Consider the following 69,130-nt stretch of genomic DNA (forward strand, 5'->3'; position numbering starts at 1 on the left):
TCATATTTCGCCGGAGGTACGCGTTCAAGACCTTTGGAGCTACTTTTTCCACCACCTGCTTACCTGACTTGAGCGTCGGAGGGTCACCGCCGGGAACCCCTTCCCGGCCCGACTTCTGTGCAGGTCCGCCGGAGCATCGTGCCACCAGTCGAAGATCCACGTCAGCAGTCGGAGAGCGCCCCATGCCCAGCGTCCGTTGATTCAGCATTCGGACAGGATCAATTTGGCGTCGTCTGCATCCGAACGGAAACAATGGACGAGGCTGGATGACAACACATGATGATGCTCTCCATGAAGAAACTCGACGCTCTGATAGAGGCAAGAGTAGCTAGGCTCGTGGAGCAACAGGAGCAGAAGGCTCAAGTAAAAGGATAACGCAGCAGGCCGCCTCCACCTCTGGGGGGGCCGAGCGGCCATGGAGGATCGACCGGGAAGTTTCGCCATCCTCCTGGCCTTGATAAATTTCGACGAGTACATTGTATCCACCTCACTCCACGGGTATTCGGGAGTTGAGAAATTGAGTCAGATCTTATGTTGATCGGCAGGTTAGTCTTTCAGATATAGTTTCTTTCGGGCATAGGAATCATCGTAATTTTCCGAAAGAAGGCCCGTGCCGTTCGGCCGGGCGTATATCATCGGAGCCAAAGGCTCGATAACGAAGGCCCCGAGCCGTTCGACCGGAGGTATAGTATCCGAGCCAAGCGCTCGAGAACGAAGGCCCCGAGCCGTTCGACCGGAGGTATAATATCCGAGCCAAGCGCTCGACGAACGAAGGCCCCGAGCCGTTCGGCCGGAGGTATAATATCCGAGCCAAGCGCTCGACGAACGAAGGCCTCGAGCCATTCGGCCGGAGGTATAATATCCGAGCCAAGCGCTCGAGGACGAAGGCCCCGAGCCGTTCGGCCGGAGGTATAATATCCGAGCCAAGCGCTCGACGAATGAAGGCCCCGAGCCGTTCGGTCGGAGGTATAATATCCGAGCCAAGCACTCGACGAACGAAGGCCCCGAGCCATTCGGCCGGAGGTATAATATCTGAGCCAAGCGCTCGAGGACGAAGGCCCCGAGCCGTTCGGCCGGAGGTATAGTATCCGAGCCAAGCGCTCGAGGACGAAGGCCCCGAGCCGTTCGGCCGGAGGTATAGTATCCGAGCCAAGCGCTCGGTGACGAAGGCCCCGAGCCGTTCGACCGGAGGTATAATATCCGAGCCAAGCGCTCGACGAACGAAGGCCCCGAGCCATTTGGCCGGAGTTATAATATCCGAGCCAAGCGCTCGAGGACGAAGGCCCCGAGCCGTTCGGACGGAGGTATAGTATCCGAGCCAAGCGCTCGAGGACGAAGGCCCCGAGCCGTTCGGCCGGAGGTATAGTATCCGAGCCAAGCGCTCGGTGACAAAGGTCCCGAGCCGTTCGACCGGAGGTATAATATCCGAGCCAAGCGCTCGAGGACGAAGGCCCCGAGCCGTTCGGCCGGAGGTATAGTATCCGAGCCAAGCGCTCGAGGACGAAGGTCTAGAGCCGTTCGACCGGAGGTATAATATCCGAGCCAAGCGCTCGACGAACGAAGGCCCCGAGCCGTTCGGCCGGAGGTATAATATCTGAGCCAAGCGCTCGACGAACGAAGGCCCCGACCCATTCAACCGGAGGTATAATATCCGAGCCAAGCGCTCGACGAACGAAGGCCCCGAGCCATTCGGCCGGAGGTATAATATCCGAGCCAAGCGCTCTACGACCGAAGGCCCCGAGCCATTCGGCCGGAAGTATAATATTCGAGCCAAGCGCTCGACAAGGAAGACCCCGCGCCGTTCGGCCAGGAGTACAGTATCTGAGCCCAGCGCTCGACAAAGAAGACCCCGAGCCGTTCGGCCGGGAGTACGATATCCAAGCTGGGGGAAAGGTGCGCTAAATGTAAATTTATACACATTTCGGTCGCCTATGTCCTTGTAATGCAGGAAGCAAAATTAATTCAAAGGATGGCCAATGGGTTTGCCGAGCGGCCTATCTCCCTAATGTATAGTATCCGAGCCAAGCGCTCGAGGACGAAGGCCCCGAGCTGTTCGGCCGGAGGTATAGTATCCGAGCCAAGCGCTCGAGGACGGAGGCCCCAAGCCGTTCGGCCAAAGGTATAATATTCGAGCTAAGCTCTCGACGAAGAAGACCCCGAGCCGTTCGGCCGGGAGTACGTTATCCGAGTTGGGAGAAAGATATCGTTGCCGAGCGGCTGTATTGAAGATAGCCTTAAAAAGGCCGTCGAGCTCTGACGTTAAATATCGAGAGACGAGCCGGCGTCTATAAACGTCCGAGCAGAAGACCGTCGAGCTCCGACGTTAAAAATCGAGAGACGAGCCGGCGTCTATAAACGTCCGAGCGGAAGACCGTCGAGCTCCGACGTTAAATATCGAGAGACGAGCCGGCGTCTATAAACGTCCGAGCGGAAGACCGTCGAGCTCCGACGTTAAATATCGAGAGACGAGCCGGCGTCTATAAACCCTCCGAGCGGAAGACCGTCGAGCTCCGACGTTAAAAATCGAGAGACGAGCCGGCGTCTATAAACGTCCGAGCGGAAGGCCGTCGAGCTCCGACGTTAAATATCGAGAGACGAGCCGGCGTCTATAAACCCTCAGAGCGGAAGACCGTCGAGCTCCGACGTTAAATATCGAGAGACGAGCCGACGTCTATAAACGTCCGAGTGGAAGACCGTCGAGCTCCAACGTTAAATATAGAGAGACGAGCCGGCGTCTATAAACCCTCCAAGCGGAAGACCGTCGAGCTCCGACGTTAAAAATCGAGAGACGAGTCGGTGTCTATAAACGTCCGAGCGGAAGACCGTCGAGCTCCGACGTTAAAAATCGAGAGACGAGCCGGCGTCTATAAACCCTCCGAGCGGAAGACCGTCGAGCTCCGACGTTAAATATCGAGAGACGAGCCGGCGTCTATAAACGTCCGAGCGGAAGACCGTCGAGCTCCGACGTTAAATATCGAGAGACGAGTCGGCGTCTATAAACCCTCCGAGCGGAAGACCGTCGAGCTCCGACGTTAAAAATCGAGAGACGAGCCGGCGTCTATAAACGTTCGAGCGGAAGACCGTCGAGCTCCGACGTTAAAAATCGAGAGACGAGCCGGCGTCTATAAACGTCCGAGCGGAAGGCCGTCGAGCTCCGACGTTAAATATCGAGAGACGAGACGGCGTCTATAAACGTCCGAGCGAAAGGCCGTCGAGCTCCGACGTTAAATATCGAGAGATGAGCCGACGTCTAAAAACCCTCCGAGCAGAAGACCGTGGAGCTCCGACGTTAAAAATCGAGAGACGAGCCGGCGTCTATAAACGTCCGAGCGGAAGACCGTCGAGCTCCGACGTTAAATATCGAGAGACGAGCCGGCGTCTATAAACCCTCCGAGCAGAAGACCGTCGAGTTCTGACGTTAAAAATCGAGAGACGAGCTGGCGTCTATAAACCCTCCGAGCAGAAGACCGTCGAGCTCCGACGTTAAAAATCGAGAGACGAGCCGGCGTCTATAAACGTCCGAGCGGAAGACCGTCGAGCTCCGACGTTAAAAATCAAGAGACGAGCCGGCGTCTATAAACCCTCCGAGCGGAAGACCGTCGAGCTCCGACGTTAAAAATCGAGAGACGAGCCGGCGTCTATAAACGTCCGAGCGGAAGGCCGTCGAGCTCCGACGTTAAATATTGAGAGACGAGCCGGCGTCTATAAACGTCCGAGCGGAAGACCGTCGAGCTCCGACGTTAAATATCGAGAGACGAGCCGGCGTCTATAAACGGTCGAGCGGAAGATCGTCGAGCTTCGACGTTAAATATCGAGAGACGAGCCGGCGTCTATAAACGTCCGAGCGGACCAGTGTAGCGGCCGTTACTCAGTCAGATCGGCAGTCCAGTCAGTCGGACTTCGCCTCCTTCGACTAGACTTGAGGGGAGGCAAGTGATCCGGCGGTTAGAACAGGGGACCCCCATTTTGAGGGGTCAACGCCACGTGGCCGACCGGAAAAGGAGGGGCCGACCTCCCGGTCGGCCGACCGGTAAATAACCAATGGGAAAAGGCGCCCCGACCGACGTCGGGGTTCCGGCACTCGATTGAACAGTAACGAAGGGCCGAGCGGAAGTCATGCTCGACCGTAGACATAAAAGTAACATACTGCTAGCAGTCCCCACATAGCACCTTACCGAGGATCTCCCCAGCATACCGATGCATATGGAGGGCCGGACGTGATGTGAGTGTCGGCCGGCTGGACGGGAGATGAGGGCCGGCCAGACGGGAGATGAGGGTCGATCGGCTGGATGGGAGATGAGGGCCGGTCGGACGGGAGATGAGGGCCTGCCGGTTGGACGGGAGATGAAGGCCGGCCGGACGGGAGATGAGGGCCGGCCGGCCGGAAGCCCTGGCATGTAGTAGAGAGAGAAGGACAATGAATATCTTATGACAGCTGTCAAGTCCTATGACTAGGTCATACTCCAAATCTGGCGGTAAGGTGTTCTGCTGTCCCATCGAAGACGTGCTTGGACTGTAGCAGTATGGCATCAAGTAAGCTTTCTGACAAACACATACCGAGGTATGGGCTGCAGACACGTAGGCGCCTCGGTGGATGTGCAGGAGCTCTTTCACCGCTCTATATAAAGAGCCTCATACTTCGCCGGAGGTACGCGTTCAAGACCTTTGGAGCTACTTTTTCCACCACCTGCTTACCTGACTTGAGCGTCGGAGGGTCGCCGCTGGGAACCCCTTCCCGGCCCGACTTCTGTGCAGGTCCGCCGGAGCATCGTGCCACCAGTCGAAGATCCACGTCAGCAGTCGGAGAGCGCCCCGTGCCCAGCGTCCGTTGATTCAGTATTCGGACAGGATCATGTACTAATATCTAGTAGTCATCCAGTCACCCTATAAATCCACATGCATACATTAGAGTCTTCCAAGCTCTCATGTGATCAAACGTGCTTGTGTGAGGCTGTAACGAGGTTTCTCCACCCACAAGGAGCCACTTAAGCTAACTGGGATTTTTCGGGGAGTCATCTATCGACAAATTGGGATCGCCATCTTATGGAAAGTCGTGAAATATGAGTCATAATCTCTGAACCATATTAAACGCAATGTGTCAATTTGTTTTCTTGTTTATTGTCTTCTAGGGTTTAGTTTTTTACTTATTAGTTTTGTTTTTATATTCCGCTGTGCACTAACAAGTTGTAGGAAGCGAATGTCGTGGGTGATCGGCTATTCACCCCCTCTAGCCGGGCATCAAGGTCCCAACAGAGTCTATAACAAGGCTACTCTAAAAATCGAAGAAATAAACAATGTTATTTTTGATGAAAATATTAATCCTAACTTAAATAAAGAGTTAATCGATTTTGAGAAAACAAATAATTAATCTAATTCAACTCATCAAGAAGAAGAAGAAAAACTAAAATAAGACAAACAAATAGTAAAAACCAACCAAGAACAATACGTCTAAACCTAGATCATCCAATTAATCAAATCATAAGTAATTCTGAGTTAAGAGTTCAAATCCAATCAAACCTTCGGAACCCAAGTCAAATAGCCTTAATTTATAAAATTGAACCCAAAATCATAGATGTATTATTGTCTAAGCCTGACTGGGTAATTGTAATGCAAGAAGAGTTAAGTTAATTCAAAAGAAATAAAGTTTAAGATCTAATACCACCACCTAAACATAAGTCAGCTATCGACATTAAGTGGGTCTTTAGGAATAAATTAAACGACAAAGGAGAAATAATTAGGAAAAAAGCCCGATTAGTTGTCAAAGGATTCAGTCGAGTCGAATGACTCGATTACGATGAGACTTATGTCCCATTAGCTAGTCTTGAATACATAAGGATGCTGCTAGCCTATGCAGTATAAGGATTTAAGTTATACCAAATAAATGTTAAATCTACATTCTTAAATAGGCAAATTAAAGAGGAGCTCTATGTAAGCCAACCACCAGGTTTTGAAGACTTCAAACATCTAAACCATGTTTTTAAACTAAAAAAGGCACTATACAGATTAAAGTAAGCACCTAGAGATTGGTATGAAAGGTTGTCTAGTTTCCTAAGTTCAAAAGGGTTTAAAGAAGGTCAAATTGACCCCACACTTTTTATAAAAATCCTTGACTTAGACATATTTATAGACAGGTATACGTAGATGACATAGTATTTCGGTCAATCAGCTCAAAATTTTTAAAAGAATTTATAACTTTAATGAAAAACAAATTTGAAATGAGCCTAGTTGAAAAGTTAAACTACTTTTTAGGACTACAAATTAAACAAACTAAAGAAAAAAACTATGTTCACCAAGTCAAATATACAAAAGAACTAATTAGGAAATTTTGTATGGAAAGCTCTAAAGAACTAAAAACACTTATGGCAAGTATCATAAACGTAGATAGTGACCCAAATGGTAATTCATTTGACTTAAAACACTATAGAAGTATAATATGAAACTATACTTAACTATAAGCAGATCCAACATATTATTTATAGTAAATATGTGCGCTAGATATCAAACATGCGCTAAAGAATCCCACTTATCAAATGTTAACAAAATAATTAGATATCTAAAAGGAACCATAAATATAGGAATGTGGTACCCAAGAACACCACAATTCGAGTTAGTTAGCTATTCTGATTCAGATTATGCTGGCTATAAGTTAGATAAAAAGAGTACGAGGGGAGGATGTCAACTGCTAGAACCATCTTTAATTAGTTGGTTGATTTAGTAGAAAGCAACATTGTATTGTCTTATCTACTACTGAAGCAAAATAAATAGCAATGGGTGAATGCGTAGCTCAATTATTATGGATGTCTCATACCTTAAAAGACTTTAATCTAAAATACAAAAATATAAAAACTTTTCTTGATAATATGAGTTCTATAAATCTAACTAAAAATCCAGTTCATCGCTTTAGAACTAAACACAGAAGTTAAACACTACTTTGCTAGAGACTATGTCACAAAAGGAAATATTGAACTTAACTATATTAAATCTAAATCTAACTTAGCACATATTCACCAAATCATTAGCTGAATCTGAATTTAGTAACTTAAGAAAATAATTAGGAATGTGTTTTATAGAATAGGTTTTACAATTTCTTTCAAAATATATTATTATCAAGTTTTTCAAAATTATGTTTTCAAATTTCCTTTTTTCAAAAGTAGTTTTCAAAATTGGTTTTCAAAATATTTTATCTTTGTGGAATAGCCTAGGACTTATCATAAAATTGCATGCTCCTATGGATTTAGCAGCCAACATCTCACAAGTATAGTAGGATACCTTGCTTATGCATTATAAAACATAGAACGATATGAGATGCTTAGAACTCAGCCTAATATTTCAGATATTTATGTCAGTGCATCGTTATAAATGTAGGCTTTAAATACAAAAATTGATCAATTTGAGTAATTTAACTAGTAACAAACTAGTTGGAGACAAAGATTCAAATTGACTAACCATAGTCAGCAGCAGCTATCTTGTGGTAATCAGATAAGTAGGTTGGACATTTCCTTAAGGACTATTTCCTAGATGTTTATTTTTCTTTCTTTTAGATAATTTTGAAAGTTATGTATTTCATACATTCTTGGACTTATAGGAAAATATAAATTTTAAGGGGAGCATTAATATCATTTTTGAATTCATTTTAAGACCAAGTTTCTTTAACATATTTAAAAAAACTCATATTTTCAAAATTTCTCTCTTTTTAAAACTTATAGATTTTCGAAAATATGTTTCAATTTTTTTTAACCTTTTCATAAATTATACACTTATGTACTAGAAAATTTTCCTAAAGCTATATTTTTTATTCAAAAATTTCTTCTTAAATTTTTACATTATTTTTTAAAAAGATGACTAATTTTCAAAATTTAGTTCCTTTTTTTCCCTTAGCAAATTTTTCAAAAATTTATGCTTTCTTTAAATTTTTATCCATATAAATTTTCAAGTTGTTCTCTTAAAACATAATATTCTTAATTCAAACTGAAAAGTTTTTTCCACTTCATCTAGTTCAATATTTTCCTAATTTTTTTAAAAAAATTTAGATTCTAAATTATGTTTAAAAATTTTTGGTTACAAAACTTTTCAAAAAAATTTCTTTAAACCTTAGTTTTTCCTTAAAATATTTCCTACAAACTTTCAAAATCTCATACTTGTATTTTTTTTTTTACACTTAGTTAAATTTTTTTATTTTTTTTTCAAAAGTTATAATTGTAATATTTTTTTAATACTTACTTTCTTTTAAATTTTCAAATTTTAAGACAAAATTTCTAACACTAATTTTAAAGCTTATTCCTTTTAAAGTCAAATTCTAAGAAAAGTCAAATTCCTTTTTGAAGTCTTAGAACTTTATAAATTTAATTCTTTTGAGTCTAAGTTTTTCTTTAAAAAATTTTCTTTGAAAAGGCTTTCAAACTTTTATCGTTTATCAATTTTTATCTTAAAAATTTCAAAATCTTAATTTTTCCCTTTGAAAGTTTTGAACTTGATGATTACTGTTACCCTAATTTTTTATTATATGTGTTAAAGGGGGAGAGATATTATGACATTAATTTAGGGGAAGTTATTAAACTCAGGGAAAGAGTTAAAGAAAATTACTCGTTTACTTATCTTTGCATATTTTAAACTTAATTATAAACTTTGGTTGTCAAATATCAAAAAGAGAGAGATTATTGGTATAGGGTACACCAGAATCGAACTTGAGTTTTGATGTTATTAAAGATTCAAGTTAAGTCTTATTGTGATTTAATAAATTAACTAAGTATATAGACTGTTTACTCAACCGAGAAAGCCCTAGTAGTGACTAAGAAGGAAAGTCTTAGCAGATCGTGGAAGTCAGGCAGGAAGTTCAAATAGGTCGAGGACTTAACACTTGACAGTTGGAGTCGATAGGTCTGGAGGACCTGATATTGAGAGAAAGCCCTGGTGAACTGATCTGATGCTAAGTCGAAGTACAAATAAATTTGGAGGACCCGATATTTAGTAGGTAGGTTAAGATAAGCAACTGGAAATTCAAATAGGTCGAGGACTTAACACTTGACAGTTGGAGTCGATAGGTCTGGAGGACCTGATATTGAGAGGAAGCCCTGGTGAACTGATCCGATGCTAAGTCGAAGTACAAATAAATTTGGAGGACCCGATATTTAGTAGGTAGGTTAAGATAAGCAACTGGAGAAGAGCGATGGGGAAGTCGTGTCCGAGAAAGGGACAAACCCTAGGTCATTGATCTAACTAAAGAAACTAGGAGGTTACCAAGTTAAGATCAAGATAAATTTTACTGTCTATTATTACTCATGCATCATATCTATATGCTAACTTTATGTTGCAGGGATATCTTTTATTTAGTGTGCATCTAACTCTATTTTGTAGATTCTAAACGATCGGTCGATCAAACAGGAGGCTTCGTCTATCGAACCAAGCTGACATGACACAGAGTTCAGATCGAGTAGAGCATATTTGGTATTCAAGGCGGATCGGTCGACCAAACACAAGGATCAGTTGACCAAACCCATTTTGGTAAACAACTTGGAAGATCAAATCTTGGCAAACTTGGAATTCAGGCGGATCGGTTGACCGAACCCAAGGATCAGTCTATCAAACAATTAAAGGCATTAATGACGAAAAATATTGAATCTCTACGAAGGTGAAAATTGAGCTAATCGGTTGACCGAACTCAAGGATAGGACTATTGGATCGTGAGAGGGGGGTGAATCATGAGTAATTTTTAAACTATAGTAATTTTTAAAAACTTAAAATAAAATCATAGCGGGAAGAAAAATTGAAAAGAACACAACAAGACTCGACCGATTTTACTTGGTTCGGAGCCTTTAGCGACTCCTACTCTAAGACCCAGATCTGTGAACCTATCGATGGGTAATCCACTAAATACCTATTTCGGAACTGCCGGAATAATAGTATTACACTTCCCTTTTTAAAGCAGTAGTACAAAGACTTGCAACACTATTAAAAGTTTACCAACAATTGGGGTGCTCTTGTGTATTGCTGTCTATCTACCGGAGATTATTAGATGACTTAGAAAAGTTGTTCGATGGCAGACGGACTTCTATTAAGCAGCAGCAAGAAGTCGAAGCGATCAGAACTTCAAATGGATGCGTAGAAGATCGTAGAAGTGATCTGTTAGAAGCCTTGCTCGAAATACTCTTTTATTGACTATGGAAGGCGCCTTCCATAGGGCTGAAGGCGCCTCCAACATGTAAAATTTGATCCCAAAAAGTGTTGATCCTATCGTCGAAAAAGTCAGATTCTATCCATTGGAAGCCTCTTTCCATAGCACCGAAGGCGTCTTCCATGAACAATACGAAAGCGTTTTCCAATACTTTAAGGCACCTCGAGTACTGTTCACCCGAGGCATTTTCTACTCCTTTCACCTTGTAAGTTAGGTTAGTCCAACATGACAATATCTAACCTGCAAAACAAGTTTTAGTACAATCATAATAAGGAGTATTAATTAGTTCCTATCCTTCCAGGATAGGAACTAGTCAAGGTCTCAGTTTAAGGATTCAAAATAGACCTAAACTAGATTGACGCCTACTATTCTCTCAACTGGAATGCGTCCTCACTTAGTCACTCTCCTTCAGCAACTTACCTTCACTTACCAATTTACAGTCTATCCACTAGCCTCTCGACCCACTAGGTATTCATGCCAGTTGTTAGGCCCACAACCCCAATTGGACTTTGGCTAGCTGTCAGACCCCATGAATTCAGCTAGACTTCCTGTCAGATATCAAGTCGACTCTTTGACCTATCTCGGCTTCATACAACTATCGGGTCCTTAAACCTAGTTGGGTTTCATCCTGGTGGCAGGTCCTCTAGACATGTCAATCTCTGCACGTTGAGTAAATACATTAAATCACATTAATTCTCTAACTTTAATCCTCTAGTCATTCATCAAAACCTGAGTTAGATCATTAGTACAAATTGCACCAATATAGTTGACCGAACAATAAATACTATTAATGAGGTAGCGATCGGATCTCGACGAAGAAGGAAAGCTGGTGGATTAGTCAACCAATAGGTAGATCGGTCGACCAAACCAATCAGTTGATTGAACATCTTTTTGGTCAACCGAATGAAGCTTATAAAAAGACCTCGAGATCCGAGTCGATAGTACAACTTTTTTTGTGCAACCCTTTGCTCGTGCTTCTGTTGTTCTGTGCCTCAAACTACACGTGCAAGTTGCTATGCCAAGAAGTGCGGATGAGCTTCATCTTTTACTCTTTGTCGGTATACTTTATATTCCAGTTTGAATATTTACAAGAAGATAGTAGTGTATTACTATCATTCTTTTCATTGTATAAATTGCTTCTTTTTGAAGATTTGGGGAGGAAGGATTATAGTGAAGCCCAACGGTGCGATCAAGAATCGCAAGTCTTGGAGTAAGAGTCGACATATGTTCTGAACCAAGTAACCAAATGAGTTACTTACATTGCTTTTATTTTTTCTATTCCGCTGCTTACTTTGATAAAAGATAGAAGTTTTTAAAATGAACGATATTCATCCCCCCCCCTCCCCCCCCTTATTTCTTTTCAATCTTTCAAGTAGGACTTTCATTCCTGGCTTCACTCACCTGAACTTTTACTATCTAGCCTCACTCATTAGGATCTAATTTCACTCATCAGAACTTCCACTATCTAGCTTTACTTACTATTGCCTGACTTCACTCACCAGGAGTTTCACTACCTAGCTTCACTCATTAAGACCTAACTTCACTTACTAGAACTTTTATTGTCTGACTTTACTCACCAGGACTTTCTCTTACCTAACCTCCAGTTAGGACTAATCACTCAATAGAGATTTTACCTGTCTAATCTCCAGTTAAGTCTTTTCCTTGCTAGTCATATAGTCTTGACTAGACTTCTCTCTTCCAATTGGATCAACCCTTAGTCAACTATACATTAGCATATTGTCAAAAAATAAAATCCTAGAGGTCGATTGTACCAACACGGGGTTCCATCTCACAAGGGGATCTATGTTCCGATCGGTGACCCCTCAAAGCCTCAATGAGCTGTCCAACTGGTAGGTAAGTTAGTTGAAGCTTGGTAGACTGGCACCCTAGGGCTGATCGCCAATGGATTTGTTAGATGGCTTCTCGTAAGACCTAACAGGGGTAAGGGTCTAGTTTCAATTATCATTAATTTGCTCTTGGAGATAACCATGTTTTTTCTTTTTTAGTTTTGGACTACAAGCATGGTTGTTTGCCACACCTTCATGGACCTTTTGACTGATAAGGAAAATCTAGAGACGCATGTCAAAGAACTAGAGGCTTCTCATGCTCTACCGAGTCAAGCCTCGGAGGCAGCCCGCTTGGAGACCGCCAAGTTACTATCAGAAGTTGCAGCTCAAATGAAGCTTCTGAATAAGGTTGTTGCAGTTCTTAAGGAGGAGAAGAAGAAAGGTGTTGTCAACGCAACAACCATGGAGGCACTCTAGGCCTGTCTCTCCATAACCGAGTCGAAGCTCCAATCAGAGCAAAAAATGAGGCAACGGATGATAGCTGATATGGACAAGAAGACAGTGGAGGTTTCTCTACTAAATTGATGAAAAAATAACAACTCCACGAGGTTGAGACGGCAGGGAAAACAGCCGAGTTGATGGCGAAGGACACCTTGATCCAAACCCAGCAGAATGAGCTGGAGATCACAAAGGTAGAACTAGTCGCCCTAAAAGCCAAGCTGGAACATTATAAAGCCGAGGAAATTGAACATTGTGAGGCTAAGAGGATAGAATACTTCCAGTCGGCAGACTTCGACAAGCTTCTTGGCAACAGAACTAGTAAGATGTTTTCATATGATGCGGAGGGGGTCATAAAGCAACTAAAAGAGACAGGACATCTAACGGCCAAGCTTCCAGATGACATGACAAGCCTCCCGAAGATATACACTGATATTCTTGACGATGCCTTCCTCGATTTTACTTAATATGTATTTTTTGTGAACTTAATTTGTGATGTCGTCGGGCCTTTTCCTTTTCTTTTAATGAAAAATTTAATCAGTGTTGTAATCTAGATTTGAATGTCTAAGGAGTATAGTTTTTACATGATCGCCTATGTAGTGTTTTCTTTCGAAGATGTCTTTGTTTATTTGCAGGAATATCGAGCAAAGGAGAACAACTTTTAATGTTAAAACGATAGACATTCATTAGTGGTGTCAATTAGGTTGTCATACTGAGAAAGTGACTATGTTGCCACCAAATACACGATTACGTATTTGTAATGCCGAGCAGATGGCTATGACTTTGTAGTGCTCAGCAGGCGACTGAGAAGGTGCCGGGCAGGCGGATATATATGGACATTGTGCTGAGCGAGTGACTAAGTATTTTGTGCCGAGCGAGCGGCTAAGTGAATGCCAAGTAGGTGGCTGAGTAGGTGCCAAGCAAGCAGTTATGTACTTTGTGCCAAGTAGGTGGCTGTGTATCCATAATATCAAGCAAGTGGCTATGTAGTCTGTGCTGAGTGGATGACTATGTACTTCATGCCAAGTGGGCGGATATATACTTTGTGCCAAGTGGGTGGCTGTGTACTTTATAATTCCGAGCAAGCGACTGAGTAGGTGTCGAGCAGACAGCTTTGTTGGTACATGGGAGCATGCTTATAATCCAATCGAGAGATTTGGAAGATTTTGGGCGTGTGGAAGCACACTTATAATCCGATCGAGAAACGTGCAAGTCTTTGTACACGTGGGAGCATGCTTAGTCTGTGGGTGTACGGGAGCATGCTTATAACTTGATTGAGAGACACATAATCCGATTGAAAGACACAAAAGTCTTTGGGCACATGGAAGCGACCCGAGAGTGGTGAGCCTGCATTTTTACTAATAAAAGGAGTGCATACAGTAGATCTAAATCTAACAGCAGCCGTTCGGCACGTCCTCGCCCCCGTGCTCACCGACGACGGCCGCTGCCCCGCCCCGATCGATTGTGCCATGACTGCCGCCCTCCTCCTCTCCTGCGCCCTCTCCTCCTTAGTCCTTCCTCCTCACCTTCACCGACAGCTTCCACGACCCCGCTACGGGCCACGTCCGTTATGGCTTCGTCACCGTTCGTGGACTCCTAGTCGTCGACGGCCACGGGCCACCTCCTCCCGGCCTCGCCACCCGCCACCGCCTCAAGCCCGTCTACTTCGTGCACGCCTTCGCGAAGGTACTTAACTCGTCTTCGCGACCGTCGCCATATCCGACCACAACGTCCTATCCTGCTTCCAACCGAATCTTTCGGACAACGTGAACCGAGCCGTGGCGGCGGTGCCGATGGCGGTCGGGTTCGTCGCTTTCCCCACTACTCGCCACGGCATCGGATACCCTGCCACGCACAAATCTTCAAGCGATCGATGTCTAATTATTTGTTCGTTAATTATCAGATCGATAAATATATATATCTTACGAAGTTGATTCACTGGATTGTTCGTGCGCATTATGTTTTTGTTCGTGTCCAGTTCGACTTCATGGAAAAACAAAAGTCAACGTAATAACAGTCTTTGTCGTCCCCACTGTTCGTCGTATCGTTGACCTCATAAGATCAATTCAAGTTTCGTGGATTGTCTTTTGATAATTCATTTGGTTATAATTAAACTGATTATAATTATGAAGGAAAAAAAAATGTTATATTGAGCCAAGAACGGATCTACAATTATAAGAAATATAAATTAAAAAAATACATAAAATGCGTCTGCCGGGAGTCGAACCCGGGTCTATTGCTTGGAAGGCAATTATCCTAACCGTTGGACTACAAACGCTCTATGTCTTTTTTTTTGGATTAAAAATATATATTCATTTATATAAATTATTTCTTAATTTTTTGGCCTTGAGAAACACGTATTTACAAAGATAACGGATCTACAATTAAAAGAAATATAAAATTAAAAAAATACCAAAACTGCGTCTGCCGGGAGTCGAACCCGGGTCTATTGCTTGGAAGGCAATTATCCTCACCGTTGGACTACAAACGCTTTACATGTTTTTGGGATTAAAAATATATTCATTTATATAAATTATTTCTTAATTTTTTGACCTTGAAAAACACGTATTTACAAAGATAACGGATCTACAATTATATAAATTAAAAAATACAAAAACTGCGTCTGCCGGGAGTCGAACCCAGGTCTATTGCTTAGAAGGCAATTATGCTGACCGTTGGACTAAAAACGCTTTATATTTTATTGGGATAAAAGAATATATATTCATTTATAGAAATTATTTCTTAATTTTTTGACCTTGAGAAACACGTATTTAGAAAGATAACATACATTAAAGGTGGCTTGTTCTTTGTTGATAACTTTCTATCCCAATTTCAATGTAATGAGTTTTTTTTTTATTTGAAAATTTTTATATATAAAATTATTTTCCTATTTTAGTTCCATTTTAAGCGGCGCCTCGCCAATCGCCATCAATCCACTTTCAAAACTCCCTTCTCAAGACTCACTTTCAATGAATAACTTGAAAAGATAATATTTGATCCATCGGAAAGAGAAGCCTTTTCTTCTGATTTATTATGAAGATAATTAAAAGTAGTTTTTTTTTTATTTAATAGATAAAGCAAAACGTAGATATTAAAAAGTTAAAACTAAATCCAAGCGTTGGTGATAAACACAGAAGATAGCGTCAATGTTCAGATCCTTGAATCGCGTTCCGATGTGAGCGAGCAGCCATTTCATTGGCGGACGCCATTGGCCATCCGACGCAGCCATCGGGCTTTGCTTCATGTTGCTCTTCCGCCCTCCGCCCGATTCCTTCGATCGAATTTCGCGAAAGAGCAAAGTCACTCCAACTGTTTCCTCCCCTTCCTCCGCCGCCGCCGCCGCCGCGGCTTTAGATATTATATTTTGGCCATGATCTCCGCTTCCTCTTCCTCCTCGACCACCGACGCCCCGCGAAACCACAAATCCACCACCGCCGCCAGGCCGAACCAGAATAATAATGCTGCTGCCGCGCTCGTCGTTCCTTCGCCTTCCGTTCTCTCCCCGTCGCAGTCCTCCTCCTCCAGCGTCTCCTCCCACCGCCCCTCCTCCTCCTCATCGGGCGGCGGAGGAGGAAGCGGCGGCGCCAGCCAGGCCTGCGCCGTCTGCAAGTTCCAGCGACGGAGATGCAGGCCCGAATGCCTCCTCGCGCCGTTCTTCCCGGCGAAGGACGCCGCCAAGTTCCAGAACGCCCACCGCCTGTTCGGCGTCAGTAACATCCAGAAGATCGTCCGCCCGCTCGATCCCCTCCAGCGCGCCGTCGCCATGGAGACCATCATCTACGAGTCCGACATGCGCGCCGCCGACCCCGTATCCGGCTGCCTCGGCGTCGTCCACCAGCTCCAGTGCCAGATACGCCATGACTTCGCCGAGCTCGAGTTCGTCCTCAATAAGCTCAACGCCTGCCGCGCCGCCGCCGCCTCCCAGCAACAGAGGCAGGTACCGGCCGCCATCGCCCTTCAGGCCGCCGGTGTCATCGCCGATCAAGACGAACTTAACGGCATCTTTGCCTCTTCGGCGATGATCCACCATCCACAGCAAGCCGATCACGATCAGTTCAGCAATAATTACTTCTGCTACGACGACGACGACAAGGAACAGAGCGTGCTGGTTCCCAACTCCGGCATCAACGCCGCCAATTATAACGACGACGTCATCAATGAACACCAGAAATACTTGACCCTGCAGCCTTTTCCAAACCATCAGGGCGTCGTCGAGGGGGACGCCATCATCGACAATCAGGCTGCGGCTTTGATCGCCGACGACGATAACGAATTGGCTCTACCAGACGGCGGCGGAGTGTTCGGTTCTATGCGTATGCGTTGCGGGTAATTAAAACTGATCCCTAAGTCATTAATTAGTTCCCCTAACCCTTAATTAATTAATTAATTAAAACTTTTTATCATAGTTAATTAGTTCATCGATCAAAACCTTAAACCCTAAGAAGAATGAAAGGAATTCAAAGTCCAAAAATTCTTAGGGATGAATTATTTTTCTCTGTTTTGTTTACGTAATGAGAGTATATATATGAATCCTTGCAGCTTACAAGTAGATCAATTGAGGGGCGGGCAAAACCCAGTGGAATACGTGCAGGTGCAGGGGCAGGAGCACGATCTGAAAGGCGCTGCCTCTTTGTTTACCCTCACCAACTACAACAACACTTGATTTTTTCTTCTTTTCCATTCTTAAATTTATTTCATTACCTGTCAATAATTTATTGAGATTTTTTTTAAAAAAATAAACTTATTGTTAGATTAATAAGTGACTTCTACAGTCCATTTCTGTTTTGTTTTGTTTCTTCGATGCCCAGACTTATTTTTGTTTCTTAAACTTGCATTATCGTGATTACGCTCACTCATCAGAGACCGTCTCAAGTTAGGTAAAGGAGATAAATCATAGTTCAAATTAATAAGTTTTTAATATATATAAACAGTGTAATATCAAACTTATTCATCAATCAATTTTTTTAAAAGAATAAAAAATAAATAATCAACAATTTTAATTGAAATTCAATAATATTTAAATGAACCAAACTCAATTTAAACTTAAGTTCATTAGACAAATTGTCAAACTAAGCTTCAACAATTTTGACTTAATTCAATATAAGTATAACCTAACTTGACTCAATCATCTTAACTCAGCTCGGTTCATATGCGGATGTGGGTCTCCTCCTATGACATTACTTTTGCATCTCTTGTTTTCTCACCTTCCCTCAACTTCTCCTCGTCTCATTTAATTTTATTTTACTATTGATAGAAGTAGAGTTTTATTCTGACCGTAATAAATTTAATTAGTTTTATAAAAAAATATATGAGATAAGAAAGTAATATATAAATTGAGAGATAAAGAATCTAATTGAACAGTTAGTTTCCTGTCTCAAAGAGTCATCTAACCAATCCCTTAGAAAGAAGAAAAGCAGAAGTAAGAGGCTCATGATCTTAAGAAAACAATGAGAGGGCGATAGTATTGCAAAACTTCTTATAGATTGGAAATAAAAAAAATACATTAAGATCTCTAAATTTTTAGGGATCTAATTCTATATATAGCACACATATATTATGAGCTCATAGATAATAATAGATGCGAGATTTATATCCAATTACTTTAAACTAGATCATTTAATGAGTTTCGGTATTGTAAGTTTTAAATCGTATGTGAACCCACCTTAAATGATATCAAATCCAACAGCTATAAGATAACTGTTACCTGGGATTATAGTGCAATGAAAGGTGTCAAGTTGTCATCTAGGTGCAGTTTGATCCTCAGATACGATATATTTGTATAAATATTTTCTCTAAATAAGATATACAATTATGAGATGTTGAACTTCTAAAACACAACTTGCAGATGTTGGATTTTACATGAGTTGCAGATGTGAATTTCACCTCGGCCTCTTGGTCGGCCCAACTGGCGGCTTATTTGACGACCCCTTATGTCGTCGACCGACGACTCTCGGCACGTCGCTCACTTGGCTACCAGGATTCATAAACTCTAGTACTTAGCCTGGAGGTCTAGAGTTCGAATACTGGGGAAGGAAAAATCCACTGACCAAGGATGGGAAGATCTAGTGAGTAACGGTACGATCGAGGGTCGTCGGTCGACGACATAAGGGATCGCCAGTTGAGCCGTCCAAGGAGCCGAGAGGCGACCCATTTGGCGGTCCCTTGGCCAGCCCAACTGACGGCTCAACTGACGACCCCTTATATCATCGACCGACGATCCTCGATCAAACCGTTACTCCTCGTTGATCGGACGGATCAGACCGTATTTTAAAGATACAATACACATCACATCAAGAGGATATTATATACATCTCAAAGATGTGAACTCACAATGGTCACGGTTCAAAACAAAAATGATCGTGTGGGACGAGTGGACGACTGAGGTTATGACCTTTTGGCTTTTGCCACCGAAATTAGAACTATGGGAACTAATGGGCCCGCCACCGCACCGAGGTCAGGGGCAAATTTCGTTCCTTCAGAGCAAGCAGGACTAGGCGCCATTAATGCCATCAACGTCAGTCGTCAGCTCTCTTCCAAGTATCTATTTGCTCAGCTGTTATCATGCAAGTCCGAACATTCAATAGAAAAAACAAGAAGAAAAGTCAAAACACGAGCACAAGAAAAACTCAAGCCAGGCAGTCAACGCATCCACTTGCACCTCTGATTCCAGAAATAAGGCATCGACGATGCCACAACCACAAGGAAAAAAATCAGAGCGGAGCAGAGTCGAACGAACGTGCTTGACTTGTTGACGTCGAGCACAATTGACGGGAAGCAGATCGAAGTCCTCAGCCAAAGTCTTTGCCCCAGCCCACACTCTGCACCATCGTCGTCATCATTAATTATCCTGCTTCGGCAAGCTTGCTTTAATAGCTAACGGAGGGAGGCCTAGTGCATCGCCTCCTTCGCTCGCCATGGCGAACGGAAAACTGGAGCAAGATTCGTCAGCAGCGGCGTTCGAAGTGGACGACTACCTCGCCTTCGCAGAGCATGAAGTGGCCGAAGTAGAGAAGCACAGTTTAGTCGCGCAGGATTATAGAGATCACAAGATCACGTATTGCCGCAACAGCAACAGCAGCAATTATAAGTAGGTATTACTGTCTTTGTTTGTGTTTGTTTTAGCTGAATGATCGAGTTTCGATATTGATATGGATGCAGATCGAAGAACGGAAGCAGGTCTTGTAATTTGAAGAGGAGCAGCAGTAGTAGCAGTTTGAGAGTTGCATTTATAACCAAGTCTGAAAAAGAGATACTGGACGATGGGTACAAGTGGAGGAAGTATGGGAAGAAGGCAATAAAGAGCAGCCCCAACCCAAGGTAATCTCACTTTTTTTTTGTCTCGTGGGTGTATCCTGTACGAGGTGCGACGTATCAAAATTATATATATTTTTTATTAGAATAAACAACTTTAAAAAATTATCAAAAAATAAGGACAAGAAGTGGTGCGCATTGATTAAAAGTTTCCTCACCTCCTTTTCCAAATAAGATTGGAAGTCTCCCAAACATGTCGTTATAGTGCACACCTCGTGAGCCCATAATATATATATTTTTTAAAATTTCTTTATCTTAAATAATATATCCTAACCTCTACCCCTGAACTCTAAAAAGTTAGACTAGGTGTACCTTTTTCTAGTACTATCATAACTCGTCCTACAATTTTGATCTAGTTCAAATTAAAGTCATTTGATCAAAACTACTCCAATAGCATTTAACTATTTTTATTTTACTAAGTTAGACTAATTTGACTGGATTAGAGTAGTTTAAACTATGTTCGAGTAATTCTAATCAAAATTATTTCAATTTGCTCAAAATTATTAAGTAATTGATAAAGTTATTTAAAAATTAATTAAAACGATTCAAATATGAATTATTACTACTTTAATTTAGTCTCTAATTTAATTAAAAATTGTCAAATGCTATTAGAGTAGTTTTGATCAAAACTACTATAATTGGAGTAGTTTTGACCAAAATTACAACAACACAACACAACGCAACTTTGATCAAAACAAATAATTTTAACCAAAGCAACTCCCTGTCAGAGTAATTTTTATAGAAAGCTATTACGATAACGCTAAAATTTAATAAAAATAAAAACAAAAATTGGCACGATCAAAATTAGAGGAGTTGATATGAGTTCTGCATCCAATTATAAGTCTCTTTTTTTCCATATATGTGCAGAAATTACTACCGTTGCTTGAGCGAAGGCTGTACTGTGAAGAAGAGAGTGGAGAGGCACCAAGAGGACCCAAGCTTCGTGATAACCACATACGTTGGAGTGCACACCCACCACGCCCCTTTGCCTTCGCTGCTGCTATAATATCTTCATCAAATTCAAATTCAAATTCAAAATTCTCATTTACATGTTTACTTGGTAGATCTAGATAACAGTCAGTAATCATGTTTAAGTAAACACACGTAACCGACCATTCTGTTCTGCTCATTCATTTTTGATAGGTGAAAAAATGAATCTTCTTTCGATACAATGTCTAAGGTTATCTGAAGAACACAACTAGAAAAATGCAATGTATGGTGATCATCTATGATCCCTAACATAACACTGTCTATAATTAAGCAGGTTTGTGTAATAGAAGCTTTGTCGAACTGCATTTGCAGGCACTCATTGTCATTGTATCCATAAGTACAACTCTATATTTCTTCCAAGATCATATTTGAAGTCCCGAAAATGTTAATGCAATAGTAGCAACTGTAGGAAGAGAGAACAGAAACTTCAACTCACTTTGTGTAAGAGTAGTGTTCTTCAGACTTTCCCACTCCTTGCAAACTTCGTCATCTTTGTTAGGATCGACATCGGTAAATTTCCAGATGATAATGTCAAGTTAACTGCCAAAGAACTAGCACAGATAAGGAGAATAACTAAAGCAAGATACTCTTAAACTTTCAGTTCTGATTTTGGCATGATCACAATTACCATTTGCTTAACCATACAAAGAAACAATGGGAAGCACTTAACTTAGGTCCGGTGACAACCATATGGCTATTTACGGTAATTTCTTGTGCTTTTTCTTTCTTCTTTGATTGATCCTCCATCTCGAGTTACAACATCTATGCCACAGCATTGGAGAGAAGAGTACAATGAACTGCTGCCACCATAATCCCGTGGCTTGGGGCCAATGGACAAATCCTGTACCAAGCATATTGTTGATTCACCAAATTATGCTTGGTTTGTCATTTTCTTATGCTATAAGAATTTGCCACATTATCGTCGACAACGTTTGGACAATAAAACACAGAACAACTTATTAGATACCTAGCTATCATCATGTTTTTTCATGATTCTACCAATGCATTGGCCCCAAGCCACGGGATTATGCGATAGACAAGCATGCTGACAATTGAATACTAGCAATGGTTTCACAGATCATGTTCTAAGGATACAAAACTAATTCACATGGTACTGGTTATAAAGCCTTTCAACACACTTACGTGGACGGAACACACTAAGAGCATGAATAAACTTGTCAAACTCAATAACACCAATTTTCTTTTCGTTAAGGAGATCAAAAACCTAGAGAAATCATTGGATGCACAGTACTAAAGAAATGAAAATTGGTTTCGAATTATCAATAAGATGTACTGTGCAGTGTAAGACTACGAGAAAGAATGACCCTCCAATTCGAATGCTAAATTTGGTGCATGAAATAAAAGCAATGCAATGGCTTAATGGTAAAAGCCATCCAACTTGACCCAAGTTTGAAGGAAGGCAAAATCTCAATTCCTTACAAGAAGATAATACAGTAAATAAAAAGACAGAAGGAAGAAGCAACCAGTCCCTCAGAACCATTGATGTTTGGTAAAGAGTTGAAGCAGTAAAATCCCCTTCTTTCTTGACCATGAGATGATGCTTCGCCAGGATACCTGCTTGATTGAGGGGCGAAAAGGCGAGAAAGGGAAAGGGAAAGGATGATGGAGGGTATTGGATATGATAAAACTAATGTTACAAAAAACAAGTAAATACGTCTAATAACGAAGGAAATTAAAGATATTTTTACAGGAAGCAAGGAACAGAGAAGGAGAGTTCACCTCAAGGAGTTTGAGAATGGTGAGCACGATTTGCAGATTTCAGATGCCTTTTTGGTAACCACACGCCTCTTCGCCTTCTTTACTACTATAATACTTGCACGACATTCATATAAAAAAAATATTATTAGAGATGCTTACATCACTTGGTGGATCTAGTTGAGAATAACTATGTCAAAGGAAACAACTATGATCAAACATGTACTATTATTCATTCTTGAAACAGAAAATGATGCTTCAAAATTCTGTTTTTTCACTACATTGCCTAAGATTTTAGCCAATGAAATACTTTATATATATATATTAATTGAAGCGTACAAAAAAGAAGAAATTTGTTCTTTGATCCTTTTGTGCTACCCAAACACAAACAGAAAATGCAAAGCATTTACAGTGTGAGCAACTAGGCTTCCTGTATATCTGAACATTAGTTGAAGTTTTAATTTCGAGGACTAAAATCCTGTAGCAGCATGTATGACCTCTCAAGAGTGAGGCCACCCGTCCCTGTCCATGTGATGATCATCATTTGCATCCTCTTGATAATCGTCATCCTGGATACCAAAATGACAAGATGTTGATCCACCATGGAATTTGATAAGGGTAAGGAATAAAACATTTATATGAGATGAATGATCTACATAGTAAAATGATAGGACGCAGAAATTATTCACTATATGCAAGAGGAAGAGTGTGAAAATTTAAAAGGAATAAGTTTACCAAATGGAGGACAACGATAGTTTAGGTTTATAAGGGTTGAAGGAATATTTGTTGCCCCAACGAGTGACTTCTTGGTCATGGGTGTGTCCTACTCTTTTCTTTTAATGCATGCCTTTAATCCTTAAGCATGCAATCAGTTTCTCAGCCTAGTCATGGAATTGAACTACCAAACGGAACAGTACAAACTGTAAAATATCTTAAGTTGTTAGTGTATAACAAACTTATCCTTCCTTCTAAACAAAATAGTAATGAAATATGTAGGTAGGTTAGTCATGACAACTGAGAGAACTTAGATGTTGCAATTTCTCAATGAATATTCCAGTTTGTTCCACCCACTATGTCCTGGAAATGAGCAATGAGTTACTACTCTATTACAAGCAAACAATCAGTATTATCCTAAATGTGAAAATAAGACTATTTGACTCTGAAAGCTAAATGAATGCACAAAAGAAAAATTGAAAGAAGAGATTGCCTGATCGGTATCCATGCTAGTTGGTTGTTCATGGAATTGAACACTTGGAGCATGTTGAAGACTGGAAAGAGTTTCTAGTAACTTCACTTTTGTAGCATCCAAAGACCTGCGTGAATTCTTATTTTCCATATTACTTGGGACAGCATGAATAGTGAACTCTGGGCCAAAATATCCTATATATTCATGATCAGGCATCTCATCATCTAATTCAACTCCCAATGCAACCCCTGTCTGCACAAAAGTTGATACTGAATGTAGTTAGAACTTGAATAAAGACTAACAAAAACTGAGTTTTAACTTATTGAAGAACATTTGCTATGTTTACTGGAAAAAGAGGAAGAGAGATAAAGAGATTTTAAGGTGCATAAAAAAAATTGGTGTTTTGAAAGGAAATGAAAAAATAAAGACTATTTGAGAACCTCTTCCATTTCTGCTATATTTAGGTGGAGAATTTAACCAATGTCAAGATTTAAATCTGGTAGCAGAAGTCATTAAAACAAGAACACCTGAAGTAATGAGCATGACATGCGTAGAATTAAAATGTATGACCTTTTCCTTTCCAAAATCTGAGATTTGCTTGAGTTGGTAACAACAACCTTATAGCTAAGAGCATCAACATCAGAATCATCATCCAAAATCTAAAATTTAGGATAAAAAAACTACTTTATTAAATTTAGATATTTACTTTTCATTACACACTACATCAGTTTCTCTATAATTTACCGTCTATTTATTTTTTTATTATTTTTTCTGTTTCCTTCATATTTTTTATTATTAGATGGAGAAGAGAGGATTTTTTTATTATTAAAGGGAGGAGAGAGAAATACTATTTTAATGTTTAGGGAATGAAATTCATTCCCTAAATTTAGAGAACTACTATTCATAAAATGCATATTTAGGGAATGGGTAGGGTAACTGATATAGATGTTTTTTTATATAAAATATAAAATTTAAGGTAAAAATTTAGTTTAGGGTAATTGATGTGGATGCTAAGTACATAATTATCAGATTAGTTGAAATTGACAAATAAGGCAGCACAAGGTGAACCATAAATTCCAATTACAAGATAAGTAAATTCTCACCTCATAGCACCAACAACGAGCGACATTGCGTAAGGTATACCCGCCGCCACCAAGCAACAAGAGTGGCACATTAAAAGATCTCATGTATCTTATACAGTCTGAATGACCCTTAATAGAGAGGTTGAAGCAGCCCAATCTATCTCCGGATAAGGAGTCAGCACCACATTGAAGTACTACGGCATCAGGCCTGAAAGCTTCCATAACTTTCTCCATGATAGGTTTGAATACATAATGGTAGCTCTCATCATCAATTCCTTCATCCAAAGGCACATTTATAGCATAATGTTGTCCTTTGCCATATCCAATATCACCTATGTGCCCTGTGCCAGGAAAATAATCACCGAACTTATGGAAAGAAACTGTCATCACTCGATCAGTTAAGTAGAAAGCCTCCTCCACCCCATCTCCATGGTGGATATCAATGTCCACATAGAGAACTCGCTGCAAACATGAAATAAATGAGTGTCATCAAAAGGAGAATTTGTTTAAGCTTCCTAAAAGAGCTTCTTGGTTGTATAATAACAATATGTAAGCCGAATTAGAACATGGATAAGGTTTTTGCCTTTTGGGCCCGAATTGTGGGTATATATGTATACACTGATATTGCGCTGTGTTGCTCCAGAGCGTCAATATATGAGAAAGAACAACTTCAATCCGATTACAATGATAAATCAGGTGCAGCAAAGCGAAGAAAAAACAGAGCCATGACTTCATTTACTCAACCATCCAACTTAGCCCATCATTGAAGGCCGGTAAAATCTTCAGTCGTTACAAGAACAATATTTGAGAAGAAAATAAGTAAAACGACGGCAAGAAGAAGCAACGACTCCCTTCCAATCATTGCCGTTGGCAACTGTGGGATGATGCTTCGCTCGGATATTAACTTCAAAGGAGGCGGAGAAGGAAGAAGGAAAGAGAAACGACAAGGAATTGAGGGGAGGGAAAAGGATGCCATAAATCTATGTTAAAGATCAGCGAATAAATTGGCATACTGGTCAAGGAAAGGATGTCCGAGGGTAAGGTAAGGAGCAGAGAAGGAGCGCACTCACCTTGTGGACCTCGAGGAGCTTGAGGATGGCGAGGACGATGTCGTTGACATAGCAAAATCCCGAAGCTTCGCTGCGCTTCGCGTGGTGGAGGCCGCCGGACCAATTGATGGCGATGTCGGCGCGGCCGCGGTTGAGTTCCCTGGCGGCGCAAACAGAAGCGCCAGCGTAGGACTGGCAGTAGTCGAAGAGGCCGTAGAATACGGGGCAGTCATCGGACATGTTAAATCGGCGGAGGATGTCAGCGTCGAGGTGCCGATCGGGGGTGGCGGAGCGGAGGAAGGCGATGTAGTCGTCGGAGTGGAAGCGGAGGAGGTCTCGGTTGCTGGCCGGAATGGGGCGAAGGACCCGCATCCGGTGGAGGAGGCCGTATCCCTCAAGGAGGGAGTGGGTCATCCGGACCCGGTGAGGCTTCATCGCGTTCCCCTGCCCGTAGTAGTAATTCCCTATCTCCGGCTCGTAGTAGTAGCACACCCGCCGCTTCCCTGCGTCTGCCATAATTTTCAACGGCACTCGGCGAAGTCAACGTCGCCGGCGAGAGAAAAAGGGCGAAGGAGAGGAAGAGGCGAAGAGCGAAGGAAAGAGAGCAGAAGTGCGAAGCAGATACGCCTCTATTTGTTATTTATATCGGGCAACAAATACTTTTCTCGCTTTAACTTTATTAAATTTCAGTATTATCCTATTTTACCCAACTTTCCTAATTTTAAAAATAAGGATTACGTTTTCGTTATACTCCACCCTTCGTTTTTTTTTTTGTACGTTCCGCATTTATGTTTTTTTTTTCGGTCCATTTAAAAATTTACTGTGTTTTCAATTTACAGTGCCCAATTTAAATTTAAGGTCATGTATACACTAAAGAAGTTTGATAAATAATTGGATAAGCTCCTTAATCAGTAAAAATTTGAATTCTGATTCAGAATACATTATACTTGCAAAATTAAAAATTACTTGTGAAACTTTTTTTGCCTTTTTCTTTTCCCTTACTTTTCTTAGGATTTTTTTTTTCCATTCCATCACGTTGACTATTATATGATTTATTTCCTTCTCTATTTTCTTGTTTATGATTAAGAACAATAAAACGAGATTTAATCAACTGATCGTTTGATTTAATCCAAAAGTGTTTGTTATATTTGAAGCATTAATTCTCTAAAAAAAACGTGGATTGATTTAGGAGGACAGATTATTTAAAGGGATATATTATATAAGAGTTGAGATTTTATTTTTGTTTAAACGTAAAATTAATTAATATGGATTGATTTTAGATAAATTTTTATTCTTCTAAAATTAAATAAAATAATATTTTTTACGTTTCATGAAAGTCCTTAGTCACATGTTCAGCTACGAAAGCTACCTTATCATCGGATCCTAAAAAATAAGATTTAAGTTGGGAGTTTTTAGATTTAGATTGGATTTAAGTTGGAGTATTTTTAAGCCAGAGAATTTCAGATTGGCTTGATTCGAATTGACCCAAATTAATATTTTAGTAGAATTTAAAGGATTAAATTAAATTTTATTTTTAAAAATTAAAATATTTATATATATATTAATATCAGTATTAGTATGATATTAATAAAATATTAAGATAAAAATTAAAAATTATTAAAAAATAGTAAAAAAATATTTTTAATCTAATTATTCGGATTCAGAACTTGAATTTAGAAATTTCAGGTTACATTCAGATCATATTCAAATTGGGATTTTTTAGATTTTTTTCCAATTTAATCCAAATTCAATTCGATCCCTCTTAATTGACATCCGTAATCTTGAACTTATCGATCATAATTTTTTTTTTTTCCTATGGCTCTCTTTTTCAAAAACATAAATTGATATTTTTAGTTTTTTTTTTCTTTTTCTGGTGGCTACTTTTACATTTATAATATTTTTCAAATGGACTCTACAAGGATAATATTATCTTAGCATGAGTAAAAATAATAATAAAACAATAAAATTTATTATTTTTGCCCTTCAAAAGTGTCAAAATTCGGGCATAAATATTCCCAATTAGTAAAATTCATAAATATACATTCAAAATTTAAAAAATTGTCAGTAATTTTAAAAATAAAATGCATGATTTTGAATATTTAGTGATCATGTCCGAATGCTGAACCAACGGACGCTGGGCACGTGGCGCTCCTCGGCTGCTGGTGTGGATCTTCGACTGGTTGCACGAAGCTCCGGTGAACCTGCACAGAAGTCGGGCCGGGAAGGGGTTTCCGACGGCGACCCTCCGACGCTCAAGTCAGGCAAGCAAGCAGTGGCAAGTGGCTCTCGAAAAATCAGAATGCGTACCTCCGACGAAGGATGAGGGCCTTTATATAGGGCAACGGAGAAGCGAGTGCACACATACCGAGGTGTACACGTGACCGTAGCCCATACCCCAGTAAGGGCTTGTCAGTGAGGTTTCCTGACCCATACTGCTACAGTCCAAGCATGTCCTCGATGGGAGAGCGGAACCCCCTGTCGCGTGATTTGGAGTATGACCATATCACGAAGCATGCCAGCTGTCAGAAGATGTCCCTTGTCTTTTTCCCCGAACTCCTGCCGGGCGTCCGACCGGCCCCCGTCCGCCTTCCGTCCGACCGGTCATATATGATGGTCCACTTGGAAAATTATCGGTAATGTGTTTTGTGGCGACTATTAGCAGTATGTTTCATGTCTTCGGCCGAGCGTGCCGTCCGCTCGGCCCTACGATCTTGCTCAATGAGCGCCGGAACCCCGACTTCCATAGGGGTGCCTTTTGCCATCGGTTAAACACCGAGCGGCCGCCCGGTCGGTCAGACCCCTTTCTCCGGTCGGCCTAGTTGGTCCGACCATCTTCGATGAACCGCCCGGCTCTCTGACTTCCACGTGGCGTTGACCCCTTACAACTAGGGTCCCCTATTCTTATCGTCGGATCATTTAGGAAATAAGTAAATTACCCTATTTTTATTTATTTTTTTTATAAATAATTATAATATTTTTATACTATGATCTTTATTAGTATGGTTGTAAAAACATATAAAATATATATATTTTTAACTTTAGTGTGGTTTAAAATAGGTGATTAAAATCATTGAACTTCTAGTGCGTTTAAGTTTTTATAAGGGAGTACAATAATGCTAACTTAAAAAGCACCTTTCGGTATCTTACAAAAAAGTTCTTTAACTTTTTGCAAATAAAAAAATGATGATAAAAATAAAACAACCTTACGAAATTAATTTACTAAATCACCCACATAAGTTTTCTAAATAACCTAATCAGACATCCTATTTTTTAAATTATTAAATAATGTCTAAAATTTGTAAGCGTAAAAATTAAAAAAAAAATCCCAAATTTAAAGAAAATTCAAATGAACGTTTTTTTTAAAAAAGAAAATTAAAAAACGCTCCGTCCCGTCAGATATTTTTATCTAGGAAATATTCTTTTACTTGGGCATTATTATAACGGTAAATGACCCTAAATTTTCCATACAAAATTTTAACTTTATGGTCGATCTCTATATCAAAAAGTATTATTTCAACTTCCTAATTCACACTAATTTATCTAATTCGTTATTTGTGTATACATTTTGAAGGACCGTTACAAAATATAAATACAAAAGTCTAAAAAAAAATATTATTCATAATTTTTCCTAAATTGAGTATCATTCAAATTCAAATTTAGTACACTATCTATACATATAATTTTTTGGCATGTGATAAAATATAAATATAAAAAGTCCATAATAAAATATAATTCTTCCTAAATTCAACACTATTCCTGTGTATATATTTTTGAAGGTATGTGACAAAATATAGTTACAATAAATCTATAATGAGATATAATTTCTCTTAAATTCAATATCATTTAAACTAAAACTTAACATATTTTCAATCTAATTTAGCACTATTTACAATAGATTGATCAACATCATTTATATGTATGAATACGTAGAATACATGTAGGTACATAATCAATTTTATTAGGTATAAAATATTTAAAATCAAGTATATACGTATTTTAATTGGATATAATTGTATAAAATTATGTACAAATAGTAAATTAAGTAAATTGGCATTGATTAGAGAGTTGAAATAAATATTTTATGAATAGAGACGGAGTAATTTACCCCTATTATAACAATTATAAAGTAGGTAATTTTTTAATTTTAATTAATTTAAAATACTTTTAATTAAGTTTAAATAATTTTAATTAAATTGATAACAAAGATTTTGATGTAATAATATCTCATAGGTTAGAGTTCGATTTTAAGATTTAAAATTTAATTACAACCATATTTATTAGAGGACAAATCTATATAAACACGTCATAATTAAAAATCGAACTATTGGTATTGATAACTAAACACCTTTATTATTACATCATAGCCCTAGGAGCTACTACCATGTATAATAAAAAAATGATGAGTCCAGTTAATTTCATTAATTAATCCTGAGCGACCAGTCCAGATCTATAATTATTTTTATTAATTATCAAAATAAATCAAAATACTGGTAGTGGATAATCTAGAAGCTTAGCAATATTTGGTTGTGCAGATGTATAATAGCGGCTAATAGTGATTGCTATATGAAAAATTATTTATTTTATTTTAATCAAATTAAATTATAAACTTTAAACTCTCACCGTTCTATTTGTTGAAGTAGCTATTAAAATTCTGGAAAAAAGGCTATTTTTGAAATAAAAATATTTAATGGACTTTTTTTTTGTTTTTGTTTTTGTTTTTTTTTTTTGACAATTTATAGAATTTGAGGTGCCCTTTTTATTTTATTTTTTGCCAATTTTTTAAAACACTCCCTGAAAGCCTCGTACGCGATTACGGCTATTCATTGTCCTACTGCTGCGTCAACGAGGAACGAATCCCCCACTCTGTTCCCTTCTCCAGCGGATCCCTGGTGAGTGATCTCTATGCGCTCTGTTGTTCTTCTCATACCTTCGCAGCTTCGCTCAATTCACCGATTTCCTTCTCGATCTGCGGCGTTTCTCCGTAGTTTCATCCGTGTTTCTTCGATGATGCCGTCGATTCGTTTGGTAACTTCATTTTCTGATCAAAATTTCACTATTTTTTCGGATGTTCTTGTAGCGTGCTAGTCCTGTACAGTTTCACGTCCACTTGTTCTTGGTGGTTTGGAAGTAAACCAACCCCTGACGCCATTTTTTTTTTCCCATCCACCAATATTAGGGTTAAATCTCAAAGTTGGTCAACTTTAACTCTTATCCACTAATCTGCGGCGGTCATTGACCATGACCTCTTCGATCTGCTATTGCGTGGAAAAATACCCATCGACTTTGACTTTTTGGTAAGATATGTTTATATAATATATATAAAGCGATCTCCGCTGCACTTCTTTGTAGTCTTCTTTGAGTTTGCTCGTCAAATTTCTGGTAACTCTGAAACCTACTTTGATCTGAAAACCATATTGTCCTTTTTTTGTGTGTGTTTTTTCGCGAGAACATCTTATTATGCTTATTAGGCTTGCACATAAGGTGAGAAGTTTCTTTCTACATGCAATAATTTTTTCTTCTCTTATCAAGAACAATCGCTAAAGTGCACATAAAAAATATTGATTGATTGCTTAGCTATTTTATCTTTAGTTATTCACCAGGGGAGTTGTTCAACAATTCGAACCTGACATTTGTGAAATTGCAATATGATTTTTATTTTATTAATGAAAGCTAGTTATTGGTAGTAAATCATTGAATTACATCCTTAATATAGGTACTGGTACTTGTAATTTGTAAAAGAAATACTATTATGAAAATATCTGAGTTTGTAAGATGTTGATGATTTAATAAGGTAAAGTTTCAAATTATTTTTTTCTTCTCTAAATCAAATTTCTAATATCCAATATATCAATATTCTTTTGTATAGATGACCCTAAATTTGTTCAGACCACCACTGCCACTGCATGAACTGTTTGGACTATAAAATATATTTACCACTGTCACTGCATTCACTGTTTTTATACATGTCCTACTACCTTATCCTTTTGTGAAATTGCACTTGTGCCTTGCTCTCTCTCCCTCTCTGATGTTAATGAAATTGAGGTATTAAGCTGCAAGTTAATTCATACGCTATGTTCATCTGAAATTAATGTTCAACTAATATTATCGACTGGAATTCTAGGTGGTAAACAATGGGACAACTGCTTTGCTGTGTACAAGTTGATCAAGCCACTGTCGCAATCAGCGAGCAATTTGGCAAGTTTGATGCTGTCCTTCAGCCAGGATGCAATTGTGTGCCATGGGTTACTGGTAAGCGAATTGCTGGTCATCTCTCACTGAGATTGCAACAGTTGGATGTCAAGTGTGAAACAAAAACAAAGGTATATCTGTGTCCATGGTGGATATTTTTTATCATGTTAGTTTAAAATTATATTTTCCAAATTATTATGATTACATATAGGCTGTAAATAGCAAGTTTTTATCTTCTACAAAGTTGACTGTGCATTTTTTTTCTTTTTGCCTTTTCACGGGCTTTTGTTTCGACTACAATGCAAGTCCTGTCTTGATTCAAATGAAAACTAGAACCCCATTTTTAATTAACCTTAAATTTAACTTTTAAAAAAGAGAGCTATTTTTATGCTAAACTTGTTATGATAGACCTTTTAGAGAGTATATATATATATTTTTTTTTTCCAAATATTAGAAAATAAAATAAAATTAGATATATAAGAAGAAGATAAGGAGAACTGGAAACCTAATAATCTGCTTGCCAAAATTGTTGATATTGTTTCCTTTTGAAGATTCTATAGTTAGTATTCTAATTCACATCTTACCTACTTTGGTGTGATTCAATTCTAGTGCACTCTGGTGCGCCATGTGAAAGCACATGCATTGTCGCATGAAATGATATAGATGGAACTTGTAGAAGTCATTCTTATCTTTTAATATCTGAGACGGGCATTCATAAACAGGCTGATGCAAATAAAATCTATCACTTTAAAATAATTCTTTCCCATAAATGAAACCTATTCAGGATGTGTAGTAAATATAACTTATATGGTCTGAAATATGATTTATTTTATTTTAAACATGCTATTTAATTTTCAATACACTTTGCCATTGTTTTTTGGTGTGCTGGTGAGATCGCCCATGAGATTGTTGATTGAGGCACACTCCTCATTTATGTGCTACACCATGCAAACTGATAAAATCATTGACCGAGGCACACAAATATGTCTTATGTCACAGTTGTTCATACGTCTCATCAGCTATCAAGTAGTATTTGTCTCATAAGTCTCCATCACAACATCATCACAGTATTTGTGAGGGGTAATTCCTATTAAATCTATGTAGTCTGCTTTATGTTGTTGTTCATTTTGCTAACATTTCTGTTCCTATATTTTTGGTCTCATAAACTAGGTGAATTGTGCATTTGACAGGTACCATGACCTTCTCTTGTTGCATTTTATGTTTTCAGTTAATTCTAAACTTCCAAAGTTCTCTCTGATCATTTCCCTGATGCGCATATAATCAGGATACAGATAATGTTTTTGTATTTTTGTATTTTTTTTTTGGTACTGTAAATTGAACCACATTGTGGCATGTGATTCAAGCGTTCAGTTATTGCTAAAACTTATCATGTTATCTGTGCTCATTTCTCTTGTCCACCTGTTATGCGTGCAGGATAATGTTTTTGTAAATGTCATTGCCTCAGTGCAATACCGTGCTATGACCAACAAGGCTAGTGATGCTTTTTACAAACTGACCAATACAAGAACTCAGATTCAGGCTTATGTCTTTGATGGTATGGTTTTATCTCCTTGCCTTGTGTTCAGTTGTGATTCCTAGCGCAAAGCACAACAATGAAATATTTCTAGTTGAATGTTCTCGACTGACGTAGCATTCATGTATCCAGTAATCAGAGCCACGGTACCGAAGCTCAATCTGGATGATGTATTTGAGCAGAAGTCTGAAATTGCCAAAGCAGTTGAGGATGAACTGGAAAAGGCTATGTCAGCTTATGGATATGAAATAGTGCAAACATTAATTGTTGATATTGAGCCAGATGAACATGTAAAACGTGCAATGAATGAAATTAATGCTGGTACATCTCTGAATTCCTCAAAAGTATATTTTCCAACATCATTGGTCTATATAAAGTTGTGATTCATTTCCATGATTCCAAACTATTGCATTACATGATCCTGAAATGAGATCCTTTCAGCTGCAAGATTGAGGATGGCTGCAAACGAGAAGGCCGAAGCAGAGAAGATCATCCAGATAAAGCGGGCTGAGGGCGAGGCAGAGGCCAAGTATCTCTCAGGTTTAGGTATCGCTCGACAACGCCAAGCCATCGTGGATGGACTTAGGGACAGTGTCCTAGGCTTCTCTGGAAATGTTCCAGGCACCTCACCTAAGGATGTGATGGACATGGTGCTGATAACTCAATATTTTGACACCATGAAGGAGATTGGTGCGTCCAACAAATCATCTGCTGTATTTGTCCCCCATGGACCTGGCGCTGTTCATGATATCGCACAGCAAATGCGGGATGGCATTCTTCAAGCTTCCTTGAGCAAGTAACTATCATGTCTGACCGACTCCGAGGACAGGCTGGATCCGAGGTTCGGGGCGTCTACATACAAAACCAATGCATTAGTGTTGATGAACTTGTTGCCGTATTGATGTGTGGGGATTGTGTGATATCTTAGTAAGCTGTGAATCTTCTGCTACTCTTTTCAAGTCTTATGGGTAATGGTTGCAATACTAGTTGAATGAACTATTAAATGTACATGCTTTTACATAGCAGTCAGTGTTGCAGAATTATAGTCCATATATACATTATCTAATCCATGTCTGATGTCTCTCGATACAATTAGCTTATGCAAGGTAATAACTTAGTTTGGCATGCAAAGCTTTACCTTGGAAGATCAGTTACTCCGTGAAGGGTGAATAATCTACATGTAGTTTTCTGCAAGGGATTTTATTCTGCAGGGTAAATAAATCCTCAAGTGAGGTAGCGTTACCTTCTCCCAGTTGATTACCATTATGTAACGGCCGGGTGGCTTTCCAGTTGAATAAGCAGTTGATAAAATAATTTCTCAAATGCGCCAGATAATTAAGAAGACTCGCCGTTACACGAACGACGAAATGGGTCCATTCAAAACTTAAATGCCACAAACTGTCTCGTTATAATCAAGTCCGTTTGGTGAGTGTCGCAGCCCGGCTGCTATAATCCGGTAGTTGGGTGGGCGAGCCGTCCGACATCATCACCGACACCGGTCTCCATCGTCACGGCCAGTTTTGTCATCACGAGCTGGGTTTTCGCCCGTATCGGCTTCCAATCCGATACGTCGCCGCGAATGCCCCGCTATATTCATTTATAATCCCGCGACGAAAACGACGTTGAATTAGTGGACCTGTTGTTGGAAGACAGTCAAATCGGCTCCTCTCTCCTCTCCCTCTTTCCTTTTCAATACGTCCCGCGATATTACTTACCAATTGCGCGCGTCCCACCTTCTCTACCAAAACGGGGTAGCCACGTCAGATGGGTGGGTGATCGTGGTGACACTTCGGATTCGCTTAGGTTTCTGGCTTGGTTGGTGGGGCATAGCCGGTGAGGATGAGCTGAATCATGCAAAACACCTAGTTGTAAAACAGCAAATCTGTAGTTGAAACGTTGCGTAAATGGCTGTTTCGTGTTTTGGATTAGTCGCTTGCTTTCTCCGTCGCTTTGTTGCGCTTGCCTTTTTCTTTTTCTTAGTGGCAAATTTATTATTTATTTGGATATTTTAAAAAAAAATCGAGGATTGATTCGTCCTTTTACTTTTCAGTTTCATCTTTTACGCTTCTGCTCCTTCACTCCGTCTGGAGGGATAGAGAGGGAGCTCTCGGTGAGGAGGCGGAGAGGCGGTGCTGAGGGAGCTGCAGCGGTGTCTGCAGGTCCTTCTACATTCTCCGCAGAAGAGATCACTGGTGAGTCCTTCAACAGATCTGACTATATCATCAATCCTCCTCTGATCTGTTTTCGTTTTGTTTTGTTTTTTGTTTTATATTTTTTAATAGATATTTTGACGGGATCTGCTCTCGTTTTCCGTTTATCTTGTCAGCGGAACATTATACTTCGACGTCGAGATCGTTTTCAGCTCATGCTTATTTTATTTTATTTTATTTAGTTTTGTCTTCATCGAATTTGCCTTGCTACTGTTGTTTACTACTTATTATAGTCTTAGATTTGTTTTTTGTTGGCATGCTGTACTGGTTTTGGGAATGTCTTTTGAATCAACTCTGGATCTTGTTTTTTAGGGATAAATGGACAGATGGGTATTTGTTTTGTGAGTGAAAGTTACTTTGGGAGGGCTTGAGTTTGAGTGGCTGTACTGAAGTTTATTACTGACTGATCTTGGTTCTTCCGGTGGCGTTTGTGATGTTCAGATCAGGGTTTCGAGGCTTGCAATTTTCCCATGGGGAAATCTCCTGGAAGATGGATCAAGACACTTCTCTTCGGAAAGAAGACTAAATCACATACTTCAAGGGGAAGGAATGTACTGGTATGAATTTTATTATGATTATTTTGTTTTTTTTGGTTCAAGTATTGTGTAGTACACTAATAGATAATACCTTTTGTGAAAAAGGGTTTGTAGCTGATTTTCTTGCATTTGTTACACTGACAATTTGTTTGTGCCTCAGTTATAATATACATGGCCATGGATCTTAGTATAGGTATCAAAAGTAGTTATAAGATAAACATTATAGAATTTAAGTATGGAGTAGACAATGTGGATTTTTATGGTGCAAAATTGAAGAAAATTTTGAAGCATTTATAGTATTACCATGAATAAGAATATTAAAGATGAAAATTATGTCATTTCTTGAAACTTTAGCTACTGAGATAGATATAATCCTTGGCCTAATGTTCTCTTAGTCTTACAAATATGTTAATTTTTAGCTCTCACAAACAAGGCCTTGATCTCCTGGTTAGTTCCTCTCATTCTTTAAGAGCTGCCTATATTTGACCCTTGTATTTCTTAGAAGTAAATATCCCCCTCCATTAATTAGCTAAATAATTTTGTTAGTGTTGTTAAGTAACTGAATTTATAAATTGTCAGGATTTTCATATTCAACTAGCTTTTATCTTGCATTTCTAGAAAATTACTCTTACGATGATTACATTTGTGATCTGCAGTCAGAAGCTAATAACAAAGGATACGTTGTTGGAAAAGATCCGAATTTGGTAGTGAATTCCCTTGAAATTTCCGAACCACTCCCTGTAAGCACTGAGAATAGTAGAGATACAGTAAATGACGGAAAACCATCAGATACTGGGGAGCCAGCCATTTCCAACACTAGTCAAGGAGTTGTAGGATCTACGACATCAGAAGCCATGAGCAATAACATAGAAAAGCAGGCTGCCATAAAGGCACAGGCAGCATTCCGTGGTTATCTGGTAATTCAATATCTTATATTTTGGTAAAAATTACAAAATTTCTTTTCCAAAAGAATCAAAGTGCTTCTATTTTATGTTAACTTACATGGTACTTCCAAATGGCATACCTATCTTATAATTTCATTAATGATAATTTGGTGCAGGCTCGTAGGGCATTTCGTGCACTGAAAGGTATTATTAGGCTGCAGGCTATAATACGTGGGCATCTGGTGAGAAGACAGGCTATTGCAACTCTACATGCTATGGAGGGAATTGTCAAGTTACAAGCTATAGCTCGTGGAAGAAAAGTTAGAAGTTCCTTTAGTGAGCTGAAAGTCACTGTAAACTATTATCAACTAAAGACTGTGGTAAATACAAACTAATTCCTTTTTTTTCCTTCTATTTTTGGTTTGTCATAATAGATCTCTTTTTTCCTTCTAAATCAAATTAAACTTTTCATTGTTTAATTTGCCTTTCATAACATTGAGTCTGACCTCAAAGACTATCAACCTCATTTTCTGGTTGTTTATGATCCTGGAATAATGCCCTCTAATTCACATTGAAACAAATTATGCTCAAAGAATCAATGCATGGAACTCCACGATGCTTTAAGTGGTTGATTATAATAGTATATACTAGTGTACCAAAATCATTTTGCTGACGTCTATTGTCATAATTATGTTTTGTTATAATCCACGATTTAGTCAATTTAGTGAGATATATTTTCATTAGCTATTTACTGCAGCTTCATCCATATGAGGCCTATGTACTGACTGTTCATGTACAGGGAACATACTATCCGAAGTAGGACTTCTTGGAGATATCAGGCATCATTTGAGATGTGAAATATTCTTGCATGTGTAGAATACAATATTTACTGTTTTCTTCATCTATACATATAGGAGAGGAATTCTCTTTTACTATCAATGACACAGGTGAAGAATCCACTTTGAAAGTCAAGAGCTCTAGTATCATTGTACCTGATCCTGTAGGTTAAGTTGACCGTAATACATGGCAACCTGTTCCATGGTGCTCTCACCACCAGATTCAAGACAGTGAAACCAGACAATTTGTTGCCTGCTAGTGAAATTCATTAAAAATTTGTTAGTTTCTTATCTAAAGTTCAGATGAACATTCTGAACTATCTATCCATGGCCAGCATGTTCACTATTAGTGCTTGTAGCACTGATTATAAGGACGAAGTAACATTGATCAGCGTAGGAGGAAACCCTAGTCGGTTGACTTGGATGAGGAAGCTCTTATTCAATGCCATGTGAATTGTGCATCTTTGCTTACTTCTGGAAGAAGCATTGCACACTGTTGATCCTGTAAGTGAGAGGGACAGAGAATTGAGGATAAGCTTATGTGTTATGAGTTTTGGTTGCACGAGTTAATGAATAGCCGCTTAAGTGTGGATAGGTTATAATGGTTGCCTTGTCCCGTCTAGGTTGCATCCATTGGATTAGTGGTTCTACGATATGCAGATTGGAAGGACCTTATGTAATCAATGTCAACTAAGAGGTGGGTGGCATATGACAAAGATCAATGTGTTTATTGAGGTAGGTCTCCTCTGTGTGACTAAGTTCAGTTTCAGTCCATAGGATAGGTGGAATGATAAGTTTAACCTGTGCCGACCAAAATGGAACAACATTTTAATCTTTGATTTTAGCCAATTCCAAACAGTTGGGATTTATGCGACCACATGATGATGATGAAAAACTTACTATTATTTAGCTGGTTTGGGGGCTTATAGACAAAGCTTCTAATTTAAGTAAAAAAAATGGTCTATTTATCACATTAGTATTCTCTTTCAATTGAAATGCTGATTTTTAGTAAATTATATACTTCTAACTTTCTTCTAATATCAGGTTTCTGGAGTCTTTATCTTAGAGCAACTTTGTTATTAACGTGAAGTCATAAGGAAATTCAAAAGTGATCCAATATTGACAGATGGATGACTAATGTGATATTGATTCCTACTTTGTGATTTTAGTATGAAATTTGTATTTCGCTATGTTCTTCCCCTTCCATTATCATGTCACTGGTATTTGTTAGGGATCCCTTTATGAAATTCTCAAGTTATATTGACCTTTCTAATTGTTCAAATTTAAATTAAGACTTTCAATCCATACTTTAGTATTAATTTTTCTTTCTTTCTTTATTTTCAGGATCCGATATCACAAGATGCTTGGAAAGGGAAGTTTTCATCAAATACATATATATGGAAGGTATATTTGTTTTGTTCTATGTTTTTTAAAGCAAATAATCCAGGTTAGCTAGTGTAACTGTCTCAACTAAAGCCTTTTGGTATCAAACATGTCTATGGTTCGATTTGAAAATACAATTTGGCTCAAACTCTTCTCGGCATATACACTTGCCATATCCATGTCATGTCATACAGTTTGGTTCTATCACTCAGACTCAGCATATACACCTTTTGTACCCATGTCAAGCCTGACAATGTTATGACTTATGAGTATGAAAAAAGAGTCCTAGTAGCTGAAATAAGAAGAAATCCTGAAGGAATTTTACCTAGGGCTTCGCAGGCCAATCACATTATGCTCGGAGAAAAGGAAGTTTGGCAGTAGGGAAGGAGGGGACTACAGTGGTTGCATTGGGAGGCATCTTATTGGGATAAGAAGAGGGAGGGGACATTGCAGCTGGTCGTGTTGAGATATATGGGAAGGGGTGATGTCTGGCTTGGTTCTTCATTTCAATGTGCTCTATCTTGTTTGTAGATTGTGTATCATCATAATCTAGTTGTTTCACTAACGACTTCATGTCTTTGTGTGGTTGTGAGTGATGAAAGGATAGGAAAAAGGTAATATTTGTGGGGTAATGGAGGAGAGCACTAGGCCAATTAGGTTATATTTGGGAACATTTCAATAAGCCTTCCAAAATTTTTAGTAATTTCAAACTCCCCCCAAATTTATGACTTTTCAAAATATTACCAACTTTTTAGGTCTTTTCATAATGCCCCTTAAACTATACACAATAGGTTATATACATTATATGTTGCAGGAATTCTATATGCATTTGCTATATATTATATAAACTATATATTACCTTACATACATCAATATTTATATTTTTAGATTATTTGGTGGACATGTAAAATGCTGCACTCACTGCTGAACTCTGCTGATGGCTTGACATTCTGTTCTTTACTATACCAATTTGTTTGCTACCTTCTAGCATATGTTACATTTGCCTTTGTAAAATTATCATCTTTCTTGCTTGTTCTATTAATTCCATGTATCTATGACTTTTTTAGTAGTTTTTTTACTTTTTTTTATTGTTTTTGAATAAACTGATCTGCCAACAAATTTGTCTGCTTACAAGTTATTCATGTTCTGCAGCTTCTTTCTTCATCCATTCTTGCAAAACCATTGCAAATTAATTATGATAAAGGTGACCCAAATTCAGTCTTCAGCTGGTTAGACAGATGGACCACTATCAGTTTCACAGTGCCGACAGTTAAGTCGAAACGGAGAATTATTTCGAAAGGCCAAGCAAACCGCGCTGTGGAATATGAATCAGGAAAATCAAGGCGCGTGCGAAATAGCTCTGCCTCAAATGTTGGAGCTGCTCAAACAAATACCAACAATGAACCTGAGAAAACAAAGAGGAATCTGAAAAAGGCAAACACTTACCCAACAGAAGGCATACCAGAACAAGCACAATCAGAGCTCGAAAGGGTAAAACGTAATTTAAGAAAGATATCTACTATAAAGGATGGGAATGAGCAACCAGAGATTGGAAGTCAGAAATCAGACCTAAGTTTGAAAAAGGTGGCTGTTAGTTTATCTGAGAATCCTAGCCAAGGAGTTGTTGATTCCATGGAAAAAACAAAGAAGGATACTGCTGTAACACCTACTATGAAACTGGATACTGAAAATGCTTCCGGGCCCACTGTAGCAGATGAACAAATTGATGTGCTGCCTGATGATAAACCATCGAATGAAACACAACTATTGCAGGAGATAGATAATGCTGAGAACAACATAGTGATGAGTGAAGAAGTAAGCTTGAAGGAAGAACTTTGTCATGAAACCCAAAAGACCAGCAAAAGGAGATCTTTCTCGGCCAAATCAGAATATCCTGAAAACGGTTTGCCAAATATTCCTGTGGTTCCTAGTTATATGGCTGCAACTGAATCCGCTAAGGCAAAATTACGTGGGCAAATATCTCCAAGGCTTGTGTCGGACTCTGTCGACAAAAGTGGAATTACTCGCCGACACTCTCTACCGTCCGCTACCAATGGCAAGATGAGTTCGCCCAGGACAAAGAAACCAGTACAAGGTAGGGATGTAAATGGTATGAATTCATTCCTTATCTTCAAGATAGATGCATTTACTTTGTTAATACTTCCGAAAATATATTTCAACCACCCTTCCTCCTAGTGCATTTACCTGGTGCTAGCTAAAAAAAAATAGTTTGCTTTTTCAAAATTTTCATTTCACTCCTAACCCCATTAATCCTGTTAATTCATTGAACGACAGAGTAAATAATTACTACTGAGTGATATCAAAATCATTTTTATTCTTTTGCTCATTTATTTTTTCTTAGGATTAAATCTAGTGATATTCCATGTATAACTTGAATGACAATTTACAATCTAAAGGTGCAGAGAGGGACTAAAAATTTTAAATACAATGACTCTGCATTGTCTTCATTTTCAGGGGAATGGTCTTCAAATTTGTGCACTAGAAACACTTAATATAATTTCCTTTTCATGAAATTGGTCTTCTAATTCTCTACATTTGCAGATAGGGCGATTCAAGTGGGTTGGAGGCGGTGAATTTTACTCGGAAATACAGATCCACTGTCTGGAGTAAAATTTGACTTTAATCGGAGTAGATTTTTGTTTCCTATTTATTTGCTTGTTGATATTGTGCTCTAGTGCATTCTAAACTTACTGATTTGAACGGATCAATGTGTGGTTTGTTCCAAAAGCATCCATATGCCCTGCCTATGTCTGCCTGCGCATAGTCTTATCTGCAGGGTTAGCTTTCAGTCAGCTTTGCCTTCCTTTCTTTTCGGTTCTCACTTTTTTCTTCTCTATTTGATGATGTGATATGAACATTTGAAGATTCATGGCAACTTATGAATGTTGAGGGAAGGCTGATGCAAGGTAGAAGTTAAGCAATTAGGATGGATGGATATTTCTGATGTATCGAGAATTCGAAGCAGTAGTTTCTGATAATAGTTACCAATTATCATGCGAATGGAACCTGTCGTTGGATTTTTCCGAGATGTTATGTTGTGTGTGTTGTCTTGTACATTAAAGTAATATGAGGGCTTGTTTTGCCCGGTGAAATGAAGGCCCATTAAATGAACATGGTCCAAACTTTAGCCCATTAAATGAGGGCTGTAGTCACAATCGTTGCCTGGCTCCCGTTTTGCTTTAAAATCGACGTGAATATGGACAATTAGAGTCAGCGTAAGCTTATTAAAGTAAACAACAGTCTATATTCAGTATCGTAAGGTAAATTAGTACCAAAAACGGCCCATTATTCCTCGGTAGCTTGGCACGAAGTGTTAAATCCATTATGTTAACTCATGTATTGGTCCATTATGTTAAGTAGGATAGAGGTGTATTGCCTTACTTTAAAAGTCAAATAGAGCCCTAATTTCAGTTGATTAGAAGTTTTTTTTTGCCAATGGATCCATTAATTTCAATGGGTCAAACTTAGACCCAGCACGCTGAGTTGGATCTCAACCCGTTGGAGACGATAGACAAATCTTGACCCACTAAATGGGCTGCATTTGGGTCCATTAAGGAAAATATCGACCAAATCTCGGTGCATTAAAGCTAAGAAGGGCCGCATTCCGTCAAACTAATCGGGACGATTTCAGCCTACTAAAATGGGCCAGGCCTCAGCTCAGTAATTGTGGCCGCTACATTCCCAGTATTGAACCATTGAAAGAAGGCCCAGATTGCAATCCCGTGACTTAACATGGGCCGATACTTGTTCAGCTTGGGCCAAGAGTTTAGCCCATTAACAGCGATTGCCACGCAACATAGGCGTTACGCTGACCTGAAAGAACATAAGTTGGGCCAACCCATTAAGATCGAGTTGGACTCCCACTTGGGTCAACACGCCCATTGAGTTGCTGCTTATTTAATGGCTCAAATTGTAGCCCAGTTTCTAGTCACAACACGATGATTATCAGCCAACAAAAAAATCGATGAATATTATCATAATAATTAAACTAAACAAATCATCAACAATTGAATAATTAAAATGCGCAATAAGCTTCCCGGACATAGCACATAATAGTCAGGAGTCATTATCAAAAACAGACGATATGAAATTTATCCTACCATGATACCAACATCTGTGTATTTATATTTACCTCACTTCATATCTATAGAGCCGACATTAGGAGACGTTAAGATAACATATTTACTCTTTTTTTTTTGGTATTAAAATGCACAATAAGAACAGTCGTTACACAACAGTCACAAATGGCTCAACCACACCAGTCAAGTTTTAACACATAAAAATTAATAATAATAATAATAATAATAATACTTTGAATATAGACTTTTCTGCTTGAACCAAAATCAAATCTGAAGAACCAAACCTCAACAGATATTATCTGAGAGTTAGTGGAACCTCTTGGTTCCACGTCCCCATCAATTGTTAAAGGAACAAATTTTGGACCTTTCTCAGTGATGGCAATGATCGTGACAGAAAGATAAAGCCATCTCAAGATACAACCTTCATATCTCTTTTGAATAACACTAAGCAATGCAAATCTCATGGAGGACCCTCAGAAAGATTCCTATCAGGCCTAACCTGGCAAGCAAACAATGAAAAAATTTAGCATAAGAAGCTTCAACTTATTATTTCTTAACTAATCGAAAGTTTCTCCTTGACCAATATGTAGTTTGACCTCTAAAGTCAGATTGTCGAAAGTCGCAAGAACTCAAAGAAACTCCCAAGGCTGTCACCTCCATTGAGCCCTCAAAATCAAGAGAAACTGATACATCTCGGCTATGCTTGACATAGGTCGGACAATAATGGCTGGGGATATGATCGCAGACGGCTTGGATGGCTTGAAGAGGTTCCTCTATAAAATTTCAATTCCTGCTAATCACTAACAGAATCCTAAACTTCTGTTTCCTGGAATCTTTGTTCAATAACATATATCAAATTTCAGATAATACAGCGTCAATAGCTAATCATCCGTGTCCTATAAATGAGACCAATAAAAAAAAAAACTTTTGAACAAGCAACAGTTGAAAATGCAGACAAAAGGATGAAAAAAAAAATAAAAAGATGACATAGAAGGAAGAATACTGATATTTCATCAGCACCCCAAAGCCAAGCAGTCAATAGCAAGAACCCTAGAAACATTGCTCAAGTGGAAAACCCAAAACTCACAAATCCATCAAGGCAATTTGCCTTCTGGAGCTTGAGTGAATTTTTTCATTGGCAACTAATTGAATTTTTGACATATAGAAGCTTAACACCAGTTAGAAGATTAACTAAAATAACCACGAAAGTACTGAACATCTGTAAATAGCCAAGCTTTAATTATAGCCATTTTAATCTTGACAAGGAAGAATAACACTAATCGATTAGGAATCAATCATCCACTAAACAGGATAGATTGCAGTCATCATGCTGACTGACTGCATCAACCCAGTGACCTACAAGTGATGACTGGCAAAAGGTCATTGAGCCAACTCTTGTTTTGATGCAGTTGTTTCCCTTATGCATGCCAAATCTAACGTTTACCATGATGATTTGCCAAGCCAAAAAATAGTGAATGCTTTATGGTCTTCATTTTACTAATCACCACTTGGCAAATTGGACGAGATCCATAGTTTCCACACAGCTGAGACTACCTCATAGGAAACTAGCTAATAAACTCTTTCTCCTGGATGACTCCATGATTCTTGCGCAATGTTTGAATCTATCATTATGTGAAACTCTAGTAGATTTTGGTTGCATCACTGTATGCCAAGCAATTTCTATGGAGTCAGAACAGTCGGATGAAATGGTAGCAATCCTACTGATGAGAGTTATCGTCAATGAGTTCGAATTTCCTTCATACCACTCATTCTTAGATTCTTTACTCTTTGCAAAGTGGTAGGATCTTGGGGTGCCCGACTCAACTGGGATAACAAAAACTTAGGCAGCTGGTATTCCTTATTTTCAAATGTAATCCTTCTCTCCTAGAGTTATGCTACATGTCATCAGCATTGTTCCATACCAATTTTATCTCATCAGTGGTAAATCTTTCACCTTTTGAGTGATTGACCACAGATTTGGAAGTTAGGATGAGACGACTAATTTAGAGGCTGTACTAAGACAGTTTGCTGCGAAGCTTCTGATATGATATGAGCAACTATCTTTCTCACAGCATTAGGCAGATCCTTAACTGGGTGTAGCTTAACTATGGTGAATATGATTACCCAAGGCAGAACATGGCAAAATAGTTTAACTTTTGAATGTCTTAACCACCTAAATTATAGGTGCTAAAGACAATTCCTAAAGCTGAATTAACAACAAAAGTATGAGAAGATGTTTGACTGCCTGTGTAACAGAGAAATCTAATCCATTCAAATCAATAATGACGCCAACAATCACTTCCTAACATTCACACAATACATATGTTTTCGGAAATTGTAACCAGTAACCAGACAATCAGAAAAATAACCAAATTAGGAGGAGAAGTAGCTTAACTTTGGTGAAATGATCACTCAAAGCAAAGTACGACAAGAGAGTTTAATTTTGAAGATCTAAACAACCTTCATTTTGGTACTAAATTTCATTGACTGACTTAACAAAGTAAGTATGGGAAGATGTTTGGTAGAAGAAATATCAACCATGAAAAGCAATAATGACACCAATCATTTCTAGTATTCACATAGTACATAGTTTCTGGAAATTGTAACCAGTAACCAGATCAATCCAGAAAAATAACCATACTATACACGTGACTACGGGAGACAAATTCAGATAGAACAATGAGAGAATTTTTCATGCCAAGCTGTAGATATATTTATTGTTTCAGGAAGAAGAACATACCAATGAGGAGGCCATGGCCGTCAAATTTTGTCAAGCTTGTCCATCTTTACCACAGGGTTTGCCTTGGAGATCGCCTCCTGGCCAGAAGCCTTGTAGTCGAAGGTACAATCGTGCTTGTCGGAGTACCTGTGGACAGAACAGAACACCTCCCCACAGCGGCACCTAAACCCCATCAATCCCACCTTCTTATTGCAGCAACCGCAGCGATTCTTCGGCGGCGCGTCAGAGCTCTCCGACGCCGCATCGCCGTACCCGCCCAAGCTCGCAGACCCAGCGTCGATCGCGTCGGCTACGATCGGCTTCTCTTCAAGCAGTTTTGGATCAACGGCCAGCGGGATTGCGAGCGTCTCCATCGACGCCTTGGATTTAGTCAAGTAGTAGTCCTTGTAGCATTTGGAGCAGAGGTCGTTCGTCGCGGGGCTTCCGAAGAAGCCGCAGTTGTTGGCGCACAGGATCGGGATGTTAGGGGACTCGAACTCCGACTTCTCCGCCGTCTCCAGCTTCTGCCGCTCCTGCTCCATACCGGAAGAAGAAGAACCCTAACTGCGATCCGCCGCCTGCTCCACCGCCCTCTCGAGGCCCTCGCGATCGATGCGAATCGAGGAACGATCTGCGATATCAAGGAGGATCCATGGAGAAGCTGACCATCGCGTTCTAATCAGTTAAGCTGGCCATTGTTGGCCCATTAACTCTTCTGGCCCATTAAGGATGTACAGTCAAATTATTCGTTCAGATATCACATTGGTGTAAAATGTTTTTTTTTTCAAAAAATAAATAGATAAAATGACATTTTACTTAACCGCTAAACCACGTAATGAAGTTTGAATATTACTCACTCAACTTTTATAATTCTAAAAGTATGTATCATATTCTTATTATACCTCTCTTATTTTTGCATGAAATCACTCCAAGCTAAAATAAATATACTCATAATTTCTACTTTCAAATGTAAATACGAGAGTATAAATTGAGAAAAATAAGTTTTTAAATTTATAAATATTGATAAAATTTATCAAAAGTTCATTATAAAATCAAGGATAATAATACATGTTAACCAACACCGTCAATGAATTCTCTGGACGCTTAACTTAAAAAATTATTAAATTTTTAAATTTTCGAGCAAGGACAACTCCACTTCTCCCTTAAATATTTTAATAGAAAATAATAGAGTACTATAGTAATGAAGTATAGTAATAGTACCTTTATATTTTAAATAAATTTTACTAATATATTATTTATAGTTATTATTATTATTATCCTAGCTTATGTTTAAAAAAATTTTATAATTAATAAAATATTTTCCAAAAACTCCATTAATCTATAGCAGAATGTTTGAATAAAAAGAAATTATTTTTCTTGAGAGATGTTTTTTATGTGATATATATATAATATCTGAATCTTTACCCCCTTATAAAATTTCTGAAATCTGCCCCTAGACCATTAGTCAGTTTTGAATGAAAGTGACATATTCAGGTCTCCTTAATATATCCATGATTAAAATTTGACATCATAAATAAAGAACGCTAAATTTTGGAATGAATTGAATAAAAATTTATGTATGCGGGAATGTGATACGTTTGATTATAATAACCAAGGATGTTTTTTAATGTTTGTTCAAAATTTATGACACCGTTATTTATTCCGTCAACTGAACAAACAAAAATCAGAATTGAAGTGTTTTTTAGTGAAACTGAACAGAATATTAATTCGACCATGCCTTCCAACTAAATAACTAAATATTGAATGAATGGAATAACGTCTTGTGACATCAGTGGTGGAAGGATGATTTTTATACAGAACAAAGGACTATATCTTCTATCTCCATAAGTAAAATCTCATAATACTAAAAGTTTCATCGCCGATAAAACTCCCGCTGTATCCCGTCTGACATCACTCAGATCAAGCAAAAAAAAAGGCCAAAATCTTTATGAACAAAATGAACATAACAAAGACATTTTTACCTTTCAAAAGTTAAAAATAATAATAATACTGAAAGAAGCCATGCAGCTCAAGATCAAGCAAAAGCTACTAGAGCAAGTTAAAAGATCTAAATAGCAGTCATTTAAATACTCCACATGCATAGCTGATATAACTCCCCAATCTCAATTAATGTTCCAGTTTCTGACCCATAACTTGCTAAAATTAACTGCAGAAAAAGAAATTAGGTACTAAATTGCTAAAACGCAAAAGTATGAGGGACATTAGCCCACTAAACTAGTATATAATGTTGTCCTACTTCTGAAAAGTGGTGCTTTCAGAGAGTCATGGAGAAGGAGAAGGAGAAGGAGAAGGAGAAGGAGAAGAAGGGGATACGCAAATCTCTGCAAACGCACCTCTCGAAGCTGAAGAGGATGCCGTCGAATCTAGTTAGCTTCTCGAACTCCAGCCACCCTGCCGCTTCCGCCGCGCATCGCCTTTTGTCGGCGTGCAAGTACCCGAGCACTCCTTCCATGGGCGCCGGCCGGCACCCCGGCGCCACTCTCTCCGACATCGACCGGTTCCTCTGCGACAACTTTCGTTCGCTCTACGTCCACGATGACGAGGCACCGCCTGGCTCTGCTCCGTGGAGCGACGCAACCGCGCCATCATCGTCATCTTCGTCGGATGAAAAAAGCGAGGGCGTCGCGGTGACGACGGTTTCGGTGGACCCCTATCGCGATTTCCGGCGGTCGATGGAGGAGATGATGGAGTCGCGGCTCGCGGATGCTGCGGACCTGGACTGGGATTTCATGGAGGAGCTCCTCCTCTGCTACCTGGACCTCAACCATGGGCCCGTCCACAAGCACATCCTCAGGGCCTTTGCTGACCTCGCCATCAGCTTCGGCCGCTCTCGCCGGTGGAGATCGGCGGCGACGGAGGGGAAAGAGCAAGCCAGGACGTCGTCGCTGCCTTGGAAGATCTGCAAGTAACAATAATCATATAGACAAAAGAAAAATAAATAAATAATAAGTTAAAACACACACATATATACACATATAGTTGGCACATTCAGCATATGAAATCTTATATTAAGTTCAAAAGCTCTGCCGTGTTTGCAATTGTGTTGCAGGACAAATTGACAACATTGTATACCTGAGCATGCTTAGAGAAACAACATCAAATCCATTTTAACATGTTTCTCAATTCTAACATCTTAAAAAAAAATCTGGATTGCAAATGGTTAGCCATTTTATCCAAACAGTTTCACTCATTTTGATTTCTTCGACTCCCTAGCTCCTCTCGATCCGATGATGTTACAAATGGGTTGATCGGGGGATTGAAGGAGTCGGAGGGCAGGATGAACTTTGAGGTCTCGCATTATCAGCTTCTGGCCCACATCCAATTCGCTCAAGTCGACATCTATGTAGGGTGGAATGATGTCTGCAGGGCAAAGATACTTCACTGTCCTGTTTATAGTATTCAAGTAAGCGCCTGCAAAGTAAGAGAGTAGTGTTTATAGTATTCAAGTAAGCGCCATTAACGAGCAAAACACATATTATCTACTTGATTTGAAGAAATCATATGCGTTCTATAACAGTTAACATAGAAGCAACGTATTCTGCAGTTCGTAACTTATACAGCACATAGACAGCTCACCACTTCGTGCCAATGAATGCAGTAGAGCTATGGTTCCTTATTTGGTTGAGTATTATAATGAGAAGGGGCAAAAGATCTAAAAATAGAATACAATTTTGGTTCTTTCAAAAAATGGAATGCATGTTAAGCATGATGATCTACAGTCAATCAACTGTTGCCTCTCTATCACCACCAATAACAAAAGTCAGGTATATGAAGCTCACGCCAATATACAGTCCTAGGGAAAGGTTGTACTGCATTGGATTTATTGAATACAGTCGTATCCTACGTTGCAAGAGATTGTTTCAGCAACTTGAACTCGTGGCCATAAGGTCAAACAGCGATAAGTTTACTGTTGTGCTAAGGCTCTCCTTGGCCACCAATAATAGTCTATGTAAACATGCCAAAGAAAGCATTAAAACCGCAAGAATGAACTCCCAAGTCCTAACAACCACAAGCCATCATAAGTGAGAAAACAGAAAGAGAATCAAGAAAATTTATCTGTGAGATTTTGAGAGGTAATAGAAAGTGTTCACTGCAGTAAGAGAACTGGCCTGTGCAGATGCAGCGGCAGCCATTCACTGCAGTACAAAATCAGAGAATCAAGCATGGCAACAACAAGGCCTTGCCTTTGACTATTGTGAAAGCAAAGGTGGAGGGAGATGAGCAAGAACAAGAGGCAAGCACGAGGAGGGGTCGCCGTGATCGGTAAGACGAAAAACTAGGATTTTTTTTTTTTCAGGTTTTAACTTGATCTTGTAATCTTGTTCAACAGAATGCCATCGTGATGGACTGAACAGCATTTACTCTGATGGTTACATGCAGACCAATTGCAATATGTATAGTTGCTTATAATAAACAAGCATATTGGGGACTGCATATACAGTTCCACACACAAATGCATAGACGGCCAGATATGGAGTTGCCTGAAGCACCTTTTGGAAACATGGATAATATACTCTAGTGAAATTAATAATTGTTTAACATAATCAAAATGGCTTAAAAGTTCTACATATTTTTACTTATTAGAATAGCGATATAGCTTATGATAAGATAACATTGATCTAGTTAACTCCAAATAGTCCATGGATAGGTTAGTAGTCAAATCAACAGTATTTGGACTGATAGCTTGCTGTTATTTTACATGACAAGTATTAAAACAGATAAGTCTATAAATAAGGTGTCAAAGGATAACAGCTATAAATATCCCTCACACTTTCCCTATAACCTTCAATGGCTTCTCTTTTAGCTCAAAATTTGAAGCATTGAAGGAGGATATTCTTACCCATCTCCCATTCATATTTTAAAGGTTTCCTTTAAGACAAACCTTCAAGATTGATCTTTGGCTAAAGAGGATGACAAAAATAACACACACACACACAACCTGTTCTTATCCATTGTATCTTTCTCGGTCAATCATTTTGAGATAACATCTGATAGATAACTAGTCAACTTCCAAATACTTAGTATAATCCAATGTCCACTAATTTTCCAGTTGACAGGAATGCTAATATTCAGAATTTTTCCAACACATTTGTCAGAACATCAGAGCTTTCCACATTACAACACCTAATAAAACTATATCCCTTATAAGGCTCCTCCTTTTGAGAAAAATAAAGTCACTGATAGTGAGAGCTGATATAATCTAACAATTTGTTCTAACTATAACATAATTATATGTTAAGGTAAATTTCATAGATGGCGATATCCAATGACACATTTTTTGGTCCACACAAAGAGCCTGCTAAAAGGCATATAGCTAAAAGAAAAATATTGTTGAATGGAAATTTACTGTCACAATGGCAATGGCAATGGCAATGGCAAAAAGTTGCCTTAAAAGCCACTTATACCATAAAACAAGAAACCAAATATCAGAACTAAAGTGATGGCTTTGTATTACAATAACAATAAACATGGAAAACAGAAATACCTTTTCTAAGTCCAGGAGATGCATCTTCTCCTCTGAAAATGAGAGGAACATCAATTTTTAATAATGCTGAAGAGGGGGCTCTCACGAATGTCACATTAAGGGGTTCGTCAGTGGCCGAATGAAGATGCAACTAACAGGATTAAGAAAACTAATTAGTTGGTGTTTACATCAAGAAATGGTCTAGTTTTGTATTTAAGACAGAAACACTTATATTAGCAACAAAGATGCATGGATCAGAGAAAAATCAGAGTAAGAGCTCCCAGAAAATAATTCAAGGAAACAACTATCGCATTCAAAGGACTGCACAGAAGCTTTTAAAATTAGATATTCACACTCCATATTTACAGAGTTACAGTAAGTAATAAACAAGAAAGTATCTAGCAAAAGATAGAATCTAGAAACGTTCTGTCTTTTTTCATCCTTCTGTGTGTGCGTGTGTTTGAATCCATGAATCAACAATACAAGTAAACTAATGTGAAGGCCCCTGTCCTACGTACCATTGTTATTTTACTCAAGTATCACACAAAAACGAACAAAAGCTTGCAATACTTTCAGAAAAGCTGGAGAGATATCATCATTTTATTTTTTTTCAAAAATCAAACAACGATCTTTCATCAAAATGTCCATGAAGGTTAGATAAAAAGGAAATGACAAAGTTTCAGGAATTGGAGATATATGCGGTGCTATATATTTTTTTTTCTCAGCGTTCATATGCTTCCCAACTACATAATATGCCGTCCAAATCTAAGTTCCATATTTCACTAAGTCCGACTGATGATAATAGAATTGTTTTCAAAGCAGAATTTGCCCATGATAGATCCTACTCCAACTTTAGATTCATAGAAAAGTAGAAATGATTGCACAAATAAATAAATGAAGGCAACTCGGGGGAAAAAAATAGGAATGTGTAACCTTTCGTGGCAAGACCCGAACTTTTTCTATGATATCCCCGGAATCACCAAATTCGGAGAGCACCTCGAGCTCAAAGAGCCTGGAGAGGAAGAAAGACCTGCCTAAGTGATCCACGAGCTTCCGTATCTGCTTCGTCTGGACGGAAATGAGCCGCTTGTTTCCTCCATGTTGCCCATCCTCTTGCTCGAACACGATGCTGGGAACCCTCCCGGCCTTCCTCTCCTTGCTGGAGATGTTCTTACCGGACTTGTTCCGCGGGATCGCCGTGATCGTCTCCGAGTGTTTTGGGTCCGGCCTGGGGAACCCCTCTAAGTACTCGAGAGGGGGCAATGGGTCGATCGGCGCCGGTTCATGCTGAGGAATCGTCGCCGCCGCCGAATTGGAAAAGTAACGGAGACGGAGGATGCCGACTCTCAGTGTTTCCGGTGATCTACGGAGCAACATTGAGGAAGTTTTGGGGTCGGTTGCAGTTTCGAGTGCCGGCGGCGAGGACCAGAGGTTTTGGTTAGGCGGTGCTGGTCCTTTATTTAAGGAACTTAGGTTTTGGGTAAATTGTTGATACACTCATTTTATTTTGTGGAATACATTTACCTCCTTATTTTTTTTAAAAATTAATACAAAGACTTTAGCAAAATATGAACAGAGCGGACTTAATTATTTATATTGTTAAAAACAGCATTCTACTTATAATTTGATTATATGAAATATACTTCTATATATTTTTTAATTGATATTAAATATTTATTTTTTATAAAAAAATTGGAATATGCAAATGAGTAAATATGAACAGGTGAATCATTTATTCTAGAACTTGCAACAAAATGAATAGTTTGATTTAGAAGGGTCAATTCAAATGGATCGGATAGGTTTGGATCAAAGATAATAATATTATAAAAAAAATTTTAATTCAAACTTGACTTAAACTCAATTCTAAAATCTTAAATCTGAATAAAGATAATCCAATCAACTCAAATAATATGTCCGATCCGAAAATTTTCTTTTTTTTTTTATTATTTCACTATAATTTTATTTTTATCTCAATATTCCATTTATTTCATTTAGACAAACATTCTATTTTTCATATATATAAAACATCTTAATTTTTAAAATAAAATAAAATTTAACCTAAAAAAAATCCTTGAATCCTAAATTCAGATCACTCCGAATCTAATTCAACTCAAACCCTCAATCCAAACTTGATATTTTTCGGATTGACTCGGATCAGATTGACGGGTCAGATCCATTTTTACAATCCTAACTTTATCATTTTTTTTTAAAAAATAATAATTTAATATCAATAAATTTTCTTATTATTACAATCCTGACTTTATCATTTTTTTAAAAAAATAATAATTTAATATCAATAAATTTTGTTATTAAAGACTCGTAATAACACTTAATTATCAACTTGGACACCAAACACTGTAAATTATTGGCTTGTGAGCTTGCGGCCACGGGTTGAGTCATGAAAACAACCTATTAAAATGTAAAATAAAAATGTGTATAATAGACCAATACGATTCGACCCTTTTTGAGATCCTGCATTCACCGTTCAAAAGTTGTGTGTTCCGCCCTTTATTCACCAACAACAACAAACTTCCCATGCACATTATAACAGGTCATAATCTGTATCTGTAAAATTGTATCTGAAAGCAATTCATAAAATGTGATGAACAGACAAAACATGTAAAGGCATAAAGATCAACATTTTAATGAATTGCAGCAGTTATCGAAGGGAATGAATCAGGATATTCTCACAACCATCTTATTCTTCCTTCCAGCAGATAACAAGAGCAGTTTGCCATCAACAATGTCGATTCCTTCCACCCTCTTTTCCTCGGTATCGACCCTTTTGTTATTCAAATAGAGGCCTCCTTGCCTCATCAGCCGTCTTGCGGCGGACTTGCTAGCTAGCAAACCAGTGGACACTGAGAGATCAATCAAAGAAGAGTTCAGCACTTGCTCATATGACAAAGAACAAGATGGCACATCCTCCGCGATTCCTTCGATTGTTGCAGCATCCAACTGTGTCTCAGCTCCAGGTCTCAAAGCTTCGGTTGCCTTCAAAGCTTCGGTGAGTCCCCCATCCCCGTGCACGAAGCGCGTAACCTCTTCCGCAAGCCTCCTCTGAGCTGTATTAGGAACATAACCAGGCTTCTTCATTTGGTCCTCTAGTTCTTCAATCTCTTCCATACTCAAAAAGGTAAGGATCTTCAAGAACCTTACGACATCAATGTCCGGTATCGAGAAGAAGTATTGATAGAACTTGTAGGGAGACAACATTGCCGCCGACAACCATATAGCCCCGTCTTCGGATTTCCCAAACTTGGTACCATCACTCTTGAGCAAGAGAGGGAAGGTCAAACCATAAGCCCCCTCAACCTGCAATATCTTTCGAATCAGTTCGGTGCCAGCAGTGATGTTGCCCCACTGATCGCTACCGCCAATCTGAACATTGACACCCATGTTTTTGAACAAATGTAGATAGTCATAACCCTGCAACAGCTGATAAGTGAACTCAGTGTAGCTCATTCCTTCATCTGAGGTTAACCTTCTCTTCACGCTCTCCTTGGCCATCATTATACCAACCCTAGCAAATCTTCCTACCTCTCTCAGGAAGTCTAACAATTTGATGTCCTTCCACCAGTCGTAATTGTTCAGAATCACAAAAGAATCATCAAAGATCAAACCTTTGTGAGGTTTCACTTCCAGGTCGTCGCTAATATCCTCGTTCCCTAGCTTTCTTCCCAGGATTTTAGAGATCAAATCCTTGATGCCGGCAGTATTCCTCTCCAAGGTGTCTAGATCGAGCTCCGGCCGCTCTAAGCTTTTTCCAGACGGATCTCCCACGCGGCCAGTGGCGCCACCGATCAGGGCAACAGCCTTGTGGCCGCAGCGCTGGAACCAGGAAAGGACAATGATCCCTAGGAGGTTCCCGAGGTGCAAGCTTTCAGCGGTCGGATCGAAGCCGCAGTAGACCTTGAGGGGACTGGCGGCGGCGTTGGAGCACGCGGATCTGAGACTCTCGCTGGTGATGGATTCCACGAGGCCCCGTTCCTGGAGGATGTCGACGACGTTACGAGTGGCACAGGAACGGTCGGAGGGATCCAAGTCCAGGTTCGGCGCCGCGATGGTTTGAGGGGACGATTGAGAGGAGCATCGACGGAGAAGAGGAACGCCGCGGCGGCGGAAGGATAAGTTGGGCAGCGGCACGGATGGCCGAAGGGGCTTTAGTCGGAGGAGGTGGAGGAGGGAAGCGCGAGAAGCCGCTAGGGCGGCGGCCATGCCCCCAAGCTCGTATGCGGACGGAAATGGTTCGCAGGAAGGATTTTGGATTTTGGATTTTTGTGGAGTATAAGAAAATAAATGTATTATAAAATATAATGGGCCGATTCAGCCCATCAAGTTTTATTCTATCCATACACAAATCAATATGAAAGGCACCTATTTGTAAAAATGATATCATTCTTTCCAAACTATTTAATATCATAGACCTTGATCGTGGTGAGGATATGAAAAGATGAAATTGCCGGTGATGATATGGTTACAATACTGATCAAATTGCTATGACCTGGAGGGATGATGAGCTGTCTTCTATGTTGACGGAGTCATCATAATATCTTTAATCAACACCACCTGTAGATAGCGATCGGATTATCCCGGTTCATGATACCTCGATACTCAAGATAGATCCAATGAATATATAAGGCATATGCTAAATAGTGGAATAATGCAAGACATGGAGAATAAGTGCGAAAAACGTACCCTGGCCCAGGGGGCGTCCTCAGGTGAATCGATGAGCTAGCCGTAACGCTCGTCAAGTCCTCATGATTCGGAAGAATATAAATATCAACTGGATGAGTAGTTGGATCTGGTGGTCCGGAGCTAAACACGGCATGGATCTGAAGGGCGACATGCAATCTAAATACAACAATGACTCACAGGACGGAATACAATTGCGGCTCGCAGGCCGACACACAATCGTAGCTCGCAGGCCAACAGGTCGGACGGCTTGAAAAACTAAAAGTATACTCGGCTCGAAGGCCGGAGAATAAAATCGGCTCGAAGACGGGAAATAACAACACGCGGGCCAGTAGGTGCGACGATCGGAATAGGATCGTAGCACACAGACCAACAGCGTACAATGGCGAGGAATCTACGTTGGATAAGCATCTGATCTCAAAGATGACAATTGCTAGACCAACAGCGTACTATGGCGAGGAATCTACGCTGGATAAGCATCCGATCTCAAAGATGACAATTGCTAGGCACGGGGTGGAGGGGGCGGCCGACTATGGCTCACAGGCCACAGCCTTGGAGCGCAATAGCGACGCCCTTAGCACCGGAATAGGCCATGGTTCACCGGTGAAGACAGTTCACGAGAGAGAAAGGGAGAGGGCTGCCCTGATCCTTGTGTGAGGCGGTGTTAGAGGGAGGCGGTGTCAGAGGGAGGCGGCGTGTCTGAGCCAGCGATGGCTTGGATCGAAGAGGAGGGCGGGGACTGCTCTAGTGGCAGAAACGGTGCCGAATCTGTGCTGAAATTGTCGGTAGCAACACTGGTAACTGGTGTCTACACGCCTAAGGCCGTGGAGCTGCATTGGTGACAGCATAGAGAGCAAAAAGGGGAGAAGACGATGCTGTTGCTGACCGGAGAGGCTGCAACGGCACGCGGTGCCTGGGTTGTGGGGCGTCTCCAATGATGAAGAGGGGGTTGGCAGTGTGGAGAGGGAAAGAAGAGAAGGCTACTCGTGGTGCCCTTGGCGTGGAGAGGGCAGCACAGTGTGCGTGAAGTCAGCGTCGAGAGAACGCGAAGAAGACGAAGAGTCCTCGTGCGAGAGAAGAGGGTCCGATGACCTAAAGACTTATTATTGTAGACAAGACCTAATAGGAATTCTCAAAGTACTATGATTCGATTATCTATTGAGACGTGTGCTGGTGTTGACTTTAGTAAAAAAACTTAGGTGGGCGGTTGTGGGCTACCATGGGTGAAAAAGTCCAGAGATTATCTTCACAAGTAGACTACTAATTCAATATTAGACGGTTTTACAGGGATGACGACGAATGTGGAGGTCTATTGCCGATGATTTAATGTTACACTTTCATGACTTACCTTTAGGGGTTGATAAAAAATTTATGTGAAATTAAATCAGTGATCACTTTCAGAATTAATTAGATACTACAAATTAAACACCAGAGTCATATAAAAAAAAATTAAAGCAGTGGAAACCACGCCTTGAAACTCCCCTATGCACTAGGGTTTAAAATTCAGGAGCTTAACAAAATTCATCTTCCGCGTTTCAATCACTAGAATTGTTGGACTAGTCACTTACACTTTAAATTTATTCTTATATAGATGGTCACTTACACTTTGAATTATTCTTATAGCCGTTGGAAATTTTTGTGGGATGAAATCAATCCCTTTGAGAGTTAGTTCGATGGTAACACTCAAATATCTGAATTTATTAAAAACAGTGAAAACAATTGATTTTTTTTATATCAATGTTACATTAATCAACTCTCATGTAAACCGATTTTTACTAATTTCCTGTTCAGATAACTTCATAATGTTTGATGTTATCGAGTTTCAATTCATGGCTCTTACTGGACTCGTAGTAGAAACACGGACACGGAGTTAGGGGTGAGCAGTTAACCCGTCAAACCGACCAACCCGCTTATATCGACTCGAATCGAACCGAAAAAAATTCGTCGGATATAGGATCGGATGTAGGGTCCTGATATTACATTATCTGATCTAGTAGGGCAGGATAATTTTTTATCCCAATAACCGAACCAACCCGATCCGCGATCACCCCTACTTGTAGCAACTACTGTCGATAAGTTGCTACACATTGTAGTAGCCATTGCGGATAAGCTATTACACGTTGTAGTTGTTGGAATTTTGGTGGAATTAGGATGGGAAAATAAGAATGTAGGAGAGATTTTGTAACAAAGTATGAGAATGGAAGAAAAACTCTATAAAGAGAAAATGTTACTGTTTGTTTCATCATCTTACAAGGTCCCTATTTATACACTTCGATTCATGCTTCTATATTCTTCTATAATTACATCACATCATTGAACACGAGACAATTAGATTTTATTCTTTTCTTTACTAATGACTCTTGTCATAAAGAGTTTCATTGAACTTAGTAGGATAATTGAACTTTGCTTAGTTGATGAAGAGTCACATGAAGTCAAATTGATTTTGACAACTTCCTTGTATAGTTGATGAAGTCAAGTTGTTCTTGGCATTGTTCTTGCATTTGAAGAAGTCAATTTATCTTTGGAATAAGTTTATATGCCAACATTTGCCTCTCGTAAACTTTTTCTTCCTTGAACTCCCAATAAATTCCTTAGGTGTTGGAAAGCTTCTGCTTTTAGAGGCTTTGTAAATATATCAGCTACTTGATCACTTGACTTCACATGTATCAATATGCTTGGATCTTTCATGATGAACTGGGTTTTTGGCTACAGCAATTGCTGATTTGTTATCCACATAGATCTTGGTAGGAGCTTCTTGTTGCAATTTAAGGTCTTGGAGTAATCTCTTTAGCCAAATAGCATAACACACACAAGATGTTGCAGCAATAAATTCAACTACACAAGTTGATAGAGCAACAACTGCTTACTTCTTTGAAGACCAAGTAAATCCAGTATTACCAAGATAAAACACATATCCAGTAGTGCTCTTGCGATCATCATAACTTCCAGCCCAATCACTATCACTGAAACAAAAAACTCCACATCTTTCGTTGATGAATAAAGAAGTCCATAATCAATTGTCCCTTTGATATATTTAAGAATTCTCTTAGCTGCATATAAAAAACTCCACATCTTTCATCATAATCAATTGCCCCTTTGATATATTTAAGAATTCTCTTAGCTGCATATAAGTGAAAAGTTTTTGGAGTTTCCATGTACCTTCTTACTAAACCAACTCCAAATAATATATCAGGTCTTGTGCATGTTAGATATCTGAGGCAACCCACAAGACTCTTGTGATAAGTTGGATTCACAAGTTTACCTTCTCCGTCTTTAGTCATTCTAATGTCATATTCAACTGGTGTATCCATAGCATAACAATCTTCCATTGAGAATTTCTTCAGAATCTCTTTGGCATATTTTTCTTGTGATACAAAGATTCCCTCTTCTCTTTGTTGTACTTCAATGCCAAGGAAATATCTCATCAATCCTAGATCTGTCAGCCCAAACTCCACCATTGATTGCTTGAATTCTCTAATCATGGAGATGTTATTACCTGTAAAAATTAAATCATCCACATAAAGACATACCAGTAGAATATCTCCATATGAATTCTTCTTCAAGTATAAAGAATGCTCATAGGGACACTTTGTGAAACCTTCCTTTATAAAGTGCTCATCAATTCTTGAGTTCCAGGCTCTAGGGCTTGCTTGAGTCCGTAAAGAGCTTTCTTTAACTTATATACCCTTTCTTCTTGTCCTTTGATGATAAAACCAGGTGGTTGCTTAATATAACTTCTTCTTCAAGATTTCCATTTAAGAAGACAGATTTTACGTCCATCTGATATATCTTCCATCTTCTTTGAGCTGTAAGAGAGATGAGTAACCTTACTGTTTCAAGTCGGGCTATTGGTGCGAAGACTTCTTCATAGTCAATCCCGTACTTTTGCTTGCATCCTTTAGCAACCAACCTTGCTTTGTACCTTTCAATTTCTCCTTTTGCAGTTGTCTTTGTTTTGAACACTCATTTGACTCCAATAGCTTTGTGTCGGTGTGGAAGTGAAGTGAGCTCCCATGTATTGTTTTTCTTTATAGTATGAATCTCTTCTTCCATTGCTTTTCTCCACTTTGTATCCTTGGATGCTTCTTCATAGTTTATAGGATCACATCCTGCAAATAAGCACAAATTATTAAGAGCAAAATCAACATCAATTGCTCGGCTGGAGTCATATATATCTTGGATGCTCTTCATCTTTTTCACAATTGGACTGTTTGAATCGTCACTTTCTGATTGAGTATCAACTTGTTGGGGTGATGATACTTCTTCTCCTTGATTGTCTTCCTTCTCTTTATAATCTTCTTCAAATGAGATTTGCTTCATGTCATCATTATTGTTGTTGTTCCAATTCCATGCTTGTTCTTCATCAAATTCCACATCTCTTAATACCATGAGTTTTTTAGTTATGAGATTGTATAATTTGTACCCATTAGCATTCTCACAATAGCCCAGGAGAATACACTTCTGACTTTTATCTTCAAGTTTTGTCCGCTTCTCTTCTTGTACTTTTGCATATGCTACGCTCCCAAAGATACGAAGATGATCCACTTTTGGTTTGTGTAAACTCCAAGCTTCCTCTGGGGTGATGTCTCCAATTCTTTTAATGGGAAATCTGTTCAATAAATATATAGCACAAGCAACAACATCTCCCCAAAATTCTTTTGGGATATTTTTTTCTTTCAACATACATTAAACCATATTTAGAATAGTTCAATTTTTTCTTTCTGAAACACCATTTTGTTGTGGTGTTTGAGGCATTGTGAGTTGATGAAGAATATCATTTTCTTTGCAAAAATTTTCAAACTCTAACTAGGTGTATGTTGGTGCAAGGTGCATCAGAATCAAACCTGGGTTTTGATATTGTCAAAGGTTCAAGTTAAGTCTTGTTATGATCTGATAATTTGGCTAAGTGTGCAGGCTATTTACTCAATCGAGAAAGTCCTAGTCACAACCAGACAGTAAAGTCCAAACAGGTCTGGAGGACCCAACGTTTGGTAGGTAGGTTGAGGTAAATAACTGGAGGAGCGAGAGTGAGGTCTGGTTCCTGAAGGGAACAACCTAAGGTCGCTGATCCAACTGAAGAAACCGGGAAGGTTTCTAAGTTGAGATCAAGATAGTCCTAACTGTTATACTCATGCATATTACTACTCATGTATTATAACTATGCTAACTTTGTTTTGCAAGAATATTATTGTTATATCGAACTAACTTTGTGTTGCAGAATCATATGACCCCTTGAACTTCAAATGGTCATAACTTTTGACTCAGAACTCTGAATCAGGCTCTGTTAGTGGCCACGCGACTAGCACTCAGAAAGCTTCATTTGACCAAGGGTTCGGTTGACTGAACAGGAGGTTCAGTCGACCGAAAAAGGCTTTTTATCAGTCGACCGAACAGGCAAAAATGGCAAAGCAGATCAAGATCGCAAATATGACATCACAGTATAATCGGTCGACTGAAAATGAGGTTCGGTCGACCGAACAGTAAAAGCATTAATGGAGCATTAAGTGTGAATCTTGGCGTGAAGGAAAGTCCACCGTTCGGTCGACCGAACAAGGTTATCGGTCGACCGAACCATTAAAGATCAGTTAATGCTCGAAGATCAGATCTCAGCGAATCTCAGCACAGAAGGAATGGAGCGGGTTCGGTCGACCGAACCCAGGGATCGGTCGACCGAACCTTGACAGTTCTTATAAAAGAGAGCTCGAGGTCCAGGGCTGTATGACACTGTTCGGGTTCAAAGTCAATCTCTGTGCTAGCTGCTATTGTTCGTGCTACTGCTCTACAACTCTTCTACACGCAAGCAAGTGCCGACCGAGCTTCAACTTTCACATACTGTCAGTATAATTTACTTTTGTATTGCACTTAAACTCATATAAGATAGTAGGCTTGTTACTATCTTATATTATTGTATTTTGTACGCATTACTTCTTTCCGAGGTTTCCGGGAAGAAGAATCTTAGTGGATTGCTCATCGGTGCAGTCAAGGACTGCGAGCCTTCGAGTAGGAGTCTAGCTAGGCTCCGAACGAACTAAACGAATTTGTCTCTTTATATTTTCCGTTGCTTACTCGAATTATTTTGAAATACAAAAAGAAAAGTTTTTAAAAGAGCGCGATATTCACCCCCCCCCCTCTATCGCACTTAATCGATCTATCAATTGGTATCAGAGCCTGGCAGCTCTGAAATTACTTAACCGTGTTTCGAGCAACTTTTAAAAAAAAATCTTTTGCTTTAAAAGTGTTTTATTTAATTCTTAAGTTTTTTTCTTTATCTCGCACAAAAGTCTTGGAAATTCTTTTTGTTTCTCAATTTTTGGTGCAAGAACAAATGGCACAATCCGAGGGATATTCGACCGTGCGTCCTCCGCTATTCGATTGAAGCGATTTCTCATACTCGAAAAAGAGGATGGAAGTTTTTCTCAAAACAGACATTGATCAATGGCTTATTATCCGATGTGGCTACACATCACCAGTCAACAATCCAGAGGAATGGACAGAAGAAATAAAGAAGAAAGTACAAATTGATTCAAGGGCACTCAACACTTTACAATGTGGATTATCAAAAGAAGAATTAAAACGAGTCGGCCCCTTCGACAATGCAAAAGATTTGTGGGATAAGTTAGTTAAACTATATGAAGGGACAAATGATACAAAGGTAATAAAGCGTGATCTTTTATTAAATTCATTACTAAATATTAAAATGCTAGATGGTGAGTCGGCAAGGCAACTACACATGAGGATTAAGGACATCCTAAATGGACTGCATATCATCAGCCATCAACTTGAGAATCGTGATATCATCAGGTATATGCTTAACTCATTCCCTTGAAACTCCTTATGGGCATCTATTATAGATGCCTATAAAGTTGTGAAGGATCTTTCCATTATTAAATTAGACGAACTATTTTGTGAATTAACATTACATGAGCAGACTAACTTGAGTCAAGCCAAGAAAGGGTTAGCTTTGTATGCAGGGCCAAACAAGGAAGCTAAGCCCCAAACAAAACCAGAACCAAAGCACTTGAGTCATATAGCATTTATGGAAAAGACTGAAGAGTCCGAATCCGAGTCTGAAGATGAGTATGAGTCAGAGTCCGACGACGAGTCTGAGATAAGCCATGGATTTGCATCAGTTTCAAAAGGACACGATAAGGTAACTTTTAATTCGAAGTCTGAAATGCTGAAAGTAATTAAATGCTTGTTTAAAAAATTAACAAAATCCGAAAAACAAAATAACTTGCTACTTAAGGAAATAGACCACCTTAAGGAACAAGTTAACTTGAGTAACTCGACTAATCAAGTTCAAGTTGGAACTTCGACTCAAGTTACAAAACTTGAGGAAGAAAATTCCAACTTGAAAAGACAAGTCGAGCAACTCAAGGAAATGTTGAAAAAGTTCGAACTGGGATCCAAGTGTCTAAATATGATACTTGGGTCGCAACGAGCCGTGTACAACAAATCAGGACTCGGTTATAAACCCAAACAAACAAACAAATCATACTTATCCTTAATCAGTCAAAATACTAGAAGGCAAGTCCAAGCATGGGTTCAAACAAAACTTTTAACCAAACAAATTGAACCAAATCTATACTTGGTCCCTAAGAGTCAAATCCATTACTTAGATAGACCTTATCTAAGCTATGACTCAGGGGGAGCAAGTAGAAAAATAATACAACCAACTTGATTAACCAAACTCAATACTTAGGACTAGGTTTATTTCTGCTTAGAACGGTTAGATGAAAAAGGTTTACCAAACCCTATAACATAGCATCGGAATGGATTGGGATGATAGTACGTCAAGGAAGCCTTGTCGAAGGCATGTCTAGGCCGAATATGGAATTCTATCTGGTGCACTAGACTTAGTGGATCTGACCGAAGCTATCCTAATCAAAGATGGACTAGTTAGACCAAAATTTAGTATTAAGTTTTTTGGGCGGAAACCGCTTGGAAAGCCTTCAGCAAGTGATCTAATGATATCCAAGTAGGTCGTATGCCTCGCCGCTGAACTGAAATTTATCCTTAGGACACCTGTTTGATTAACCCAAAGCTAATTTTGAATCTAACATGGGTTCAATAACTTTTTTCAATATTAAAACTTATTTTAAAACTTAATTAAATTTATTAAAACTTAATTAAAATTTATTAAAACTTAATTAAAATTATTTAAACGTAATTATTTTTTTAAAAAAACTTAATTAAAATTATTTTTAAAAACTTAATTAAAATTATTTTAAAACTTAATTAAAATTATTTTAATATTAATTAAAATTATTTTAATATTAATTAAAATTATTTTTAAACTTAATTAAAATTATTTGTAAACTTAATTAAAATTATGTAAAAAAACTTAATTAAAATTGTTTAAAATTTAATTAAAAACTTAATTAAAATTATTTTTTAAAACTTAATTAAAACTTAATCAAAATTATTTTAAAACTTAATTAAAATTATTTTAAAACTTAATTAAAATTATTTTTTTAAAACTTAATTAAAACTTAATCAAAATTATTTGAAACTTAATTAAAATTATTTTAAAACTTAATTAAAATTATTTTTAAACTTAATTAAAATTATTTTAAAATTTAATTAAAATTATTTTTTAAAAAACTTAATTAAAACTTATTTAAACCTTAATTAAAAACTTAATTAAATTATTTTAAAACTTAATTAAATTTCTTTTTTAACTTTATTAAAACTTAATTAAATGTTTTAAAAAAAACTTTGTGAAAACTTAATTCTAATTATAACTGAAATTAAATTAACACTCAATTAAACTCAAACTTAATTTTTAAAATTATAATTAAAACTTAAAATCGTAAACTTAAAGGAAAATTAAATCAACTCTAAATTCATAACTAAATGATTAATCAATTAATTAAACTTGAAATCACTAATTAATTAATTAATTTCCTTTAACAATTAATCTTGAAATTTCTAAACTAAAACATAAATTAATAAATAAATTTAATAATAATAATAATAATAATAAATTAAATTAATTAAAACTTAACTAAATTCAAGGTTAATAAATTAATTCATTAAAACTTAAACTATAATTTAATTTAAAACTTAAAAAAAATTAAATGATTTTTCTAAATCAAACTCTTTATTTTTCTCTTGAATTGCTTCAAATATGTTGATTGTATTGCCCCTAATTTTGATGTGTGTCAAAGGGGGTGAGATAGTAAATTTAGGGGGAGTTATTGAACTCAGGGGGAGAGTTTAAATCTTTTTTACTTAACTCTGCATATTTTAAACTTAACTATGAACCTTAGTTGCCAAACATCAAAAAGGGTTCGGGAGATTGTTGGTGCAAGGTGCATCAGAATCAAACTTGAGTTTTGATGTTGTCAAAGGTTCAAGTTAAGTCTTGTTATGATCTGATAATTTGGCTAAGTGTGCAGACTATTTGCTCAATCGAGAAAGTCTTAGTCACGACTAGACAGTAAAGTCTAAACAGGTCTGGAGGACCCAACGTTTGGTAGGTAGGTTGAGGTAAATAACTGGAGGAGCGAGAGTGAGGTCGGGTTCCTGAAGGGAACAACCTAAGGTCGCTGATCCAACTGAAAAAACCGGGAAGATTTCCAAGTTGAGATCAAGATAGTCCTAACTGTTATACTCATGCATATTACTACTCATGTATTATAACTGTGCTAACTTTGTTTTGCAGGAATATTATTGTTATATCGAACTAACTTTGTGTTGCAGAATCATATGACCCCTTGAACTTCAAATGGTCATAACTTTTGACTCAGAACTCTGAATCAGGCTCTGTCAGTGGCCACGCGACTAGCACTCAGAAAGCTTCATTTAACCAAGGGTTCGGTCGACTGAACAGGAGGTTCGGTCGACTGAAAAAGGCTTTTTATCAGTCGACCGAACAAAGGTTCGGTCGACCAAACAGGCAAAAATACCAAAGCAGATCAGGATCACAAATATGGCATCACAGCATGATCGGTCGACCGAAAATGAGGTTCGGTTGACCGAACAGTAAAAGCATTAATGGAGCATTAAATGTGAATCTTGGCGTGAAGGAAAGTCCACCGTTCGGTCGACCGAACAAGGTTATCGGTCGACCGAACCATTAAAGATCAGTTAATACTCGAAGATCAGATCTCAACGAATCTCAGCACAGAAGGAATGGAGCGGGTTTGGTCGACCGAACCCAGAGATTGGTCGACCGAACGTTGACGGTTCTTATAAAAGAGAGCTCGAGGTCCAGGGCTGTATGACACTGTTCGGGTTCAAAGTCAATCTCTTTGCTAGCTGCTATTGTTCGTGCTACTGCTCTACAACACTTCTACACGCAAGCAAGTGTCGACCGAACTTCAACTTTCACATACTGTCGGTATAATTTACTTTTGTATTGCACTTAAACTCATATAAGATAATAGGCTTGTTATTATCTTATATTATTATATTTTGTGCGCATTACTTCTTTCCGAGGTTTTCGGGAAGAAGAATCTTAGTGGATTGCTCATCGGTGCAGTCAAGGATTGCGAGCCTTCGAGTAGGAGTCGAGCTAGGCTCCGAACGAACTAAACGAACTTGTCTCTTTATATTTTCCGCTGCTTACTCGAATTATTTACAAAAAGAAAAGTTTTTAAAAGAGCGCAATATTCACCCCCCCCTCTATCGCACTTAATCGATTTATCAGTGTACTCACCTCCTCAATTAGTTCGCAGATATTCTATCTGATATCCACTTTGTTTTTCAACCAAAATTTTAAATTACTTAAATTTGGTGAAAACTTCTTTCTTCTCTTTCAACATATATACCCAAGTTTTTCCACTATAATCATCAGTGAAAGTCAAGAAATATCTGTTTCCTCCAGAAGAGATAGGTTTGATAGGTCCACAAACATCAGAGTGCACAAGCTCAAGTTGTGAAGATGCTCGCTTTTGATTGTACTTTTTGAATGACTTCCTTTGTTGCTTTCCTACAACACATATTTCACATAGATGGTTGGAACTTTCAATCTTTGGTAATCCAAATACCATGTTGTTTTTTGAAAGTAACTTTAATGCTTCAAAGTTTAGATGCCCATATCGAAGATGCCAAAGAGTGGAACTATCCATAGTGTTTGTCTTGAAGCAATTCTCGTCATTGATGCTTAACTTCAGTGGGAACATTCTATTTTTAGTCATTGTGACATGAGTAATAAGATTATTACTTTTATCACGAATACTAAGAGTTAAGTCTTTCATTTGTATATCATATCCTTTCTCCAATAATTGACCAATACTTAAAAGATTATTTTTTATATCAGGAATATAATAAATATCTGAGATGCATACATTCTTTCCATTTTGCAATTCAAACAAAATGTCACCTTTTCCTATAATTGGCCTTTGTGATAGATCTCTGAAGGTGATATTGCCTATTTGTCTCTCATCAAGCTTTGTAAAGAACTCCTTTTCCCACACATGTGGTTTGATGCTCCTGTGTCTAGGAACCATGTAATAGGTTGGACCCATCACATGCCATGAACAATACTGGTCCTTCATTGTCTACCTCCTTATTGACGAGATTCACTTGTTCTTCTCCATTATTAGTGTTATACCAACATTCATTATAGTGATGACCATACTTCTTGCAAATACGACATTGAAATTTAGTTTTATCATACCTCTATCCAGTGTTTCTACCTCGTCCACGACCTTGACCTCGTCTTCCACCACGACCTCTTCCATGTCCATGTCCTTCATTCCTGTCATTCTGATTTTGAGTGTGCCAATTGGAGTTAGAAGTACGACCACCTCTTCCTCTCCATGTAGAAGCCCTTCCTCGTTGAGGACCTCCTCTTGATGATTCATTCTGCTTGAATGATAGTTTGGTTTAGAGTGCCTACTCTAAAGTTCTTCCTTCACTTTTCTTCAATATTCTTTGTTCATATGCTTGAAGGGATCCCATAAGCTCTTCCATAGCCATCACCTCCAAATCTTTTGATTCCTCGATCGCCACATCTATGAAATCAAATTTTGAGTCTAAAGACCTTAAGATCTTTTCAACGAGTCGAACATCTTTTAGCTCCTCGCCATTTCTTCTCATTTGATGAACAATAGAGATAACTCGGGAGAAATAATTAGAAATTGTTTCTAAAGCCTCTTGTTGTAGTGCTTCAAATTGAGCTCGTAGAGCTTGTAGATGAATCTTCTTTACTTTATCTACTCCATCATATGCTGTCTTCAATATCTCCCAAGCCTCTTGTGACGTTGTTGCTAGAGCAATCAACTCAAAAGCGGCTTCATCTACTCCTTGATAGATAGTGAATAAAGCCGCCTTCTCTCTTTTCTTCATTGCCTTAAGAGCTTGTTCATTCCCATCGCTTGTTTCGGCTATAGTATAACCGGTCTCCACAAGGTCCCATACATCAAGGTAACCTAATAGAGCCTCCATTTGTATACTCCACATTCTATAGTTGTCTTTGGTTAACTTTGGCGCTTGAAGGGAGCTCGCCGAAGCCATTGTTGTATATGGCTCTGATACCAAATTTGCTGGAATTTTGGTGGAACTAGGATGAGAAAATAAGAATGTAGGAGAGATTTTGTAACAAAGTATGAGAATGGGAGAAAAACTCTATGAAGAGAAAATGTTACTTGTTTCATCATCTTACAAGGTCCCTATTTATACACTTAGATTCATGCTTCTACATTCTTCTATAATTATATCACATCATTAAACAGACAATTAGATTTTATTCTTTTCTTTACTAATGACTCTTGTCATAAAGAGTTTCATTGAACTTAGTAGGATAATTGAACTTTGCTTA

The 69,130-nt window shown here is 38.7% G+C and overlaps 9 protein-coding genes and 2 non-coding genes across 20 annotated transcripts; 4 read left to right on the forward strand and 7 right to left on the reverse strand.

The window, feature by feature from the left end:
• Nucleotides 1-14,662: 14,662 nt before the first annotated feature.
• Nucleotides 14,663-14,734, reverse strand: TRNAG-UCC. The gene has a single exon. It is a non-coding gene; the product is annotated as a tRNA-Gly (tRNA).
• A 141-nt stretch (nt 14,735-14,875) lies between these two features.
• Nucleotides 14,876-14,947, reverse strand: TRNAG-UCC. The gene has a single exon. It is a non-coding gene; the product is annotated as a tRNA-Gly (tRNA).
• Nucleotides 14,948-19,095: 4,148 nt separating this feature from the next.
• Nucleotides 19,096-20,982, forward strand: LOC121982305 (probable WRKY transcription factor 50). The gene is made up of 3 exons (XM_042535311.1): nt 19,096-19,543; nt 19,615-19,773; nt 20,635-20,982. The coding sequence occupies exons 1-3, from the start codon at nt 19,371-19,373 to the stop codon at nt 20,771-20,773; spliced, it is 471 nt and encodes a 156-aa protein (XP_042391245.1). The 5' UTR covers nt 19,096-19,370; the 3' UTR covers nt 20,774-20,982.
• A 273-nt stretch (nt 20,983-21,255) lies between these two features.
• Nucleotides 21,256-26,397, reverse strand: LOC121982304 (histone deacetylase 19-like). 4 transcript variants are annotated; one of them, XM_042535308.1, is made up of 6 exons: nt 25,812-26,397; nt 24,763-25,203; nt 23,681-23,911; nt 22,498-23,042; nt 21,427-21,598; nt 21,256-21,297 (listed from the first exon to the last, which is right to left on the reverse strand). In XM_042535308.1, the coding sequence occupies exons 1-4, from the start codon at nt 26,304-26,306 to the stop codon at nt 22,974-22,976; spliced, it is 1,236 nt and encodes a 411-aa protein (XP_042391242.1). In that variant the 5' UTR covers nt 26,307-26,397; the 3' UTR covers nt 21,256-21,297; nt 21,427-21,598; nt 22,498-22,973. The 4 variants fall into 4 exon arrangements, with proteins under 4 accessions (XP_042391242.1, XP_042391244.1, XP_042391241.1 ...); XM_042535310.1 differs by adding an exon at nt 22,242-22,332 and having other exon boundaries at nt 21,256-21,598; XM_042535307.1 differs by having other exon boundaries at nt 21,256-21,598.
• Nucleotides 26,398-30,527: 4,130 nt separating this feature from the next.
• On the forward strand, nt 30,528-34,579 carry LOC121982306 (hypersensitive-induced response protein-like protein 1). Of its 3 annotated transcripts, none has more exons than XM_042535314.1 (6): nt 30,574-30,679; nt 30,967-31,084; nt 31,912-32,110; nt 33,414-33,534; nt 33,646-33,834; nt 33,955-34,579. In XM_042535314.1, the coding sequence occupies exons 3-6, from the start codon at nt 31,922-31,924 to the stop codon at nt 34,311-34,313; spliced, it is 858 nt and encodes a 285-aa protein (XP_042391248.1). In that variant the 5' UTR covers nt 30,574-30,679; nt 30,967-31,084; nt 31,912-31,921; the 3' UTR covers nt 34,314-34,579. The 3 variants fall into 3 exon arrangements, with proteins under 3 accessions (XP_042391247.1, XP_042391248.1, XP_042391249.1); XM_042535315.1 differs by lacking the exon at nt 30,574-30,679 and adding an exon at nt 30,770-30,815; XM_042535313.1 differs by lacking the exon at nt 30,967-31,084 and having other exon boundaries at nt 30,528-30,679.
• A 967-nt stretch (nt 34,580-35,546) lies between these two features.
• On the forward strand, nt 35,547-42,171 carry LOC121982307 (protein IQ-DOMAIN 28-like). 2 transcript variants are annotated; one of them, XM_042535316.1, is made up of 7 exons: nt 35,547-35,705; nt 36,165-36,280; nt 36,916-37,176; nt 37,320-37,523; nt 39,324-39,383; nt 40,515-41,472; nt 41,925-42,171. In XM_042535316.1, exons 2-7 carry the CDS (start codon nt 36,194-36,196, stop codon nt 41,954-41,956), a joined length of 1,602 nt encoding a protein of 533 aa, XP_042391250.1. In that variant the 5' UTR covers nt 35,547-35,705; nt 36,165-36,193; the 3' UTR covers nt 41,957-42,171. The 2 variants fall into 2 exon arrangements, with proteins under 2 accessions (XP_042391250.1, XP_042391251.1); XM_042535317.1 differs by having other exon boundaries at nt 40,515-41,457.
• Nucleotides 42,172-43,551: 1,380 nt separating this feature from the next.
• Nucleotides 43,552-46,838, reverse strand: LOC121982309 (zinc finger A20 and AN1 domain-containing stress-associated protein 6-like). 4 transcript variants are annotated; one of them, XR_006112075.1, is made up of 3 exons: nt 46,203-46,838; nt 44,059-44,288; nt 43,552-43,961 (listed from the first exon to the last, which is right to left on the reverse strand). XR_006112075.1 is itself a non-coding variant. In XM_042535318.1 (2 exons), the coding sequence occupies exon 1, from the start codon at nt 46,721-46,723 to the stop codon at nt 46,223-46,225; it is 501 nt and encodes a 166-aa protein (XP_042391252.1). In that variant the 5' UTR covers nt 46,724-46,838; the 3' UTR covers nt 43,552-44,295; nt 46,203-46,222. The 4 variants fall into 4 exon arrangements, 1 of the variants encoding a protein (XP_042391252.1); XR_006112073.1 differs by having other exon boundaries at nt 44,059-44,295; XR_006112074.1 differs by having other exon boundaries at nt 44,059-44,358.
• A 1,628-nt stretch (nt 46,839-48,466) lies between these two features.
• LOC121980140 (transcription repressor OFP11-like) lies at nt 48,467-49,111 on the forward strand. The gene has a single exon (XM_042532104.1). The coding sequence runs from the start codon at nt 48,467-48,469 to the stop codon at nt 49,109-49,111; it is 645 nt and encodes a 214-aa protein (XP_042388038.1).
• Nucleotides 49,112-49,181: 70 nt separating this feature from the next.
• LOC121982310 (50S ribosomal protein L25-like) lies at nt 49,182-53,113 on the reverse strand. Its single transcript, XM_042535319.1, has 3 exons — nt 52,600-53,113; nt 51,688-51,817; nt 49,182-49,613 (listed from the first exon to the last, which is right to left on the reverse strand). Exons 1-3 carry the CDS (start codon nt 53,041-53,043, stop codon nt 49,390-49,392), a joined length of 798 nt encoding a protein of 265 aa, XP_042391253.1. The 5' UTR covers nt 53,044-53,113; the 3' UTR covers nt 49,182-49,389.
• A 1,068-nt stretch (nt 53,114-54,181) lies between these two features.
• On the reverse strand, nt 54,182-55,947 carry LOC121982312 (tyrosine--tRNA ligase, chloroplastic/mitochondrial-like). Its single transcript, XM_042535320.1, has one exon. It carries the CDS (start codon nt 55,882-55,884, stop codon nt 54,343-54,345), a length of 1,542 nt encoding a protein of 513 aa, XP_042391254.1. The 5' UTR covers nt 55,885-55,947; the 3' UTR covers nt 54,182-54,342.
• A 12,258-nt stretch (nt 55,948-68,205) lies between these two features.
• LOC121980141 lies at nt 68,206-68,826 on the reverse strand. The gene has a single exon (XM_042532105.1). It carries the CDS (start codon nt 68,824-68,826, stop codon nt 68,206-68,208), a length of 621 nt encoding a protein of 206 aa, XP_042388039.1.
• Between the last annotated feature and the right edge of the window lie 304 nt (nt 68,827-69,130).

This window comes from Zingiber officinale, chromosome 5A (assembly GCF_018446385.1).
Source record: "Zingiber officinale cultivar Zhangliang chromosome 5A, Zo_v1.1, whole genome shotgun sequence".
Classification (NCBI taxonomy): Eukaryota; Viridiplantae; Streptophyta; class Magnoliopsida; order Zingiberales; family Zingiberaceae; genus Zingiber; species Zingiber officinale.

Coding starts and splice junctions, on each gene's coding strand:
- LOC121980141 (XM_042532105.1), bottom strand. CDS start 68,826: ATGGCTTCGGCGAGCTCCCTTCAAGCGCCAAAGTTAACCAAAGACAAC.
- LOC121982306 (XM_042535313.1), top strand. CDS start 31,922: ATGGGACAACTGCTTTGCTGTGTACAAGTTGATCAAGCCACTGTCGCA. Junction 32,111..33,413: donor AGTGTGAAACAAAAACAAAG/GTATATCTGTGT, acceptor TTATGCGTGCAG/GATAATGTTTTTGTAAATGT. Junction 33,535..33,645: donor TCAGGCTTATGTCTTTGATG/GTATGGTTTTAT, acceptor TCATGTATCCAG/TAATCAGAGCCACGGTACCG.
- LOC121980140 (XM_042532104.1), top strand. CDS start 48,467: ATGGAGAAGGAGAAGGAGAAGGAGAAGGAGAAGGAGAAGAAGGGGATA.
- LOC121982309 (XM_042535318.1), bottom strand. CDS start 46,723: ATGGAGCAGGAGCGGCAGAAGCTGGAGACGGCGGAGAAGTCGGAGTTC.
- LOC121982304 (XM_042535308.1), bottom strand. CDS start 26,306: ATGGCAGACGCAGGGAAGCGGCGGGTGTGCTACTACTACGAGCCGGAG. Junction 25,204..25,811: donor AGCTCCTCGAGGTCCACAAG/GTGAGTGCGCTC, acceptor TCATGTTTGCAG/CGAGTTCTCTATGTGGACAT. Junction 23,043..23,680: donor CTAGCATGGATACCGATCAG/GCAATCTCTTCT, acceptor TTTGGTATCCAG/GATGACGATTATCAAGAGGA.
- LOC121982312 (XM_042535320.1), bottom strand. CDS start 55,884: ATGGCCGCCGCCCTAGCGGCTTCTCGCGCTTCCCTCCTCCACCTCCTC.
- LOC121982310 (XM_042535319.1), bottom strand. CDS start 53,043: ATGTTGCTCCGTAGATCACCGGAAACACTGAGAGTCGGCATCCTCCGT. Junction 51,818..52,599: donor TTCGGGTCTTGCCACGAAAG/GTTACACATTCC, acceptor TAATCCTGTTAG/TTGCATCTTCATTCGGCCAC. Junction 49,614..51,687: donor ATCTCCTGGACTTAGAAAAG/GTATTTCTGTTT, acceptor CTTACTTTGCAG/GCGCTTACTTGAATACTATA.
- LOC121982307 (XM_042535316.1), top strand. CDS start 36,194: ATGGGGAAATCTCCTGGAAGATGGATCAAGACACTTCTCTTCGGAAAG. Junction 36,281..36,915: donor CAAGGGGAAGGAATGTACTG/GTATGAATTTTA, acceptor TGTGATCTGCAG/TCAGAAGCTAATAACAAAGG. Junction 37,524..39,323: donor ATTATCAACTAAAGACTGTG/GTAAATACAAAC, acceptor CTTTATTTTCAG/GATCCGATATCACAAGATGC.
- LOC121982305 (XM_042535311.1), top strand. CDS start 19,371: ATGGCGAACGGAAAACTGGAGCAAGATTCGTCAGCAGCGGCGTTCGAA. Junction 19,544..19,614: donor AGCAACAGCAGCAATTATAA/GTAGGTATTACT, acceptor ATATGGATGCAG/ATCGAAGAACGGAAGCAGGT. Junction 19,774..20,634: donor AAGAGCAGCCCCAACCCAAG/GTAATCTCACTT, acceptor ATATATGTGCAG/AAATTACTACCGTTGCTTGA.